At 35.3% G+C, this 72,089-nt stretch overlaps 1 pseudogene; it reads left to right on the top strand.

Moving 5' to 3' along the window:
- The first annotated feature begins 41,958 nt into the window (after positions 1-41,958).
- LOC123250026 lies at positions 41,959-44,673 on the top strand (annotated as a pseudogene).
- The last annotated feature ends 27,416 nt before the right edge of the window (positions 44,674-72,089 follow it).

Raw genomic sequence — 72,089 nt, 5'->3', positions numbered from 1 at the left:
ACGGGAACCGTTCCTCTGAAGGGTTCAGCTTTCTTCTGTATGAGGGTCCCTAAACTAATGTGTGGCCCAAGGAGGATATGGAAATACTTGTAAAAAGAACAGTGCTATTCTACTGAAATGACTTAATCTCTATTTAGTTTGTGTATATGCCTGAGAAACTCTAGATTTTATTTCCTAAAATAATGAAGAATAGTAGATAAAAGGCAGTTTACTAAAAGGCAGTAATACCAGAATTGAAAAAGCTTGGGGATCTTTGCTCTGGCTAACACTAAGCCAAGAGCCAAAGCTGTCCTTCAGTTATCAGATCTGAGATCCTAAGGCTAAGGATCCCTGCTCAACTTCTTATATTCTATGATCAGACCACTCACTGGCAGAGCATTATTTCAATTCAAGGATCTGGGGGTGGGAGAGAATTACTAGCTTGAACAAGAATTTGAGAAACTTCAGTTATGCTAAGCCTCTAAGACCCTGAAAGTAATGACTATTAGACTACTATCTCAATGGCAAGCAAGCAGTGAATAGTCAGAGAGTAATAAGAATGATGTAAAAAACAAACAACCAAGGAAACATAAGATGTCAAGCAGAATATAGAGTGCAGAGAAAATTGTAATTGGGGAGATAAGAAAATAAGATAAAATAATAGAACCTTTTAAAGCAGCCAAGATCACTTTTGTATAGCTTTAATCATTAAGAAGTCTTTTTTTCTTTATTTTGCTTAAGCTGCCTCTCAAACAAGCTCTTCCCCCAGTCAACCAAGTCAAAAAAAAAAATCTAATCCTCTCACCAGATTATCCTTTGAATATTTGAGGACAATTTATTTATTGCCCTCTCTGGCTAAAATTCTCAGGAGAAAAATAGTTAAAGGACTTGCCCAAGAGAGTCAATAAACATGTAAAGATTTATTATGTGCCAGGAACTATGGGAGGTGTCCTGGGGGCTGGGAGGTGATACAATGGATAGAGGGTTGGAACTGGAGTCAAGAAGACTTATCATTACGAGTTAAAATCTAATCTCAGACCCTTACTGGTTGGATGACCCTGGGCAAGTCACTTAACCCTGTTTGCCTCAGTTTCTGCATCAGTAAAATGAGCAGGAGGACATGGTAAACCACTCCAGGATCTTTGCAAAAAACAACAACAAAAAAAAAAACCCAAATGGGGTCATGAAGAGTTGAATATGCCAAGCTTTAGGAATGCAAAACAGGGAACAAACATGGCCTATGCCTTCAGAGAACTCACAATCTGATGGGGGGCACAATATGCACCCAATGGTACTCATACTAGATATTTGCAGAATAGATGGAAGGAAATCTTTCCTTCCATCTATTCTGCAAATATTCTTCCCACTGGAAGAGGCTTTTTGCAGAAGTAAGGATATGAAGGGATTTTAAAGGATGCCAGAGAAGCCATGGGGTTGAGGTCAGGAGGGAGTATATGACAGGTTGGAGGATTATAAGCGAAAAGTGGAGGCAGAGGATGGAAGATGTGTGAAGAATAGCAAGAAGGCCAAAGTCACTAGAACATAAAGTTCATGAAGAGAATAAAGTGTAGGAAGATTGGAAAGAGAGAAATTGGACAGGTTGAGAATGGTTCCCACAGAATGAGCCAACAGAAGAGTTTATATTTATTTAAATCCTAAATGATTTTATATTTAAATCCTAAATTTCATTTTTCATGCTGGAATAACAGGGAGCCCCTGGAGTCTGTTGAGTAAGGGAATGTTACAGACTTGTACTGTGGGAAGATCATTCTGGCAATTGAGTGAATAATGAATTGGAATTAGAAGAAACTTGGGGCAGGGAGAGAGACTGACCAGCAGGCTGCTGCAATAGTCTAGGTTTGAAATAAACAAAAGAAGAGAAGAGAGGAAGATGTATTAGGAAGGCAGAGTCTTCAGATATGCAGGGTATGTGTTAAAGTGACAATAATCTGCCAAACTGTGAAGCAAATTGATTTTAGTTTCCTCTCACTTCTTAGAGATGAAACCCACACTCGAGCTCCCTTTTTTCTCTTGATCTAAATAAAAACTCACCTTCAGGTAAGAAGCTAATTAATATTTTAATATGAATCAATTTATTACTGATATTATCAATTAATTACTGATAGGATTTAATGTATTTTCATGAATAATTTATATCATATTACTTGCATTCTAAATAGGGGTAGGAGAGACAGGAGAGAGGGACAGAATTTGAAACTCAAAATTTTAAGAAATAAATATATTAAAAAAGGTAACCGAAATATTTAATAAATGAAAATGTAATTTAAAAAAACTTATGTTCCATCTTAGAATCAATAATACTGTGTATTGGTTTCAAGGTAGAAGAGAGGTAAAGGCTGGGCAATGGAGTTTAAATGACTTGCCCAGAGTCACACAATTAGGAAGTGCCTGAGGCCAGATTTGAATCCATGACCTCCAATCTCTGGGCCTGGCTCTCAATCCACTAAACTACCTAGCTGTCCCAAAAAACACAATTAAAAAAAAAAAAAGACAATGTTTTTTGCCTGTCATTGAGAAACTGTATTTGAGTAGACAAAAATCATCAGGCCGAAGGACTGGATGTCTAAAAACAAAAATCACATGAATAACAAACCCATGGACCCAATTACTAATATTAAAGACTGCCCTGCTAATAATATACTACAATTCTTACATTACCAAGTCAAATGAAACACTAACAAAACAATCTATGAAACACTGCCATTTGTCTCAAAATAGCAGCAGTAACTATCCAAGTAGATTGTACCAATCTTAATAGGTGTCATTGCCAAATGAACAGTTGAATTATTGAGAGATCAGCTGTCAAGTGTTAATTTAAATCCGTTCATCTTTGTTTAATTTTATAACCTTTATTTTAACAATTTATGAGAATTATCTGCTTCCTCCTTTGTTACATTTTCGTCATACATATTTTTAGCTGATAGTCATCAATTCCACTTGGGTTTTCCAATTTAGTAGCATATAAAGTGTACAGTATTCACTGATGATATGGAAAGCAGCATGATATAATGGGAAAAGCAGTGGACTTGGAGTCAGCAAGGTTCAAGTTTTAACTCAGTATAATTGGCAAATCACTTAACCTCTCTAGATTTTATTTTTTCATCTAGAAAATGGTGGGTGGGTGTGCGGGGATTGGACTTGATCTCTAAGGTCCTAGTCAGGTCTAAATCTATAATCGCATGAACTGCTGCTTTCCTTGTCCTTAGGTCTTCATCTACAATAATTTGAACTCTCTTACTCACAGGATTGTTGTAAGGAAAAACGTACCTAAAGTACTATAGAAATGTCAGCCCTTATTACATAAATGTTCACTTAGAGCTGAAGTGGTTTATTCACCATTCTCTGTGCGTATCTTACATGTTTCCACCTCTATACTTTTGCACCCATTGTTGCCCCTCTTTAAAAATCCTCCTTCATATCTAACCAAATTTTATTTACTTTTCTAGGTCCAGATCACATTCTACCCTTTCAGGAACCCTTTTCCTGCCCATCCCAGACTACTGTGTTATCTCTTTCCTCTGATTCCTCAGAATACGTATCTACATCACTCATTTGGGACTTAGTATTTACTAGCCTGTACTATTAATATGTTTTCGTGTGCCCATATCTTTTCTCAAATACATTATAATCTTTTAGGGTGCCAGCTCTTTCATAAGTGACAATTTTACCCACAAGTTCAGTTAAACAAATATTTATTCAGTCAACCGTGTACAAAGCTGCTCATTTTTGCTAGAAACACTGCTTTGCACATAGTAGGCTTTTAATAAATACATAATTGATTATTTCTGGAACTGACAATATAGATAATAAGATTTTCAGAATTTTTATGAAGTTCTATTTTGTAATATTCACAATCAAAATTGTCACTGAAAACAAAAGTAAGCCAGAATGGCATTGGGGGGAAGGAGGGATGACGAATTGATGCTTTGACTAATCATTGTGATGTGAAAAAAGTTATTTTTGCCATCTTAGACTTCCTAATTTGTAAAAAAAGAGTAAAAAAAAATTCTTTACATTATGTCAGTACTATAGAGTTATTTTCACATATGTTTTCAGAATAAAATATGCCACTTCTATGACAAAAATGATATTTCTTGGCTACTTACTGAAAAAGAAAAAAAAAACACTAACTTTTTCACAAATACCCTTCATCTCTTCCCTCCAACCCATACTAATACAGGATTACTTGGTAACCTCAACACTCCACACTCTTTTCTGAAGTAAAACTATGAAGTCAAAGAAAATTCTGAAGAATTCAATTTAGTTTAAATTGGAAGAAGAATTTGTGCGTCAAAGAAGCAAGAATACCAATCTGGCAAAGGACAAGATTAATTTACTGGTAATGTTAGTGTAATTACTTTTATTGTTGCCACGTATAAGTTGATTTTAATATGTTATGTGAAAAGTACAACTTCTATTGGGATTGTACTATTTATATGATGGAGATTCAGAACTGACTCAGAGGAAAGAGTGTTCTCCTCTGACTCACTAAGGCCACTTCCTGCAACACCCTATGTTTTTCTTGGAAGAAGGTCCACATAGTTTCTATGATTATCATTTTATGGTATTACTTGACATTTAGCAGCACTAGACCCCATTCATCCTTAATTTTTTGTATTGTTTTCCTTTAGATTCAAGATATTTTACTCTTTTAAATGAATTGTGTAGTTATTTTGTCTAGTTCAATAATGAACAGTAATTTGAGTTATAAGCTCTACATCTGTAAATTAATTTAGTGAATATACTATGTTCCCCTAAACATGTCCACTTTATTTTTATAAAGTGTTTTATGATTTTATGTCTTCAGAGTTCAACAGTCCATATTTTATTTATTTTTTAGCTTCTTTGAATGAAATTTCTCTACCTCCTTTTCCTGAGTGTTTTAAATTAATGTCCAAAAATGCTAATGATTTCTATGGACTTATTTTTATCTATTTTATCAAAATAATTATATTTTTTTCACTGAACTCTTAATGTTCTCTAAATAAGTCATAATACCTACAAAGAAATTAATTTCTGCCTTTTTGTCTGTGCTCATTTCCTTTTATTTCTTTTTTTTGTTTAATTGCATTTGTGCCATGATCAAATATTAAGGGAGATAATCTGTACCCTTTGCTTTACACCTGATTGCTTAGAAAAGCTTTTAGTGGTTCCCCAATATAAATAATGCTATCTTTATGCTTTAATATTTTACACTTTAGCGGTTTTTAATTTAAAAGGGTTATATTTTGTGAAAGATATAAATGCACCAAATCACTAATTTTTCATCAAACATTATCAAATCAGAAGATGTAAACAGTCAAAAAGTTGCAATATTAGATCAAGAATTCCAAATTTATAGCTAAAAAAATGCCTTTTTATTTTAAACCTGTTCCAAAAGAGATATTCTATCTTTGAATATTCACAGAGATCTGAATTCCTCAAGACAACCTGATATACTCTCCAGGATGCATATTTTTTTCATATGCTTCTATCATACCATAGATGTAGTCAACATAAACCTTGCTACCTACTGCAAATTAAAGACTCACTTTTTCCCAGATTGCAACTCTAGTGCTTCTGGGTTCAAATATCAATTCCTGTATTTGTTTGTTTTTTAATATAAATTTTATTTTTTAAAAAAATTTTTCCATGCTTACATGATTTATGTTCCTACTCTCTACCCCGTCACACCCCCCCCCCCATTAGCCGATGCACGTTTCCACTGGTTTCTTCATGGGTCATCGATCAAGACCTAGTTCCATAATATTGATAGTTGTAGTAGGGTGGTTGTTTATAGTTTACTTCCCCAATCATGCTCACATCAACCCTAGTTTTCAAGCAGTTTTTTTTCTTCTGGGTTTCCACTCCTGTAGTTCTTCCTCCGAATGTGGGTAGCATTCTTTTCCATAAATCCCTCACCCTTGTTCTGGATCCTTACATTGCTGCTAGTAGAGAAGTCTGTTATGCTCTATTGTACCACATTGTATGTCTCTTTGTACAATGTTCTGGTTCTGCTCCTTTCACTCTGCATCAATTCCTGGAGGTCATTCCAGTTCACATGGAATTTCTCCAGTTTATTATTCCTTTGACCACAATAGTATTTATTCCATCACAGATACCACAATTTGTTTAGCCATTCCCCAACTGACAGACATACCCTCCTTCTCCAGTTTTTTGTTACCACAAAGAGCCCAGCTATTAATCTTTTTGTATATGTAGTTTTCCCTATGATCTCTTTGGGGTACAAACCCAGCATTGGTATGGCTAGATCAAAGGGCAGGCAGTCTTTTAGCGTTCTTTGGGCATAGTTCCAAATTGCCATCCAGAATGGTTGAATCAATTCACAACTCGACCAATATCCCAATTTTGCCACATCCCCTCCAACATTCATTACTCTCCCCTACTATCATTTTAGCCAATCTGCTAGGTATGAGGTGATACCTCAGAGTTGTTTTGATTTGCATTTCTCTAATTATTAGAGATTTAGAACATTTTATCATGTGCTTATTGATAGTTTTTATTTCTTTATCTGAAAATTGCCTATTCATGTCCTTTCCCCATTTATTGATTGGGGAATGGCTTGATTTTTTTGTACAATTGATTTAGCTACTTGTATATTTGAGTAATTAGACCTTTGTCAGAGTTTTTTATTATAAAGAATTTTTCCCCAGTTTGTTATTTCCCTTCTTTTTAATTTAATTTAATTAAAATTATTTATTCTACATTTTGTAATTTCTTCCAACCCTTGCTTGGTTTTAAATTCTTTCCCTTACCAGAGATCTGACAAGTATACTATTCTGTGTTTGCCTAATTTACTTATAGTTTCCTACTTTATCTTCAAGACATTCACCCATTCTGAATTTATCTTGGTGTAGGCTGTGAAATCTTGATCTAAACCTAATCTTTCCTATATTGTTTTCCAATTTTCCCAGAAGTTTTTGTCAAATAGTGGATTTTTGTCCCCAAAGTTGGGCTCTTTGGGTTTACCGTAGACTGTCTTGCTGGCATCACTTACCCCAAGTCTATTCCACTGATCCTCCTTTCTGTCTCTTAGTCAGTACCATATCATTTTGATGACCGCTGCTTTATAGTATAGTTTAAATCTAGTACTGCTATGCCACCTTCCTTCAGGTTTTTTTTTTCATTATTTTCCTTGATATTCTTGATCTTTTGTTCTTCCAAATGAATTCTATTATAGTTTTTTTTTCTGTAAGAAAAGTTTCTTGGTAATTTGATAGGTATGGCACTAAATAAGTCAATTAATTTGGGTAGAATGGTCATTTTTATTATGTTAGCTCATACTACCCATGAGCAATCAATGTTTTTCCAATTGTTTAGGTCTAGTTTTAATTGTTTGGAAAGTGTTTTGTAGTTGTTTTCGTAAAATTCCTGTGTTTGTTTTGGTAGATAGGTTGCTAAGTATTTTATATTGTCTAGGGTGATTTTAAATGGTGTTTCTCTTTCTAACTCTTGCTGCTGGCATGTGTTGGAAATATATACAAATACTGATGATTTATGTCCATTTATTTTGTATCCTGCAACTTTGCTAAAGTTGTTGATTATTTCTACCAGCTTTTTAGTTGATTCTCTAGGATTTTTTAAGTAGACCATAATATCATCTGCAAAGAGTGATAGCTTAGTCTCCTCACTGCCTATTTTAATACCTTCAATTTCTTTTTCTTCTCTAATTGCTACTGCTAGTGTTTCTAGTACAATGTTAAGTAATAGAGGTAATAATGGGCATCCTTATTTCACTCTTGATCTTATTAGAAAGGCTTCTAATTTATCCCCATTACATATGATGCTTGTTGATGGTTTTACATATATATACTGTTTATTATTTTTAGGAAAGAGCCTTCTATTCCTATACTTTCTAGTGTTTTCAATAGGAGTGGGTGTTGTATTTAGTCAAAGGCTTTTCCAGCATCTATTGTGATAATCATGTGATTTTTGTTTGTTAGCTTGCTGATATAGTCAATTATGAGGATGTGGTCAATTCCTAATATTAAACCATCCTTGCATTCCTGGTATAAATCCCACGTGATCATGATGGATAACCCTCATGATCACTTGCTGTAGTCTTTTTGCTAGTATTCTATTTAAGATTTTTGCATCTATGTTCATTAGGGAGATTGGTCTGTAGTTTTCTTTCTCTGTCTGTAGTCTGCCTGGCTTTGGAATCAGTACCATATTAATGTCATAAAAGGAATTTGGTAGGACTCCTTCTTTGCTTATTATGTCAAATAATTTGTATAGTATTGGGATTAGTTGTTCTTTGAATGTTTGATAGAATTCACTTGTGAATCCATCAGGCCCTGGTGATTTTTTCTTAGGGAGTTCTTTAATGGCTTGTTCAATTTCCTTTTCTTATATTGGATTATTTAAGTATTCTATTTCTTCTGCTGTTAATCTAGGCAATTTATATTTTTTGTAAATATTCATCCATCTCACCTAGATTACTATATTTATTGCCATATAATTGGGCAAAATAGTTTTTAATGATTCCCTTAATTTCCTCTTCATTAGAGGTGAGGTCTCCCTTTTCATCTTTGACACTGCTAATGTGGTTTTCTTCTTTGCTTTTTTTATTAGATTTACCAGTACTCTATTTTATGTTTTTTCAAAATACAATCTTCTAGTCTTATTTATTAATTCAATAATTCTTTTACTTTCAATTTTATTAATTTCTCCTTTGATTTTTAGTATTTCTAATTTAGTTTTCATCTGGGGATTTTTAATTTGTTCACTTTCTAGTTTTCTAAGTTGCATGATCAATTCATTAACCTCTGCCCTCCCTAATTTGTTAATATATGCACTCAATGATATAAATTTTCCCCTTAGAACTGCTTTGGCTGCAGCCCATAGGTTTTGGTAAGAACTCTCATCATTGTCATTGTCTTCAATCAAATTATTAATTGTTCCTATGATTTGTTCTTTAACTTACTTATTTTGGAGAATCACATTATTTAATTTCCAATTAGTTTTTGGTTTGTCTCTCTATGTATCCGTGCTAATAGCTATTTTTATTGCATTATGATTTGATAAGGTTGCATTTATTATTTCTGCTTTTTTGCATCTGTTTGCCATATTTCTATGCCCTAGTACATGACCAATCTTTGTGAATGTTCCATGTGCTGCTGAAAAGAAGGTGTATTCCTTTTTGTCCCTATTTATTTTTCTCCATATATCTATTAACACTGATTTTTCTAGGATTTCATTCGCCTCTCTTATCTCTTTCTTATTTATTTTTTGGTTTGATTTATCTACCTCTCATAGGGGAATGTTGAGGTCACCAACTAGTATAGATCTGCTATCTATTTTGTCCTTGAACTCCACTAAGCTCCTCCTTTAGAAATTTGGATGCTATACCATTTGGTGCAAACATGATGAATACTGATATTTCTTCATTGTCTATACTGCCTTTTATCAGGATGTAATTACCTTCCATATCTCTTTTAACCAGATCTATTTTTACTTTGGCTCTGTCAGAAATCATGATTGCAACTCCTGCCTTCTATTTCTCAGTTGGAGCCCAATAGATTTTGCTCTAGCCTTTCATTTTTACCCTATGTATGTCTGCCTGTCTCATGTGTGTTTCTTGGAGACAACATATGGTAGGATTTGGGTTTCTAATCCACTCTGCTATTTGCTTCTGTTTTATGGGCAAGTTCATCCCATTCACATTCAGAGTTATAATTATCAACTGTGTATTCCCAGACATTTTGATTCTCTCTCATCCTGCCCACTCTTCTTTCACTATTTCCTTCTATACCAGTGTTCTGTTTTTAATCAGTTCCCCTAATCCCCTCCCTTATTGTACTTCTCTTTCTCCCCTCTCCCTTCTTATTCCTCTCTTATTCTTCTTTAGAGTCTTTTAAAGCTACCCTACCTTCCCCACCCTCTTCCTTCCCTAGTGTTGTTTCCCTCCCCACCAGTCCTTTTGTTACACTTCTACTTCTCTACAAGGCACGAATCAATTCTTTGCCCCAATGGATATGATTGTTCTTCCCTCTTTAAGTTAATTTCAATGCACTTAAGTATTAATTTTTACCTCTCTCCAACTTCTTTACCCTTCCAGTGTATTAACCTTCTCCCCTGTTTATCCCACGTGCTTCTTTATGGAATATAAATTTACTCCATTTTTTCTGTTTCCCCATTTTTCCTTAATATTATCTCCTCCTCCCCCCCTCCCCCAGTTTCATCCTATACAGTTTGTTAATCTTCCTTCTAAGTAAACTTCTTCTAGTTACCCTGTGGATAATAACAATTTTTAATGTTTGCCAATATCTTCTTTTCTTCTAGGGATACAAATTGAGTGAACTTATTGGGTCCCTTAAAGAAAAGATTTTTTTCCCTTGCTCTCTTAACTACCTTATGGTGATACTCTTGAGTTCCTTGTTTGGGCAGCAAACTCTCTTGTTTAAGTCTGGTTTTTTCTTTACGAATGCTTGGAAGTCTTCAATTTTATTGAATGTCCCTACTTTACCCTGCAAAAATATAGTTAGTTTTGCTGGATAGTCGATTCTTTGTTTTAGACCAAGTTCTCTTGCTTTCCAGAATATTAAATTCCATGCCTTCTGGTCCCTCAACGTAGATGCAGCCAGATCCTGTTTATCCTAACTATGGTTCCCTGGTATCTGAATGACTTCTTCTTAGCAGCTTGTAATATTTTTTTCCTTGGTCTGGTAGTTTTTGAATTTGACTATAATATTCCTGGAAGTTGTCAGTTGTGAATTAAATTTAGGAGGCAATCTGTGGACTCTTTCAATTTCCACTTTTCCCTCTTGTTCGAGTATATCAAGTCAGTTTTCTTGGATAATTTCCTGTAGGATAATGTCCAAACTTTTTCTTTTGTCATGATATTCTGGTAGACCAATAATTCTTAAATTGTCTCTTCTAGCTCTGTTCTCCAGATCTTTGATTGTATCAATGAGGTGTTTCATATTCTCCTCAAATTATTCTTTTTTTTTATTTTGTTTTATATATTCTTGCTGCCTTGTGAAGTCATTTGCTTCTAGTTGTTGAGTTCTATTTTTTAAAGACTGAATTTCATCCCTGGCTTTTTGGTCATCCTTCTCCTTCTGGTCTGATTTTCTTTGTAGATCGTCTTTTGCCTTCTTTGCTTCATTTTCAAGCTGATCAATTTTGGCTTTTAAGACTTTATTTTCTCATTTAGTTCATGTATTTCCTTTTTCAAATTGTCTTCAGCCTCTCTTGATTGCTTTTTGAGTTCCTGAAGTCCTTGAGTTAATTGGATTTTGAGATCTTCCAAAGCCTGTGTCCAATTCGCTGGAGCTTCCTCCTTTTCTTCTATTTTCTTTTGCTCTTTTTCTTGCTTCCTGAAAAGAAGCTGTTAGTTGTCATTTCTTTTATTTTTTCTATTATTTACTTTATATTTTTTCCTTCTCTGTTCTGCTAGTTTAGGCAGATGTATTTAATGAGCTTTGATGAAAGATTTTCCCCTAGCTGGCAATGGAGGTTTGTAGTTACATTCTCTGCAGTCTATGTGGGAGGGGTGTTGAGTTTCCCTGCCCTCTGAAGACTTCTTGTCTATCCAATTTGTGGGTTTAAGCCTGGCCTGAATTAGTCTGTATTTCTTAATGTGCCCTGAGGCTAAAACCTCAAGAGGAAATAAAAGGGGAGCCTGGGGGACAAGATGGAGTGTTATAGCTTAGCTGTCCAGGAGTAGGGTCCCCCTGCTCTATTCTGCTATTAGAACTGGTTTTCTTTCCTCTCAAAGCACTCTGTTCTCTATCTCGGTGTTGTAAAGCAAGTAGGTCTGAAGTTTTGCTCCATCTAAACCGCCATCTTCTGAGCATTTTTGCTGTGTGTTTCTCTGGCTTTCTCCTCTAGCCACCTTCCCGGTGCCTGTGTTCAACTCCCCGAACAGCAAGGCTCTGTCTCCAGGCCAGTGCACCTGCCCTCCCAGAGATTTCAGGGGCTGCTGGAGACTCTGTACAGCCCATGGGGGAGGGGTCCTGGGACTCCCCTTCTATACCCTCAGACCCAACATTCAAGTATTCAAGCCTTCTTCTTGATGTACCTCTTGAGTTGTCCTGCAGTAGGATCCCCCGGCTCTGTCCTGTTGTTAGATTTGGTCCTCTTTCTTCTCAAAGTGCTTTGTTTTCTATCTTGGTGTGGAAAGGGTATGGAGGTCTTAAGATTTGCTCCATCTAAGCTGCCATCTTCCCAGAATCCTCTCCATTTGATTTTTAAAGACTGAACTCAAACTAACTTTCTAGCCTTGTCAAACATTATTCATCTTCTTAAGACTCAATCTAGCCAACTGGCATTTTTACTGTTCCTTGATTCCTCATCTCTCACCTTTGTGCCTTTGCATTGGCTGTTCCTCCTACCAAAAATTTACTCTCTCTTTTCTTCTTTCTCACAGAAACTCTTCCTTTTTCTTTCAAGACTGAGCTCTGGTACATTCTTACATGAAGCCCTTCTTGATCTCCTCAACTGCTACCCCCTCTCTCCTTGAACTACTTTGTATTTATTATTTATACTGCATAATATTATATATATGTATATATGTATATACATCTTGCCTCCATGAACAGAATGTGACCTCACAAAAGGTAAAAATTATTTCACTTCTGTCTTTGAATCTTATATGCCCAGTATCATTCCTAGGGCAGAATAGGCACTTAATAAGTGTTTGTTGATAGCTTGGAGGAGTATAGAAATAAGAAGACACATTTCTATTGTTGGTAGAACTGTGAATTGGTTCAAGTATTCCAGAAAAGAATTTAGAATTATACTGGAAAAGTAAATGAATTGTTTGTAACTTCTGACCAGTTACTGGACATGTATTCCAAAAATATCAAAGAAAACAATTTCTGTCACTTAGACTGGTCCAAACTAGTTAATCCCAGCTATCCGTCCCACTCTTGATTAGAGAAAAAATATAATAACATTAATTATTGTTCATCCACTTCTGTGTACTCCATTCTTCCCTACTGTCCAAACCAAAGTTAACACCATTCTGAACATACCTCATATTCTAATCTCTTCTTATGTAAACTATATATGAAGTATGATATGATTTGAAGGGCCCTAGCAAGACTATACCTTCCCCAATATATAAATAGTGAACCACAGTTCAGAATTAGGGATGCAATCTTTTGAATTAAGCATTGAAACCTCTAAGAATCTTTACACTGTAAATACTCAAATTATTATTAACATATATCCCTAGGAAAGAGGAAGGAGTTAAATCATTAGAACTGTCATATAATCCAAGCTTCCTTCAGTTTAAGATCAGGAAAATTAAGCCTGAGAAGATGAAGTGATTGGCCCAGAAACAAACAAGTAATAAAGGCTGGAACCAGGGCTAGAACCCAAGTATTCCTACTATGACATCCAGTCTTTTCACAACAACACCCAATCTTTTTACAACATAGTGTTTCAATTCAATAATTCTTTAGTTAAGAACTTCTGAAATTGTGAAAGGAATTCCAAGTCAAACACAGAATGAAAGAAGCTTTATTCCTTTTTAGAAGTGAAAGCTTTCCCTCTCTACCAAGTATATCTAGCTCAGTTACTACTGCCTGACAAGAATTTCAATCAGCAAATTCCATCAGGAAAAATGACCAAAGAATATGGTTAAAACCAATGAAAGCAAGAAGGAAAAAAGTTAGGACCTCAGGTAAAATAATCACCTCTTAGTGATTAAATGCTACCTTTTTCCACATCTAAAGAACTTTTTATAGGGATATCATGAAATGTAATAATGTACATAAAGTGTCCTGTAATATCTAAAGCACTATGTGTCAGGTATAATTATTGTCACCATAATTATTATTATTAATAAAACATTATGTGAAAGATATTTTAATGCTTCATTGTGTCATGCTCTATACCACCATAAAATGAAAATTATGTTAGTGATCTAACATAAAAAGTCAGACCATTAAAAAATTTGAAAATAAAGGTTGTTTCATCACTAGAGATCAGATAAAAATTCATTTTGAGTCACTATATGATAGTTATTAAAGAAAAATTATGTGAATTAAATTTAAAACCTTTTGTATCACCAAAATTAATGTAGCTGAAATTATATGAAAAATGTTTATTGGGTATTATAACATCTCTGAAAAAATCTGAATCTATAAAGTATTGGGATATAAATGTATATCATTAAAAACAATTTCTTAACCGATGTGATCAAAGTATATAAATAAATATCATTTAGAAAATAAATGTGAATTTGCGTTTAAAATCTAATCTTGAAAAATATCAAAAATCACATTTCTAGCAAATCATTTTATATCAATCAAATTGAGAGAGATGTAGAAATAAAAGGAAAATTCCATGTGGTGGGGGCAATAGAAAGTTAGGACAGTACTTTACTGTTGTTAGAGCTGTGAGAGCCCAAACATTCTGGAAAATAATTTGGAATTATGTCAGCTTGTGTTCTGTATACAGTTTTGTCAAAAAATAATTAGTACTTATAAAACTTAGGGATTCATAAAGATATTTTTATGCTATCTCATTTTTTCCACATAATAGCCATCTGAGGTAGATGTTATTATTATCCCTATTTTAGGGATGAGGAAACTAAGACTTGCAGATCACACAGGTAGTAAATGGTTGAGGCAAGATTCAAACTCTTCCTTACTCCAAATCTAGTATTCTATCCACTATCACTACAGATTCCATTATGAGGACTATATTCCACAAAGGTTCTTATAAGTTTGGAAAAAGACCCTACTCTTCCCCATATTTTCCTTTCCCCCTCCCCTAAACCAGGCCACCTAAACTCAAGCTGGGTCCAGGTGGGAAAAATCTATGTCTATTCATATCACTTGGATAAGCTAGGAGTCATCAACAACTAGCCTTCCAGTGAAAAGGAGAAACAGCATGCCTTACCATCTGCTCTGCTACTACACTCTTCAAAACCATGAACACTATCATCTGACCTGCTGGTCCTCTCTAAGGACCCTTGGATCTTGCCATCTGCCCATCATCTAAACTCTTTTATATGTGTTGTTTCCCTAATTAAATGTAAGCTTCTTAAAAGCAGGGATGAGCTAGTCTTGTAATGTAGTGTTTAATAAATACTTTTTTGCCTGGATTCATTTGGTCATTCAAGAAATGACCTACTATATGCATAAAACTTTTAAATTTGTGATAATAAAAATCTGGGAATAAAATATATGTCCTAAACAGGGAAATGGATTGGCAGATTAATGTAAAGGAAAATTACTGTACCATTAGGAATAAGAAATATGAATAGAGAAACATGGAAAACGTTATAGAAAATGATAGGCATGGAGAAAGCAGAACCAAAAGAACATTCTATCCAGTGAATAAAAAAGCTAAATAAAAACAAAATGAAATGTGAACAATACCCAGATTACAATGGACAACACTGATTCTAACCAATTAAAGTAAAAATATTCATTCTTTGTTTCTGTTAATATTCAACAGAGTAGAAAATGACATCTACTGCCAGACAAAATAACCATACTACATGGTTCAACAACCTTTTTTTCCAGCAATTTTACTTGGTGGGATATTTACTTGAAGGTTTGTTGCATATTATGCATTATGTCAAAACAAAGTGCATCCCAACTATTCTGGAAAGCATTTTGAATTACAAAAAAGTTGCAAAGAAATCTGTATCCTTTGATTCAGAAATTCCACATATTTTCAAAAGGGGCTAAAGGTAGAAGGGTCTCACATACAATAAATATTAATCGAATTACTTTTTGTGGTAGCAAAGAACAGAAAACAAAATAGGTTCCCATTAATTGGGGAATGACTAAATGAATTGTGGTAAGTGAATATAATAGAATATTTCTAGACTCTAAGGAATCATAAACATGAAGAATATAGAAATATAGGAAAATTACCCTGAACTTATGAAGTATAAAGTCTAGCAAAATCAGGAAAACATTATATACAAAGACTATAACAATGTATATGGGGGGGGGGGGGAGAAACTGGTCACTATGTAATTATAATGATGCAGTTTGTTCCAGAAGAAATACTGATAAATTGAAGGTTATTGAAAGTAGAGATACTAAGGGAAGCTGCTTGCCTTAAAATACTTTGTATGAGCTGAGTCCTTTAAAATTTTCAAAGACTTTTTACATTCTTAGTCTAATCTGGTTTTCTTAAAAGATAGACAAGAACAACGTTCATTTCCTTTTTTCAGATGAGGAAATTAAATTTCTGAGAAGTTGAGTGGTATAGCTAACTTTACAAAATTAAGCAAGGGCCACCCAGTGATGCTGGCCTCCAGGGCTATTCCATGAACAAAATTCTCCATTTCTCAACTCCTGGCATTTCCTCTGGCTGTCCTCCACACCTGGAATATTCTTCCCCTACCCTCAGACTATTGACTTCTCTGGTTTCCTTTAAGACCCAACTAAAATCTCTTGGAAGCCTTCCCCTCTTAATATTCTAATACCTTTGCTCTGTTAATTATTTTCCATTTATCTCTAATGTAGCTTCTTTGTATGTGGTCTCCCCCTCATTATGCCCATTGGGGCTGGGGGCTGTCTTTTGCCATCTTTTGTATCCATAACACTAAGCACAGTGCCTGACACATAGTAGGCACTTAATAAATGTTGACTGAATGAATCCAAAACTTCTCATTCCTACTACAGTACCTGTTCTGTCATATCATGCCACTTTACACTAAAATCTATATAGTACAGTGATGATCAAACCTGAGTGGTATTTTTTAACCCTTATTTTCTATCTTAGAATCAATACTAAGTATCTATTCAAAGGCAGAAGAGTAGAAAGGTCTAGGCAATTGGGATTAAGTGATTTGCCCATGGTCACACAGCTAGGAAGTGTATGAAGTCAGATTTGAATCCAGGATCTCCCATCTCCAGGCCTGGCTGTCTATTTGCTAAGGCACCTAACTGCCCCTCTTAAGTAGTATTTTTACAAAAATGCCTATGACAAAGAATTCACATTTCACAACTGCTGACTGGTTAATAGCACTACTGCATAAAAATTAATGAAGTTTATACTGTTCCCCACTTCCCTTGGGATCCTTCTTTGTAACTGTACTTTTTAGTTGCATGAAGCAACTGGTTGCAGCTAGAGGCACAAGGGATAGAGTGCTAGACCTAGAATCAGGAAGTCCTGAAAGGTCTCAGACACTTACTAGCTCTGTGATCCTGGGCAAGTAACATACCGCCTTCTATTGGCCACAGTTTCCACAGCTTTAAAATGAGGATAATAACAGCATCTACCTCCCAGAGTTGTTGTGAGGATGAAATGAGGGATTTGTAAAGTTTCTGGCACAGTGCCAGACACACAGTAGGTATCATATAAATGCTCATTCCCTTCCTTCTCTCATTTTACACAAAGACTGATTCAACCATTACATTCTCACATCTTTAATCTTTTCAATCTTAGAAAGGAATATAACTACTATAAACTCTTTGGCAAATATAAACAATCCTTATTTGAATTAAAACATGTAAGTAGCATATCATAAAAGACTGAGAATTTGATTTTATAAGGTTTGCAAAGTTTTGTTTCATATTTTCCTCAAAATAATCCATAAGAGTAGGTGCTACTATTATCCTTTTAAAAAAAAAAGACAAATGGAGAAGATAAGTGGTTTGCCCAGGGTCATATAGCTAATAAGCATCTATGGCAGGAAAGTTACAAAGAGTGTGTCTACCTGCATTCCTAGAAAAGGTTACCTATCCTGGAATTCACTCTATCAATAAAATTTTAAATCCAGTTTTTGTTCCTAGCCTATAACATAACTGGCAAGGATAAAAAGATTTCACATGTCCTTTGGCTATTTGGTGCTAAGAGAATCTATTTTAATTATTTGTTCAATTAAATTAATTTAAATTGTTTAATTATTACTTAATTTAAAGATTAATTTATTAAATTTGTTTATTAAATTTAGTTATTAATTAAAAATCTAGGTATATGTAAAAATTGTTTTCTATTTAATTTATTTTAATGTTAAATAATTCTCATTTTAAGTAAATATTTCATTCTAAGGAGTAATGGGAAGAATTTTTCTTTAATTCTTATTAAAACACAGAGAGATCAGATCTTTGGCACCAGTAGTAATATAGGACAAAGTTTAGTGGCTCCACCCTATGGTCCCATTTAAGATTCCAGGGTACTTTGCAAAGTTTCAAGCTAACAGCCAAATACACTAAGATAGCTGAAAGCACTTTATTCACCCCAACTTGCATGCCCAATAGCAGGCACACCTTAGTACAGCTGAGAGCAAAGCAAAACATTTTGGAAAATAGATGTAACCAAAGGGTTTTTTCCTAGCTGGATGGGTGGAATTAAAAATATGACTCACAGAAGAATAGGAATAACCCTGAGGTTATGGGCTAGTTGTCCAAAAATAACCACACAAACAACAATTTCTTGATCTCTGCAAAGAAGAGACTTCACAGGATCTATAACTTAGTGAAGAACCAAGAAATTCCAGTAGAAGCAGAAAAGCAGTAGTAGAGAAAGAGCAGATAGCACAGTGAAAAAAAGATAAAAAGGTCATGAGACCATAAAATAGCTCCTAGCTCATGGCCTGAAGAAGAAAGCAGCCTAGCAAAGGGCACCATGAGACCAACAGATGACATAGTAATGATAATAAGCTAATACGTAAATGGTGCTTTAAGACTTGTAAAGCCATTTACATTTATTATCCCCTGTGATCTTCACAACCACCTTTCAAGTGGTATTATTAGCTCTATTTTAGAGAGAAGGAAATAAGAGGCTCAGAACCACCAAATATCTTGCCTAAAGTCACACAAATAGTTCTGAGAGAGGATTCAAACCTTGGTCTTCCTAACTCCCATTTAGGGGAGTTACTCTCTTCACCTCGTACTGTAGAGAGTTTTGGAAGCAGAGAGAAAATCCAGCCAGCACAGAGTCCCAAGACTATGAATTTCTCTGGCTATGTGTGTGTTCTCTCGTTCTCTCGTTCTCTCGTTCTCCCTCTCTCTCTCTCTCTCAACTGTTTATACAATTGTTTCTATTTCTTATATGTTTTCCATATTGTCATACAAACTTATGAATAGGAGAACTATATACAAGTCAGTTGTCAAGAATAGCTCTGCCAAAAAAACTTGCTTCAAATGAGAAGTTGCTATAATTGAAAATCTCTAAAAGTTTTGGATAAAACAGAGAAGACATCATAAAGTCCTTGTCCTTAGTAGATTCTGTTATGAGCTTAATCTTCCCAAACTGTGCAGCCTTTAAAGGGGAAAAAAATGTCCAATCAAACCACAGAGGGCTCAGTGAATGCAGCACTGTACCGCAGGCAGGAATACCTGAGTTCAAATCCTACTTCAGACACTTGGGACTTTTGTAATGCTGAGCAAGTCACTTAACTTGTCTGCCTCCATTTCCTCATCTGTCAAATAGGGATACAAATTGTACCTATTCCCCAGGGTTCTTCTAAGAATAAAGTGAGATATTTGTAAAGTACTTTGCAAACTTTAAAAAAATGATATAAATACTACCTCTTTTATCTGTTGGCTATAAAAAAATGCTAGCTATTTATAATTGGCTTTGCTGTTGGATTTCCAAGTTTTCACGAAAATAGTTACAGTTACACATTCATTTACAGATCTCAAAAAGTAATTTTTAATTTGTCATGCAAATAGTAGTTCCAACATCTCCTTTTCTTATTTTAAGAGCATTTAATAGCATTACTTTGTGATCTGTGGGTACTTACACGTTCCCTGTATGCTCTCGTTTAACTTGGTACTGATCAATTAATCAGTCAATAAGCATTTATTGAGCATCGTTTTAAAGGCTGGGACGACAAGGAGCTAATATTCCCAAGAAAGATATAATTTATGCAACATATACACAAGTCTGTTTCTGTCAAATAATATAAAGTAACCTTAGAGAGGAAGTCACTAAAAGCTGTAGGGATCAGGATATGCCTACTGCAAAACAGAGTACTTGAGCTCCTGCAATGAAACTCTGTTGGAGAGCATGACGTGTGGTTGTGTAGATTTTCTTGTCATTTATAATGCTTCTTTCTATTCAGTAAAATGCCTTTTGTTTTGAATTAATGTGTCTTCTAATTTTGACCGATAAGACAGAAATGAGTTATGGTTTTTAAATAGCTCCCTTTATTGTAGAGGGAGAGAACTATATAGGTTTGAAATATTTTATATACTATATTCAGGGTAGCTTTGGTCAATGTATTGATTGATTTTGCTAAACACTGTTTTATTTCTTTTTAATCTCTCTTACAAAGATCACAAAGATCACTGGGGGAGGAAGAAGAGGGGGAAAATTGCCAAATTTGAAAATGGATGTTCCATAAAAATAAAATAAATAATATAAAATACAGATTAAAAGATAAAAATTCAGGACAGTTACCATCTTAAAAGTAATTATTGCACAAAGCATCTTATGTTGGTACTGCAAAATATCCAAAAGGAAAAATGTAATAACGTAAAAGTGGATTCAAAGATCATAACCTACACTTGTAAAAAATGTCTTTTTAAAGCCATAATTCTATGTCCATTAGCAACATTTGAATAAAATTCAAAGTGCGTCAAACTTCCACAAGCTTTCAAATAATTAAATTGTAAAAGAAAAGAAAATGTCTCTAAAGATTGGGATACTAATAGCAAAGAATTTTAAGACAAGATTCAGAAAAAAGGACACGTCTTCAAACCTCTACCTTTCTTAACAGGAAAGATGGCATTAATGTGAACTTATATGGCAAGCCAATTTTTAACTACAGTTTGTACCTCGAAAATGATACACCTCTAATGGACATCAGGAACTGTTTACTGGATTTAAGGATACCAATAGCCACAAATAAGCACACACACATTTTGCACATATATTATACATATACATGTAATATGTGTACATATATACACATAAAGGGTAACTTTAATATCTTTAAAATGATCGGTTTAGCAAAAACAAGTTTTACATCAATAGCTCAACATTGTCTTCTTGGAGATTGGGGGGAAGTGATTTTCACAAATTTCACATAATTTTCACAAGTTTCTTTTTTAGCCTTATCAAATCCTGAAAACAAAGCTTTAACCCTCAGCAAAAGAGAAGCACTCACTTTTTTGTTTAAAGCACATCTAAAATATGCTATGTGTTAGCTAACAAAAATGTTAAAAATCTTCTTCTTTAACAAATTTCAAAAATTTCCACTGTTTGACAACTGTCAGACTTATATACTAAATATAAAACTTAGTGAGCTCTTTCTGTCCAAGAACCTCTAGTTTGCAATGGTTTTTGTCTAACTTAAGAATTTAATTCAATGATTCATGTTCATTTATCTTCAAAGATTTAATCAGATTTAATCAAAACATGTATGAATGATTGACCATGTTTTCTGCTCATCTACATCTTTGGCACACATGCACATTTTTTATCATTTAAAAATCAGCCTATAAATATGTATATGTGTGTGTGTGGTCTGTCCCTTATAACCATAATTCCATCATACTTCATTTTATTGCACTATTTTTTTAAAAAATACTAAATATTGTGGTTCTCCATCATTACATTTTTAGTCTTTAGAAAACATTTTCATTCATTTCCTATGATCTTAACTTGCCATATATTATACCCCTTGTTCTCTGAGATCCTCAAAGAAAATCTCAGATAACGCAAAATAAGGTGCCAAGTTCAATAAAGAGAAAATAAACCAGTTTGGATGAAACAGATAATGTACAAAGGGAAAATGAGACTTGAAAAAATGTTAAAAATGGACCATATTGTGGAGAATTTTAAATGCCATTATAAATTATCTTGTGCCATGTGATATATTCTAGAAGCAAAAGGGAGCCATGAAAGGATTCTGAGGAGAGTAGCATAGTTACACATGGGCTTTAGAAAAATCATCTTGTCATCTTTTGTAGTAGGATTGAGGAGGGGAGAGATTAGAAGCTGGGAGGTTATTGAGAAAGTTTAAGGCATGGGTGATAAAATCTTGGATTAATATGATGACTAAGTAAATGAAAACAAGGGGAGATGCAAAAGATGTTTTAGAGGTAGAATCAACAAACCTTGGCATGTGATTGGATATTTGGAGCTAGGGGATAAAAGGAGGCTTGTAAAATGTGGTAACTCATGAATACTTATAATCTCTCCTACCTTATAAATTAAGACAGATAGACTGCTTGAGCTTAAGAGTTCCAAGTTGGAGTGTGCTAAATCATTGGTCAGTCAGGGGTCCACACTACTTCTGGCATCAAAATGGTGAGTGAACAAAGGTGAATGGCTACCAGGCTGCAAAAGGAGAAGCAAATTAGCTGTAGTCAGAAATGGTACACTGCAAAGTTTCCATGTTGATCAATGAAATATCAGGCTGATGAGTAGCTACTGAACTTCCAGTATGGTGAGAAAGGAAGACCCATTCTATTTCTGTACCCCTTCCAAAAAAAAAGCCATAGATAACTCAGATTATTAATCTGGGTGACTAGAAAGATAACAATATCCTCATCAGAAATAGAATAATTTGAAGGAGAAGCAAGCGTAAGAGGAATTCAATTCAATTCACACTTTATTACATTCCCATTACATGGCACTTGGAGTTCTATTTAAAGTTTGAGATGCTTATAAGCCATCCAGGTAGAGAGAACAAGAAAGCAATTGGAGAAGCAAGATTGGAGTACAAGATAAATATTAAGGTGGAAAAAGAGAATACATGAATGTACAGGACTTGTTGAGTTTAGCAAGAAAAAAAAAAAAAGAAGCCACAGGAGGCAATCTTGGGAGGTACTTCTGCCACTGAGGTAGGTACAAGATAGATTATGATCAAGTAAAGTAAACTGACAAAGTACAGTTAGAAAAGTAGAAGCACAAAAATGAAGTAATATCGAGACATCAAGAGAGGAAGTCAATGGTGGCAAATGCTGCTGAAGGGCTAGGTGGGAGGGAAGACAAAAAGCCATTAGATTTAGTAGTTTAAGAGATCAGTTGTATTCTTGAAAAATTCTTCAGTAGGATTGAGACAGAAGACTGATTATGAATTTTTTTAATTTTTAATTAATTTCATTATTTATTTATTGTTAGATTTGTTTTTTATTAATTTGTTATTAATAATTTAATTAATAAATTTTTGTTTTAAAAAAATTAATTTAGAAATAAATTAGTCATGGGGGCAGTGGGGTAGTTCTCTGGATTGAGAGCCAGGCCTAGAGATGGGAGGTCCTAGGTTCAAATGTGGCCTCAGACACTTCCAAGCTGTGTGACCCTGGGCAAGTCACTTAACCAACCCCCACTGCCTAGCCCTTACTACTCTTCTGTCTTAGAATCAATACATAGTATTATTGTCAATACTTAGTATTGATTCTAAGGCAAAAGGTAAGGGTTTTAAAAATAAAATAAAAATAAAATAAATTAGTTATGAGGAAGTCCGGGTAGAGACTTAAACATCTCCTTCTAAGGTATTGTGGCTACAGAAAGCAGGCATACATATCAACAGGTTAAAAAAATGTCAGGGTCAAGTAAAGAATTTTTTATGGATAGGTGAGATATAAATCTGCTTATAAATAGTGGCAATGGAGTCAGCACGGAGAAGATGGAAGAAACTGAAGAGAAATCTTCTATTACTTGAAAGGTGGGCTTGGAGAATTTGTATAGATAAAAATCCACCACCCAACATCTAATCTGATGAAAATCCTTTATGACTTAGCTATATGGTCCCTGGAGGACAGCAATATTGTCAATCACTGAGCCTTTATCTGTAGTCTTTTCTGTTGAATGGGAAATGCCAACATGAGCATAATAATTAGAATCTACCTTGGAGTTTGGAAGACTTAGGGACACATTCCATCTCTGAAAGAGTAAATAAACACTTACTAGCTCAGTGACCCTGGACAAATCACTTTACCTGTCAGTGACATAAATAGCTCTAAAGTATATAAGTTCAATGATCTGGGACAATCCAGAAAGATTCATTATAGGGAATGCTATCCACTTCCAGAGAAAGAACTTTTGGAGTCGTCTTTCCCATCAGTGAATTTATGGTTTTATTTTGGGGTTTTGGTTATATATGAGTGCTCTTACAACAATGGCCAATATGGAAGTCTGTTTGGTGTGACAATAAAAACATGAAAAGAAACATAAGCTGTAGAGGAGAAGCTCTTGTGTATTGGGTCCAGGGAATTTCTTCACTAAGAGCTCCCTACATCATTGAAATCACAAGTGAAGGAGAACTGGCAAAGCTGGGCTTAACTTCTGAAATCTCTGGGTCACTTTTACTCCACAATCAGGCTTTAATGGAGGTGCCTTTTGTCAAATGTTATATAAATTTAACATACTCTCCCTTGTCCCTATCAAACCACACACCTGGTACATTTTGTTGAACCTGCCTTTTCTACTTCTTTCATTTTCCCTTGGTTTATTCCATTCCAACTCTGGAAAGTCAGGAAGAAAGAATTTGTTTCTGACATGCTGTCAGAATTGCACGTCATTAATAATAATAGAATAAGGCGCAGCTGGGTGGCTCCATGAACTGAGAGCCAGGCCTAGAGATGGAAGGTCCTAGGTTCAAATGGGACCTAAGACACTTCCTAGCTGTGTGATCCTGGGCAAGTCACTTAACCCACCCCCATTGCCTAGCCCTTACTGCTTTTCTGCCTTGGAACCAACTGATTCCAAAATGGAAGATAATGGTTAATAATAATAATAATAATAATAATAATAATAATAATAATACAATAGCTAGCATTTATATAACATCTACTGCATGATAAGACATTGTGCTAATCATTTTACAACTAACTACTGCTCTTTTATCCTTATAATACCGTTGGCAAGTTTGTACTATTATTATCCCCATGTTACAGATGAGTGATTTGTCAAGGATCACACAGTATGTTGCATCTGAAGGTGGATTTGGATTTGGGTGTTCTTGACAGAAGGCCTTGTGCTCTGTCAATTGGGTCCTCTAGCTACACTGCATAGTCATTCTTTGGGTCACCATAATTTAAGTTTGGATCTCTCCACCCATTTTTAACGCCCACCATATGGTCTTCCCATACTGTGAACATACTGCTACTAGCCAGGACCTTGCAACATTAACTGAGGAGATCAACTCTTTTGGAGAAGGAGATCCCATCATCCTCATTCCTGCTAATGCCAATCAATAACCAACAATCAGTTATAAGATAAAGAACCCTGAACTAACTACCAGCACCTTGCACTTGTCCCAGGTCAGTGGCCTTGCCTCTTCTGCATTTATTGCCCAGGGAAGCAATCCTTATGGTGATGCAATCAAGCTACTTTCTTTGTGAATACTGCAAATCCTTCTTCCTCAGCAGTCACAGCTATAAAAGACTCGGTAAAGAAAATACTCCACCAAAGTCCATGGCACTGTCATGGTTCCACATCAGAAGCTAATATGGTTTAATCAATGGAAATTACATTAAACAAAACATATTAGCATCTGCTTTGCCACTACATCTAAGGAGCAAAGGGTCTCTCCAAAAGACTTGAAGCTAAAATTTCCTATATGTGCTGTCTCCCTCTATCAGAATGTAAACTCTTTGAGAGCAGGGGCTATTTTGCTTTTCTATTTATCTCTAATGCTTTCTTAGCACAGTGCTTTGCACAAAGTGCTTTAAAAGCCTTTTTTTAATTCATTCATAAAACCTCATTACTATTTGTAGAGCCCATTGCTCTGAAAAACACTGTCCAGTGAAAACCATTGAACACTGAAAGACTATGATCCAAACGAGCTCCTCTTTTCCCGTTCTCATCTCCATCATTCTACATATATGTGAAAGATACTGCCTAGAACTGTTCTTTGATCAAACCTTGGCTGTTCTTCCCTTACTGCTTGCATCTACTCCACTCTTGCTTGCCATACTATAGTTTGACTACAATTCTTCCTATATATCTAAATCAGAAGAGCTGCATTCCAGTGGAATCCCCTTCAATACTGATGGATTGGCTTTTGTCTAAGAAGCTAGAGGTCTCCCACCCAATGTAAATTATGCTGATATAACCCAGTGATTCCCAAAGTGGGCACCACTGCCCCCTGGTGGGTGCTGCAGAAATCCAGGGGAGCGGTGATGGCCACAGATGCATTTATCTTTCCTATTAATTGCTATTAAAATTTTTTTAAAAATTAATTTCCAGGGGCCTAAGTAAAATTTTTTCTGGAAAGGGGGGACAGTAGGCCAAAAAAATTTGGGAACCACTGATATAACCGCATAAGAATATAAGAGAGGTCTAAGTCTTAAAGTCCTGTAGAAGAGTACTACATTCCAACTACTTTACAAAAGACTTTGCAGGACTTCTTGGTTCTGTGATTTTGTTCAAGCTCACCACACAAGAGCACAGAACAGTCCTCACAAACTATTCCCTAAAGAGAAGGCAGATGCCTTTTGATGTCCAATTCCATTCAACAACCACTATGCCAGGCATTGTTCCCATGTAAATGTTTATATACTTGAGTAGTGCATAATGCACTGCCTTCCCCACAGAAAACACTGAAACATTTGTTGATTTTAAAAGGATTCCTGGAAAACGGTTGTATTTCCTCCTTCCTTGGCCACCATTCACCCTTACAATCAAGTTTCTCTGGTTGATTGACCTTTGCCCCAAATCTTCTCTTTATAGTTATATAGTTGACAGAAAATGCAGTCTTTTTATAATAACATCACTTCTGATTTCAGACTTTGGCCCCACCCCACTCAGTAGCTGAGGGTTACTGGTTGCTATAGCACTAGACAGAAGGGAACACAACTAAATAAACAATTCCACATCTGAATACAGGTAACACCTCCAAGAAGCGTGCAAATGATCTTCATGTTGAACAATCAGGAATTAATAGCATATTTTTGCCAATTACAATCCAATCCAACAAACATGTATTGCAACAACTCTTTATAGAATATTTTTACCAAATGCTTCTCTTAAAACAATCATAATAATCCCAGTAAGTAATAATGTATTATTATCCCCATTTTACAAGTAAGAAAACAAGAAAATTTAGAGATATTAAGAGAATTCTCAAAAGTTGCAAAGCCAATAAATATCAGAACTAGGTTTTAGACTCAGGTCTCTCCAAACTGGAAATTCAAAGCTCTTTTCTAATACCTCATGCTGAAGGCAGCGGAATATTTAGCAGTGAAACTTCCATTCACTTGTTTGTTTTTTTAATCTGCTAAAGCACATTTGCTGAAATGACAAAATGATCTCAGGCAAATTACTGTTGAAATGAAATATTTTCATAGTCTACCAGTCTTACATGAAACTAGTTAATCACAAAAGCACGCATTCTTGTCCTTCATATAATTAAGAAATATTTTGTTCCTATTATTTTCACATATCATGAATATGCTACTAATTGAGTAGGGTAATAACTATATTATAAAATTTTTTGCCACAAAGGGCTTTTTTATCCTAGACAAAATATTAGACTGGTTCCCAGACCACATGGCTTTGTAAAAAGAAAGACAGAAAAGAGGAGGACTCAACCCTTATACTGCTTAATTATACTTTTAGATCTGGAACCATATAAACCAGAAGATAGAATGAAGGGCCACCATTCACTCAGTCTCTGAGGGAAAGGTTAAAGTTAGATTAAGTTGCATATATTCTATATTCACCCCTTAAGGCCCCAAGATACAGTCTGACAAATTGATGTGTGTGAGGTAAATTAGCCTTAGAGTTGCTTTAATTTGTAGAAAAAATTTGCCAAAGGAGACACTCCTTCCCAAAAGGCAGCTGTATTGCTACTTTGTTAAATTTAATATACACAGATGTGACAGGTTTAGCGTTTCTTATTAATACTTTATAATAAAAAGAAACAGAAAAGAAAATCTTATCTATCCCCACTATTATCATCCTAATACATGTTCTCAATACCCTCTTCCTTGGCTACAGCAATAATGCCCTAAAAAAGTCCTCTTGCTTCTACTCTTTTCCTATCTGCAACTCATATTTATATAGAATTTTTAGATTCTATAAAATTTTTCCTCATAATAATCCTCTGAGGTGAGATAAGTATTATTGTCTCCATTTTACATAAGAGGAAACTAAGGCTCTGAGAGATTAAAAGTCTTGATCATGACTGCACAGTTAGTAAGTACCTGAGGAGAGATTTGAATAAAGATCTCCTGAACCCAAATCTCACATACTTGTCTAGGACACTGTCTATATGGTCATGTTTCTCCTCTGCTCAAAAGCCTGTGATACTCATTACTACCTATTAAAGTAAAAGAATCAAGCTTAGTGTTTAAGATAGTCCCTCAAACTGGCTTCATACTACTTTTCTATCATTGCTCCATATTTCCTTGTATGCTTCTACCTACCCGAAAAGCATGCCCCTAACTAGCTGGGCCTTAAATTTATATCTTTGCTCACTTCCACTGAGTTTTCTACATATGTATTCATTCATATATTCAATATATTCATATACATACATATACAAAAAAATTAACAACTTTTATATTTCAGTCCAACTGAGTATCTCCAACAAAAAGTTCTAACTCCTTTGCCTTCTCAGTCTAGAACCTGTCAAATCTGACACTTTATTTTTCTATATTTATATTCTATATTATTTTTTATATTTCTCAGTCCCCTGTGCTACGACTAACCTTTGGAAAGTTACAGCCTGACTACAGCTAAACTGAGCTGTTCCCCATATTCCATCCTATGATTCTTCTTCCCTTTATTCATGATTTTTGCTATGTTTGGAATGCTATCCATTTTCTCCCAACCTCTTCTGCTGAAATCTGACCAATCTTTAAAAGACCATTGCAAATTCTGCCTCTTCTATGAAGCTTTCCCTGATTCAGGTTAGCAGAGTGCAGGCGTACTTAACCTTTTTGGTGCCATGGACCTCTTTCAGAAGTTTGATGATGTCTATGGGCCCCTTCTCAGAATAATGTTTTTAGGTAATTGAAGGAAATACACAATTTCAGTTAGAGGTAAGTAAAAAGAATGATACAAATATTTTTTCATTAAGATGGATTTTGAGGAAAGATCATCAATTCAGTTCTAAAAGATCTGAATTTGTGATTATTAAGAGATAATTAGTTCTGAAGGTCCAATAGGCTGTTGGTCATGGCGGACTGCAACTGAGGAATGAGAGTAAGAATAGATATAAAGACTAGAGTCATTTGCATAGATATGATAACTAAATCCATGGAAGGGATAAAGTCATCATGTGTGAGAATGTAGAAAGAGAAAAGAGCCCAGTACAGAACCTTGAAGTGTACCCATAGTTAGGGATTACTGATGATGATCCAGCAAGGGAGGCTGAGAAAGCTGATATGGTCAGATGCTAGTAAGAAAACCAAGAAAGCACAATAACAGAAACCTAGAAAGGAGAAAGTTCTGGAAAAGAGGTAGAGAGGTAAATAATATTAGCTGCTGCAGAGAATTCAAGAAAGTCAAATGAGAAAAGTTCATCAAATCTCTCAATTAAGAAATCATTGGTAACTTTAGAGAAATCTGTTTATTAAAGAGTTTACTATGTGCTAGGCACTGCACTAAGCATTGAGAATACACTGAAAAACAAAAACAGTTCCTGGCCTATGGGAATGGGAAGAGACAATCTGCAAACAATTATTTACATATAAGATACATCCAGTGTAAATGGAAGGTAATTTCAGAGAGAAAGTACTAGCATGGTGGGGTAGGTAGGATTTGGGCCAGAAAAAAAAAAAAAAAAAAAAAAAAAAAAAAAGGAAGACAGTGGATTGCAATGAGGAAAGAGAAAGAACATTCAAGGCATGGTGTTTTAAGTGTTATAGGGGAGGAATTTTAAGATAGCCTACCCTATGATTCCAGCCATACCATTGTTGGGTTTGTACCCCAAAGAGATCATAGATAAACAGACTTGTACGAAAATATTTATAGCTGCGCTTTTTGTGGTGGCAAAAAACTGGAAAAGGAGGGGATGTCCTTCAATTGGGGAATGGCTGAACAAACTGTGGTATATGCTGGTGATGGAATACTATTGTGCTCAAAGGAATAATAAACTGGAGGAATTCCATGTGAACTGGAAAGACCTCCCGGAATTGATGCAGAGGGAAAGGAGCAGAGCCAGAAGAACACTGTACACACAGACCAATACACTGTGGTAAAATAGAATGTAATGGACTTCTGTACTAGCAGCAATGCAATGACCCAGGACAATTCTGAGGGACTTATTAAAAAGAACGCTACCCACATTCAGAGGAAAAACTACAGGAGTGGAAACAGAAGAAAAACAACTGCTTGAACACATGGGCTGAGGAGGACATGATTGGGGATGTAGACTCGAAACTACCACACCAATGCAACTATCAACAATTTGGAAATAGGTCTTGATCAATGACACACGTTAAAACCAGTGAAAATATGCATCATCCATGGCGGGGGAGGGGGGGGAGAGGGAGCTTGGGGGGTGAAGGGGAAAGTAAGTGCATGAATTATGTAACCATGTTAACTTTTCTAAAAAATAAATGTTCTCTGAGGGATTTATGGTAAAGATGCTACCCACGTTCAGAGGAAGGACTGCAGGAGAGGAAACATAGAAGATAAACAACTTCTTGAATGCATGGGCTGAGGTGGACATGATTGGGGATGTGGACTCGAAACTACCACACCAATGCAACTATCAACAATTTGGAAATAGACCCTGAACAAGGACACATGTTACAACCAGTGGAAATGTGCGTTGGCCATGGGTGGGGGGAGAGAAGGGGGTGAAGGGGAAAGTAGGGGCATAAAGTATGTAAACAGGTTAAAAATGAATATTAATAAATGTTTAATAATTTTAAAAAAAGTAAAAAAAAGAGTGCTTGGCACATAGTAGGCATTAAATAAATGCTTTTAGACTGAAAAAAATAAAAATAAATGTTAATAAATGTTAAAAAAAAAATAAAAAGCTAGTGTCATTGGATCTTAGAGTATATGGAAGGGCAAAAACTATAAGACTGAAGGTACCTGGAAAGACTTATATGAAGTGATGCAAAGTGAAGTGAGCAGAACCAGGAGAACATTGTTTACAGTAACAATAAGAATGTATGAAGGTCAACTGTGAATGACTTCACTCTTATAAATAAGAAAAAGATACTAGATTCCAAGAGACTCGTGACAAAAAAAGGATACCTGCTGCCACAGAAGGAACTGATAAAATTGAAATATACCATTCTTTACTTTTTTCTCTACATTTTTTTTCTCTGTTGTAAACTAAATACGTCTTCTTTCACAAAATGACGAACATGAAAATATGTATTATATGATAATATATGCACAACCTATCTTACTTGCCTTCTTGGAGTAAGAGGAAGGATGAAGCAGAAAGAGAGAACATGGATTGCAGATATCAGAAAATGAATATTAAGAAAATTGTATTAACATGTATTCAAGAAAAAATAAAGTTTATTTTAAAAATAAGACTGAAGGGGTCTTAAAAGCTAATTTTATATTTAATATTAGGGAGAATATGGAATCAGTAGTGTTTATTGAATGGGGAAATGAAAAGGTCAGAACTGCATTTTAGGATTTCAAATTTTTCCTCCTATTGTTAAATAACAGGATTGAAAATCCTGGATTTCATTCAAGAGATGAGGTATTGCAAAAAGTTGTAAAATGACTGAGAAGAAAGAAAGTAGAGGCTATGTATATGGACAGTTTTTTCTAGACATTTGGCTGAGAAGGGATAAAGTTTTTTTTTTTTAAGGTAATGGGTGACTTGGATGTTTGGAGGCATCGAGGAAGTAACGAATAAACAGGAGAAACTTAAAAACTGGCAAGCGAGAGGAGATGATGTATGGCAGTTTGCTAGAGAATATGGGAGAGGATAAGAAGGGTAACTTGATTATCATCAAAGAACAGAGTAAAAGAGATGAGGACTGAGAGAGGGATGATGTTAGGGGTTTTAAGATGTAGTAAGGGGAAGAAAGTAGATTATATAGAATGGATTCTAATTCCTTTCTAAAGAATGAAATGAGATCCTCAGCTGAAAGGGTTAAAAAAAAGTGTAGTATAAGAAGTTTAAGGAGAGCTTTTGTAGGGAGTGGGAAAGAGAATAAATTAGAAGGAGTAAATGGACTGCTTACTACAGTGAGGACCCCGTTGAGACTAGATATCATAAATTTGTTTTGGGCGCAGCAGTCACATCACTTCCTCCAGAACCCTTCATGAATAACCCAAGGTAAGAAGAGAGATGGATAATGGGAATAATCCAATATTAGGGATTTGGAAAAGCATGGAAAGCAAAAGGTCCTGGGGCAAGGAAAAGGCTTAGAAAATAGAGGGCATGATTAAACTGAGCCAGAGAGCTAAAGGTTTGAAATTGGGAAGGGAAAAAACATGAAGACAGGGAAAGAATATGGCCTGGGAAAGTACTAAAGGATTTAGAAAAATGTAAGAACATTTTACATAAATTGATGCAGACCCAGAAGAACCATATGAGCAATGATTACAGTGATGTAAATGGAAATTATGTTAAAAGATGTCTCTATGCAGATTATATTATATGTATTCTGAGCTATAGAGAAATAATGGTGTAGCACACTTTTTCTCATAGAAAAGTGTTAATTTAGGGGTATGGATTATTATATATTTTGTTAGATTCAACTCCTATATTCCTTTATATTTTTTGTTATAAAAGATGGTTTATTTTTGTGCAGGGTGATAATTACTGGGAAGTGACAATGATATAAAAACAGAAAGTACTAATAAGATTTTTTAGTGTTCAGGGTTTGGGAGCTCAAAAAATCCAAATTTCACCAATTTTGCTTTTATCAATGATTTTCAGAATAGAAAATTCAAAATTTCCTATATTCATGAACTCATTAAAAGTTAATATAGAAAACATGAAATCAGTTCCTGTAAAAATTGTTAGACATATAATGAACCTAAAAATGTAAATTTTATTTATTTTTTGTTTACAGACTTGAACATAATAAATTCCTAGCAGTTTACATAGTTGTAGGGTTTCTTCCCTTCCATAATCATACTTGTATTGCAACTTTGTCCCGAGGAATTCAAAGCAATAAAGAAGTGAACTTAATTTCCAATTGTGTTACTATTTTCCTCATTTGTATATAGAGTAGTATCTCTGTTTTAATACTTTTTATCACTTCGCTGTCCAAGGTATTATGGACCTTAGAAGTAGAATGTAACTTGATAGTGTATGGAACAAGAAAATTTATGGTGCTCAGTGTTATAGAGATGAGTATTCAACTCAACATACAATTATTAAATGGCTACCATTCATGAAGAGCATGAAGGTTAATGGAAAGTAAGAGCCTATTTGATTTTTAAAAACCAAATCAATGAAAGAGTTAAGGAATACAATCCACAGCACCTATTCTTTCATCTTACCACAAATGTATATATTATGTAAGAAAATCAAGCAATGGTTGTTGAAAGGGTACAAAAGTGCTGGAAAAGTCTGGATTTGGAGTTGGAAAAGCTAAAGATTTGAATACCTCCTCTGACACTTACTAATAGGACCACCCATGTGCAAATCACTTGTTCTTTCTACAATTTGTATTCCTCATACAATACTCACTGGAGATCTTGAGATCAATTACATAATGTATGCAAAACTGTGTACATTGTTTCCCAATAAGATCAGGGAAAAAGGAGAAAAAATTACATGTTCCAAGATATTTATAGCAACTTTCTTTGTGGTGGAAAAAATGGAAATTGAGGGGATGTCTATCAAATGGAGAATGGCTGGATAAATTGTGATATGATTGTGATAGTACATTTTTGCACCATAAGAAATGAGCGATTTAATTTTTTTCAAATTTGGAAAGATCCTAAAGTGAAGAAGAGTGGAATGAATTAGAACCAAGAGAACATTATATACAGCTATAGAATTACTCTTTGAAGAATGATTTATGAATGTCCAACACCAGAGAATGAATTGAAAATATAAACTCAAAAGACACAATCTAAATATACATATCTTTTTGCCAAATGATTCCAAGTGATACCCAGGCTGAGATACCTAGGAATAAATTTTATTAAGCAAGTAAATTTTTTTAATTCAAATAAAATAAAGAGGAAGTTGAGTTCCTAAAACCAAAATTTATTTAATATTTAGAAAAATAACACAAGAGAGCAGAAATAAAACCAGTAAAATACAACTCTCTTCTAATTCAATAGCAATCCATCAAAGACAAACATTTTCAGCAGGTTTTTATACACTATTATCAGGATACAATTGTATCAGACAATCTGGTATATCTCAGAATCATAAATATATAAGGTTTTCAATACAAAACCATAATAGAAAAATAAACTGACTGAAATAAAGTGCATCTTCTAATGATATTCTTAAATATTTTAGACAAATATCAGCTTACTCTAGAACAAATCATTCAAAAGTATATATTTTATATAGCCTTTACCCTAGAACTTCAGGCATTTCAATCATTCTCATTTAAAATCCAAGTGCCTGATTTCTTTTTGCTCCTTTTAACACTAAGAGAGCTCCATTATTTACATTTTACACTTACCTTGGTAGATTAGCAGTGACACGCAATGCGGCTTTTTAAAAATCAAGGAAAAAAGGCTTCTCTTCAGAATTTACTTCGGAACTCTTTACACAGAAAATGAGACTAAACAGCTTATCCTCACCACAGTCATTTCCTCTCATATGCAATTTACTTACACTATACTGAAGAGGCCCTTTCCAAGTTTAACTGAGTGAAGAAAGAAACCTCTGTCTTAAAATCTCTGCTTCAGGAGACCTTCCCTGACTATCAATAGATGAGAACTGGTGGGCCAAAGTCCTAAATATTTTACATACCATACTGAGAGTATGTGTTAAATTTAGTTTATAGTTTACTTTGGAATTTGACCTTTTCGTTGACAATATTTTATTGCTGGGTGTGAAGGAACCTACCCTTAAACACTTACAGGAAACCCATCTATTTTTTATATTCATGGTATCTAGTGTTCCATTTGTTGTGAATATTCTAAATACTGCATCTAAGGTGTTTTTTGGGTTTTTTTTTATATGGTTCAATCTGGTATACCTTCCTTCATCAGAAATAAACTGTACCAAAAGGAAATAAATTACAAGAGAACGAGCCAAAATTAACTAATAAGGGTAATAATGCTCAGTTTAAATATAAGTAGAATATCAGTGCTTGGTGTCAAAAGAGTGATTTATCCCCTTATTTAGTGTTCTTATTTATCTAGGCCAGTGATTCCGAAAGCAGGCACTACCGCCCCCAGTGGGTGCTGCAGCGATCCGGGGAAGTGGTGATGGCCACAGGTGCATTTATCTTTTCTATTAATTGCTATTAAAATTTTTTAAAAAATTAATTTCCAGGGGCCTAAGTAATATTTTTTCTGGAAAGAGGGCGGCAGACTAAAAAAGTTTGGGAACCACTGAATTCTAGACATTCTTACAACACATTTTTAATTCTCTGTTTTATTTTGATTTTTTTTTAAATGCTTACTTTCTGTCTTAGAATTGATACTAATGGGGTATCCAGGTGGTGTAGTGGTTAGAGTACCAGGCCTGAAGTCAGGAAAACATCAAAAAATATTGGGGACAGCTAGGTGTAGATTAAGAGTGATTGAATCAAGCCTAGAAATGGGAGGTTCTGGGTTCAAAATTAGCTTCAGACACTTCCTAGCTGTTTGACGCTGGGCAAGTCACCTAACCACCATTGCCTAGTCTTTACTGCTCTTCTGCCTTGGAATCAATATACAGTATTGATTCCAAGACAGAAGATACGGGTTAAAGAAAAAGAAAAAGAATTGCTACTTTCAGTTCCAAAGCAGAAGAGAGCTAAGTGCTAGGCAATTAGGGTTAAATAATTTGCTAAGGTTCACACAATTGGGAATTGTCTAGGGCCACATTTAAACCCAGGACCTTTCATCTCCAGGCTTGGCATTCTACCCACTGGGCTACCTAGGTTCCCCTCTCTCATTTTTAAGTAGAAAAAATGTATTGGGTCTGATTTTATTCATAACTTGCTCTGCAATTTATACTCTGCCTGAGGTCTTGCCCACGATCACAAAGTTGGTATATTTAACAGATAGGATTTGAAGTCAGGTCTTACCAACTGGTGAGATGGTCAATCTATCCAATATGCCAAAGGAACTCCCAGCATACAAATATGTTCCTAAAATTTAATAGCCAATACTCTCAACTGAAAAATAGAGCTTCAATCACAACAAAATTTTAATGAATATGTGATAAAATTAGCTAAAAAATGTCTTTACATATACAAAAACTTAATTCACACATCTTAATGCTTTTAAGTTGTTTTGTAGTTTATGGTAATGTTTTGTTGTCGGCCAATAGATGATATCATGGATAGAGTACCAGACCTATGGTTAGAAAGATGTGAGTTCAAATCTGAATTTAGATGCTTACTAGTAGTGTGACCCTAGGTGAGTCACTTAACCCTATTTGTCTGTTTCCTCATCTAGAAAAATGACCTGAAGAAGAAAATGGCAAATAATTCCAGTATCTTTGCCAAGAAAACCTCAAATGGGGTCATAAAGCGTCAGACATGTATAGTTAGAGAATTTTCTAACTTGGACTTCATCTCCCAGAATTCTTTCCTCATCTCAAAATTCCTTTCCCTTTTTTGTTTACGTGCATCTTTACATTATTGTTTATATAGTTCTATAACTCCTCCCTCTCTTTTTTCTCATGATCACAGCTGGGTTAGCTAGCTTTTTTACTTTAGTAATTATTAATAAACTTTATAAAATATAGCACTTAGTTATTGTATATTAATTTTAATCTTTACAGACACAACTGAAATAACTGACCAACAACAATAATGCCTTAAGGTTTATTATATTTAAGGATGAAAGGCATATGTCATTAAATCTAAGATGATTTCAAATCAGGGGCCACTAATCTAGATCTAAATGTTTTTTCAGGCAGCATATTGACTTAGTTTTGTTCTTTTTTAAAAACCTTCATCTTCTATGTTAGAATCAATACTGTGTATCAGTTCTAAGGCAGAACAACAAGGGCTATGCAATGGAGGGCTAAGTGACTTGCCCAGGGTCACAAAGCTAGGAAGTGTTTTAGTCAGACCTCCCATCTCTACATCTGGCTCTCAATCCACTGAATCACCAAGCTGTCCTGCTTTTCTTAGTTTTAAAGTGTAATTTATCAAATCAGTCCTCAGATACTTCCTAGTTGTATAAACCTAGACAAGTCACTTAACCTCCACTGACTAACCCTTGTCTCCCCTTCTGCCTTCAAACTGATATTTAGTATCAATTCTAAGACAGAAGATGAGATTTGTTTGTTTTGAATTGTAATTTATCTATGTTCTATTATATTTATTTTGGTAAATATTTCCCAATTACACTTTGTTCCAATTAAGGCTATGCTAAGACCACATACATTTTATTTTTAAAATCTTCCTTAAATATTCACTTAGTTACAAAAACTTTCCTTAGGGGGCTGGGAGGGATGGTAATATGGAGAGGGTATACAATTATGAGGGCAGCTAGGTGGTGCAGTGGATAAAGAGCCAGGTCTGGAGTCAGGAAGACTTACCTTTTTGAGTTAAAACTCGCCTCAGACATTAGCTATGTGACTTTGGGCAAGTCACTGACTCCTCCTTACCTTAATTTCCTCGTCTATAAAATGAGCTGGAGTAGAAAATGTTATCTTTGCCAACAAAACTACAAATAGTATAATAAAGAGTTGGACATCACTGAAATGATTGAAGAACAACACAAAATTATGTACACCTTTGTAAATAAACTAGATCTATTTCCTGTGTTGTTCATTACCGTTTTAATCACTGATTCAGTCATGTAGTCCAACTTTCTCATTTTCTAAATGGGGAGTTGGAGAGAGGTGAGGTGATTTGTCAAAAGTCAGCATGCTAACAAGTGATAGAACAAGGACTCAAATACAGGTCATCTGCCTTCAAAATTCATATTCTTTAGTTGGTGAAAGAACAATAAATAGGAAAAAATAGCAACTCTCTGGTTAATGAGGCATATAGATGAATTGGCCTGAACAAAGCCCTTTTAATTCCTCAGAGGCAAAAATTGTCTTCTATGAAAAGAGATCTTGTAGGAATAGAAAATCAGTCACAAATAAGTCTCAAATGAAAATAGCATCAAATAATGAATAGATAGCTGAGACAGCTAAGCAATGGATTGGATGGAAAGCTTGAACTTGGGAGGCAGGAAAACCTGTGTTCAGATCCAGCCTCAAATGCTCATTTAGTGTGTGGACTTGGGTAAGTCATTTATTCATTGTTTGCCTCTGTTTCCTTACCTGTAAAAAGGGTATAATAATAGCACCTATCTTACAAGATAGTGGTCAAAAGAAAATGAGACAACATAGTTACATGTAAAGTGTTTTGCAAACCTTAAAGACCTATATAAATGTTAATTGTTGCTGTTATTATCATTATGATGATGATGATGATAGAATTTGATCCAAAATTCTACCAGAGATATTGAGGCATCTAATCAGAAGTGAACTAGTGAACCTGCTCTATTTATGTTTCAGATTTGGCATATGCCAAATTTGGCAGTGGTCAAAAATAGTGTAGGAACCTCACATCCGAAACCAATTATACCTTTTACATGTTACAATATCTGGAACCTGGAATATTTCTTGCTATAAATTTCCATCTCCAGGGAACCTGACTGATGGCACTTTTCTGTTTGTGACATCTTGGGTGGAAGACTAATCAGAGGAGTCTACGATCAAGACTGTACCCCTCTCTATACAATTCTTGGTCCTCTTCAGAATACCAAAGCTCCTCTAATGCAAAAGAGTAAATATGGACCAAAGGGTCTTGCCAATTAACTCCACAAGAGCTTAGATAAATAATATACAAAGTACTGGGCAGTATCTCTTACAAGTTCATCTGGCCTTCTTTCTACAATAGCCTGAAAAACTAAGACTGCCTGGTGACAACTCTGGTTATATTCCTTTCCTGCCTTTTCTTGTCCCATTTTGAAGATATCACAATCCTAGCTATAGCCCAAGTGTGGGGAGGTAAATATGCCTTTACTTACTACCTTCTTGTTGGCTCCCTTTAGCAGTGGATGGCCATGAGATCGTCAATGTCTGATCAAGCTTTAAGTACTACACAAAGTTTGCCTCTTCCATTTTCATGGACTTTGGAACAAATTATTTTCATCTGCCTGTTTCACTGGGAGAAATCTTTATTTGCTTAGAGTAGACATTCCTCTAAATCAGTGATTCCCAAAGTGGGTGCTACTGCCCCCTGGTGAGTACTGCAGCAATCCAGGAGAGCAGTGATGGCCACAGGTGCATCTATCTTTCCTATTAATTGCTATTAAATTTTTTAAAAAAATTAATTTCCAGGGGGTTAAGTAATATTTTTTCTGGAAAGGAGGCAGTAAGTCAAAAAGTTTGGGAACCACTGCTCTAAATTATCAAAAGGTTTAAAGCCTGTTACCTACCTTCAACCTAATTTATGGGATGTTCAGAGAGGACTAGCTTGCCAAGTCCTTTTCAGGGATGCTCATCCACCATTGGTGTCCTCCTGTCACCCAACCCTTTTTTTAATATTTATATTTTATTTCTTTATTGATTAATTAAGAAAAATTTTCCATGGTCACATGATTCATGTTCTTTCCCTCTCCTCCTCTCATAGCCAACACGCAATTCTACTGGGTTTTACATGTGTCATTGATCAAGACCTCTTTCCATAGTTATTGATATTTGCACTAGGGTGATCGTTTAGAGTCTATATCCCCAATCATATCCTCATTGACCCATGTGATAAAGCAGCTGTTTTTCTTCTGTGTTTCTGTTCCCACCGTTTTTTCTCTGGATGTTCACCCAACTCTTACTTGTGGCTTTAAGAAGTTAATCTCAGGGGGGCAGCTGGGTAGCTCAGTGGATTGAGAGCCAGGCCTAGAGACGGGAGGTCCTAGGTTCAAATCTGGCCTCAGACACTTCTCAGCTGTGTGACCCTGGGCAAGTCACTTGACCCCCATTGCCTACCCTTACCACTCTTCCACCTATAAGTCAATACACAGAAGTTAAGGGTTTAAAATTTAAAAAAAAAAAAAAAGAAAGAAAGAAAAAAGAAGTTAATCTCAGTAAAATTGTCTTGGAAGACAGGCTAAACCAGCTTAAAAGTCTAGAGGCTAGATTTTTGCTAGAGGCAACAGGAACACATTGGAGTTTATTAAATATGGGAAGGCAGAGAGAAAGGGATTGGGCAGGGTGGAATTTTACATGATTAGATCTATGATTTAGAAAAATCACTTTAATGGTTAAATGAAGAATCATCGGCATCAAGTTGTTGATGCAGAAAATCCTTGGCAAATTGTAAAATTTTATAGATAGTTGCTACAATCGTGAACTGATATTCACTGCAAATGGCCTGATAAGCTGTACTTCAACAAGAGAATCATAGCCATAAAGATGGAAAGCATCTCAAAGGCCATCTAGTTCAATCTCTTCGATTGCAATGATGAGGAAAATTCAGGCCCAAGTGACTGACTCAAACTAACAGAGGTAGTAAGTATCAGAGATAGGTTATGAATCCAGGTCTTCTTAGTCCATGGCACCAAGTAAGAAATATTTATTCCTTTATGACGTAGAGTTTGTTAGAAAATTAACCAGAAAGCAGTGTTATTTCTCATTTATTAAATAGCAGTTGTGTGTTCAGCCCTCCATTGCCTACTGCAAGTCATCAAGAGATAGTTCTTGCCTTGGAAGGTCATGCCTTCTAGCTGAAAGGGAAAATATGTATGCACAAAATAATTGGGAAATAATTAGTATATTACCAAATGTCAGATTGATGATACAGGCTACAAAGTCTGTGTGCTATACCATGGCATTTGAGAGATAAGATTAGATTATTGTGGAATAGACTAGGATGGCCTCAGATATTTTTTAATGGTATGATCCTGGGCAAGTCACTTAATCCCCATTGCCTAGCCCTTACTGCTCTTCTGCCTTGAAAGCAAAGCACAGTATTGATTCTAAGATGAAAGTAGGTTTGTTTCCTTTTTTAAGAAAGAAGGAAATAGGACAGGATGGGAAATTTTCATATTCAGACGTAGCAACTGATCTGGGCTTGTTATGGGCCAGGATACTGGTGGAACTGTGGAGGCATGAGTTAACTGCCTTTATTCCCACACCACCAGCTGGGAGTGTTGTAAGCAAAGAAACTATTGTGTAGAAATAGAGGAAGTATGAGTTAGCTTTGACCCCAGGTAGATTGATCTGGGACCCGACTGTTGGCAAGAGGAATATAAAAGCGGATTTTGGCAGAGAATTCTTGGATTTCATGGAACCTGCTGGTTGACTGTTTGTAATTTCCAAGCCAGTGTGGCTTTTACTTTCACCTTCATGAATTGCTTTTGTAATTACATTAGGAACTGCTTTTACCTGGCAAGTTTTTGTATAAATATATTTATTAAAGGATTGGTTATTTATTTGAACCTTCAAGTTCTGAATGATCCATCACATCATCTACTGAATCACAACCAAGAAAGGGATTCTGTAGTTTACTTCTGAGAAAGAGGACATATTATATGATAATAATCTTGTGGACAAGATAGAGAGGCATGGTCTCAGACAGAGCACATAGTTAAAGAGAGGACCAGACCTAAGCAAAATGGAAACATTAAGGAATCAATATCAACTTAGGGAGGCATCCTCAGGTTTTATGTCCTTGACCTCATGTTTATCCACATTTTTATAAAAGGCTGGGTTGGGGGCCTTCGTGATTCTTGTCATCAACAGGGTCAAGGTTCCACTGACTGAGCTGGGGGAGGCAGGGTAAGAAAGAGCAAATGCCTCACTCCAGCACCCAGAGGGACTCTCTGCATAACCTGAATTTTCCTATGTCTTTTGGGTTCCTCTCACTTCTAACTGGGTGGTGAGAGGCGCCTTCTCCCCACCACAAATATATGCTGGATTGAGCCAACTACCATCACAGAGACAACTTGTGCACAATGTGATGGAAAGGAGAGAAGACAAACTTCTAGGAGGCAGAAGACTAGGAGTAAAGAAATCAAAATGAATGTTCCTACAGGTAGTTACCAGAGTCTCAGTTCTGTATAAAGTCAATGATTTTTAAAGATTTCTGAGCAAAACTGAGGGAGTGCCCTGCAGAGATATACAACCCTTATAGATCAAAGTAACTAAGATGAGAAAGAAATGGATTTTAGAGGTACAAAAACCAGAAGAGTTTTGTTTGTTTTTGTTTTCACCAAAAATCAACAATGGACAGAACAGAAAGTCCTTCATGACACTATTAAAGTTTTAGAAGATAGGTTAAGAGTAGAGTTATGTAATCATTGTGTAGTCATTGGAGAACAATAGGAGCTTGGAAATATCCAGAAACAAAATCCTAAATTTACTACGGAACTTATTGATAATAAGAACACCTTATAAAAAGGAAACCAAAAAACCTTCATAGCAATGTATCAGAAAATTAAGAAAAAATGGCATCAAGCAGCCAAGCCTGAGGGTTTTGTCCTTTTCTGGACTTAACCGACTAGGAAGAAAGGAGAACCCACTTGTCTAAAATGTAGAGCAAACACATGGTGATTGGGAGCACCCTCTATGTAAGTCTAAAGTGTTCAACTCAATTATGGCAAAACCACTATGAACATGAAATTTTTGAAGCAGATATTTGTGATAAAACCTTATTGCCTATGACCAATACCCAAGAAATGAACAATTATCCCTTTGAGAAATCATCTTTTAATTTGCTTCTGTTGTTGCTAAAAATACTTGGATTTGGTATTAAAGAAAAATCTGACTTTCAGAGTGCTTTGAATCCCTTTAGTGAGGAACATCAATAGGAAGCTGAGCAAAAGAAAAAGATTCTTTCAAGAATCCACCAAAAAATAGTAAAGGTGGCTTGAGATTTTCAGATTCTTCTCTGACAACTCCACCAGAAGTTGACTAGACTACTTGGTCATCTTCTTCAACCATCTTTTTGGATGCTGCTTCTACTCTGAAAAATGCCTTAGGCTTGAATTCAAATTTGTCTCCTCTGTTAGAATCTGGGAAAGAATTCTATCTCAAAACAAATCCTCCCCTCAGTCATACTTCTAATTCTAGACCAGAGAAATCTAGATCAAAATCTAAAGACACCAACCTTGTTACAGGCTTTAATCTTGGTTCTCAAGCAAACACTGTTATTGATCATTCTTCCACTAAGTAAATCCTTATGAGAAAGAATATAGATGAATCGATAAATACATAGGTTCAGACTAATAATCAAAAACATAAAGTTATTGAAAAAAAGATCATTTTGTGCCACTGAAAGGCAGAGAAGTACCTTGGAGGCAAATAAGTCAAAAAGGAACTCTGCCTCAAACCTATTTTAACAAATAAAATGCTTTTCCTTTCCAAAGGGGATATTCATCCTTTTATTAATGGAGACTCTGTTATAGTTAAACCTTTGGATCTATTTGATAGATTTTTAGCTATCCACTGTCAAGAAAAAAGGCAAGGAAATGAGGTTCCTGGGGGCTATGAATCAATAAAAATGAAAGCCAGGGTGGGACATAGAGATTGTGAACTAGCCCTATTTCTTTAATTAATATCCTTGTAGAGCAATGATGGTGAGCCTTTTAGATGTCATCCTAGGCTACACCCCCATCCTACCTCCAGACTGAGTGCTATGCCCACCCCCATCCAGAGACCCTGTGCCATGCCCCACTCCACCAAAGACTGCACATTGTGCCCCCCCCCAAGTGCCAGGGCACCCTGCCCTCCCCTTTAGCCCACATAGGGGAGGGAGAAAGCACTCCCATTGGGCTGCTGGGTGGAAGAGTAGGGGATGTGAAAAAATGTCATTAGGTGAGGTGGAGAGGGGGAAGGGAGCAGCTCTCCCAAGTTCCTCTGCCTTTCTAGTAATGAACTCTCGGGGTCAGAGGCAGGTAGGGCAGGACCCGTGCTCACAAAGAGCACTCTAAATGCCATCTTCAGCACCTGTGCCATAGGTTTGCCATTACTGTTGTAGAGAAACTAAAGCACAAACTCTACAAGACAATCAAAATAAATCATCCTTAGAAATTATCCAGTGGTGCACAGATCCAGCAGCAGATCTTTCTCAGTATAAAATGGATATTACTGTAATCAATACAAAGGATGACAGTCAATCAAAATCAGTAGGGGAGACTATGGACATGGATAGTATGTTGATTAGTGAAATGATGCTTTTAAAAAGCAAAAAGCAGGAGAAAAAGGGGGAATAAAAGTACAAATTGAGAAAGACAGAAGAATGATAGTTATCAGAATTGTCTGATCAGACAACACATGAAGGATATGAATTCTCTTTAGCAGATAATTCTCCACTGTATGAGCAAGAAGATCTCCATGTAGAAGATGAAGAATTATCAATTGTTGCGAAGAAACTAGATAGTTATAAAAATATACCTAATAAAGTCAAACAAAAAGGATTTACAGAACCTTATTTTAAAGATGATGAAATTTCCCTCACATTGAGGTGATATGGAAAAAGAAAGGATAAAACCGAGCAGTCTCAAATGTAAAAAATGTGAAAATATATTCCAGAAAAAAAAAAAAGAAATTATATTCCAGGAGAAGAAAGAGAAAAGAAATTAGCCTCCTCTTTAAAACATTCCACTATATTTCTCTTCACATACCTGAAAAATCTCTGGGAAGTTGAGTTTCCTTCAACTCAAACTTGTATGGACAGAGGATGCACTAAGGAAGAGCTTGATTCTTGTTCATGTCACCAAAGGGAGACGCCTTACAATGCAATGTTTTCTCTAAAAGGCAAAAAAAAAAGTTACAAATATTGAGGAAACTGCAAAAGATTCCAGAACAAATTCTGGTTAGAATAAAAAATTAATTTCTTCCCCTCTCAAATCTGCTATAATCTGATTTATGCCACTTAAAAACAATATACGTGTGTTTACATGCACATATATGTATATATACACATATGTATCTGGCAATGTTATTTGAAATAATTGAGACAATTTATTGTACTTAGGCAATTTTTCTTGATTTTGTACCTTTGTAGGGTGTTTCCATTTTCCCTTTGTAACTTAAAAGAGTAAATTTTATCCTTTGTTTTTTGCAATAACCAAACATAATTTTTAAATTGTACTAGAAAATATAAAAAATAAAATACTTGGCTAAAGGCAGTCAGTATTCTTATTAAATCTATATGGGCATATAGCTGAGAGTCGTAACTCAAGGATGAATGATTCGAAATCCCAAAAGCATTTCAATAGAGTAATAGGTGAAATTAAAACAAACATCATTTGGGAGGGAAAAGTGCCCATTAGGAATTACTTTGTTCTGTCTTTATATCTCCTAATAACTATTGTGGTCTCTTGAAAACATTGGGGACTTTAAAAAAATTCATTAAATTGAATAAATGTTAGTTTCTACATTTCTAGTCAATAAAACAACCACAGGTTTGGGGGAAGGGATGGTAGAAAGACAGGTAATCATTAATGTAAAAAAAAGAATTGGAAATTTTAGAGAATCACAGGATCAATATGAATCAACAGTAATAGGGCAACCAAAACAAGGAATTATTATCCAAGACTACATTTTAAAAAAGCATTATGACTGAAAAAAGGGAGGTGGCAGTCTCATTGCCCTGGTCAGTTGACATCTAGAGTGTATTTTAGGAAGGATACCAGACAAGAACTAGAGTCAAAATGGGGAAGTGTCTCCAGATCATGCCGCATGAGGTAAAGTTGAAAGAAGGGGCAGGTTTAATCTAGAGAAAAGATTAAAGGGTAGACAAGGATCAGTGACTTCAAGTACAAGAAAGGCTGCCTGCCACATAAGTGGAAGAGGGATTTTTTTGTTTGTTTGGCCACAGAAATCAGAATTAGAAGCAGTGGGTAGAAGCTTTAGAGAGGAAGATTACCTACAGTAATCAAGCCATCTAATATGGGAGTGTGGTGCCTTGGGAGGTGATGAGTTGCTTTAATCTGGTACAGATTCACTTTTTTAAAAAACATGCATGCTCAATTGACATCTGTGAATAAACAGCATAAAAGATAGAACGTATTCATTTACTTTTGAGGACCAAACCAAACCAAAATGTTTACACAGGAATTTGGCAGGTTGAAACCTGTGGACACGAGGCCAAAACTAACCAGAGACAAGCTGTACTTGGTTAATAAGCAGGTATTCATAATATGATTGACATTACACAAATATCCCAAAGCATCTAATATTTAAAGGATAATCATATTATGTGCATCAGAATAATTCTGAGATGTGGTTTTAAAATAGCTTTTCATATTATACTAGTGGTTTCAAAATGCTAGAAACAGCTCTCCATTGGCTCTCCCAACAGAATCTATAAAAGATCATCACCTTGAAGGAACCAGAAGTCCTTTAAGGTCAGCTCCAAAGTGGACTCAAAGCTATTACAGATCTTCACTTTCTGAGAGCCAGATGCAGTAGGTGGCTTGCTCCTAAAGGCAGGTATTTAAAGTCTTAATAGATCCTTAGCTTCAGGGCACTAACTTGCCCTAGAGAGAATGCAAATTGAGTTAATTCAACAACTATTTATTAAGCATCTATAACAGGGGTCAGCAACCTTTTTTGGCCATGAGAGCCATAAACGCCACATTTTTTGAAATGTAATTTCGTGAGAGCCAGTACAGTGCTCACAGTGCGGCTCCTGTAACAGTGCCTTAAAATAAAATGGACTTTATGGCTCCTGCAGAAAGAGCCATATCTGGCCCTCAAAAGAGCTAGCTATGGCTCGAGAGTCATACGTTGCCGACCCCTGCTCTAGAATAAATTAAGTATTTATTAAGCTCTATGGTAGGCACTGGGGATATAAGTACAAAGAATGGTAAGATATTTTCTCTCACAGAGCTCCCATTCTATTGGCAGATATGCACACATACACAGCACAAAATGCAAAGTGAATAAATACAAGGTAGTTTTTATTCTTTTGCTAATTCTTCAGGGATCTAAAAAGGCTGAAGAAGGTTAGCTTAAAAGAAAGTTAGTTTAAAAGGCAGAGGAAAAGGAAGGCTTGCATTCCAGGCTTGGAATATGGTCATTGGAAAAAGGAAAGGAGAAGAAAGATGGAGTAGGTTCAAAGACTAGGAAGAGAATGTTTGTTCCACATGCAAGATGTTTTCTAGGCATGTAGTAGAGACCATCATCTTGGCATGGTGCTTACAATGTGCCTTTCAGCACAAGGTTCTCTTCTGGATATAGGAACATCAGTTTTCTATTCACCCAGGCACTTGGATCTAACTCTCTGCTGCCTCCTACACTCTCACTACCTACATTACCTACACTTTCAGTTTCATTGAATTTTCCTCTGTCATCACAGACATCTCAGCAATTAGGGGGTCCCAAGTACTTCCCTCATTCTTTGAAAAAACTCTGAGCCTCTCTTCTTATCCCTGTGATTCACAGTTAATGTCTTCAGATGGGAAAAAAATCATTTCCTTCTCTCTTTATTCATATTTATCCACCTTAGTCTTTTATTTCCACAATCCATATCTTCTCTTTCTACCCTCATTTCACTATGACCTATGGAACTTCCACTGTGTGGTTAACAAATTCTTCTTCCTAGAAGTCTTCTCTTAATGTTTGTTCCCCCCCCCCCCATCACAGGCAGATATGTGGCATAGTAAATAAAGTGCCGTGCTCCGAGTCAGGAAGAGCTGAGTTTAAATCTTATTTCAGACACTTACTTAGCTTTATGGCCTTATCTGGGCAAATAACTGCTATTCACTTCAATTTCTTCATCTGTAAAATGGGGGTAATTAGAATATCTACCTCACTAGGTTAAGAAGATCAAGTAAAATAATATAAGCACTTGCAATCTTTAAAGGAGCATATAAATGCTAGCTATCAGTATTATCATCATCATTATCACCCAACTGAACCTCCTATAAAAGATGTTTCTCTAGTCATGCTCTCCAGGACTGAGTGCTACTTGTCTCTTGCCTCCAATACATTGAACCATAAGAAGGACTAGTAATGCTCCTTGATCCTCACTGTCCCTTCAGCTACTCTGCCTCTCCTGAGGTACACTGTTGATCATTAGCCCAGATGCTTGGGCAAATCATTCAACAGTTTCCTGCCACAGCCCTCTTCCTATCTTAAGGAACTGCATACTTGTCCTACCTCTCTACCTCAACCCTAACCTTCATATTCATGAACTTCAACCTACATGGTTATGCCCTTTTAAATACTTTGTCCTCTCAATTCATTAACTGCCTTAAGACATAAATATTTACTCAACCTTAGTCTACCTAGCAGTTCTTAAACTGAGGTTTGGGATTCTTTTTTTTTAATAACTATTCCAATATAATAATTTCCTTTGAAATCCTCTGTATTTTGTTTTAGGCACTATTCTGAGAAGGGGTCCATAAACTTCATCAGACAGCCAAAGGGGTCAATGATAACAAAAAAAAGTTAAGAACCTCTTGACAAATTTGGGTGGGGGGAGGGTCTTTATTGATCTTCATTTGTGTTCAACTCTTTGTAACCCCATTTGGGGTTTTCTTGGCAAAGATCCTGAAGGGTTTTGCTATTTCCTTCTTCAGCTCATTTTACAGATTAGGAAACTGAGGCAAACCAGGTTAAATGCCTTGCTCAGGGTCGCACAGCTAGTTAGTGCCAGAGGCTAAATTTGAACTCAGGAAGACTCATCTTCCTGATTCTAGGTCCAGCAATTTATCCATTGTGCTATCCAGCTGCTCTGGTGGCACCATAGAGTGCTAAATTTAGAATTAGAAAATTGAGTTTGAATTCTTCCTCAGGCATTTATTACCTGTTTGAACCAAAAGAAGTTATTCAAATTTCTCTCAACCTCAATTTCCTCATCTGTAGAATGAAGTTTCATATGTAAAGTACCTAATAAACCTTAAAAATCTAATAAAAATGATAGCTTTCATTAGTTATTTTTATGCAAATATTACCCTCGATTCTTGCTCCTAAATTGCAGTCCCATATCAACAAGAGCCAGGGAGGCAACTCTATCTGAATATCCAATAGGCACATCTCAAATTTATTTTGCCTGAAACAAAATACATCATCTCCATCTCAGTCCTGCCCCAATCCAAACTCTATTTCAAATTGTCCAGGCTTACAATATCATTATCAACACAATCTTTTTCCTCTCCCTCATATCCAATAAGTTTTCAAGTTTTATTGATTGTCTCAATAATATCTCTCATTTCTCATTCTTTCTCTCCACTCAAGAATAGTGTTGTGGAGTTTTGGTCTACATTGCTTCTACCCTAAAAATAACTGTTTGTTACACATGCGTGCGTGTGTGTATGTGTGTGTGTGTGTGTGTGTGTGTGTGTGTGTGGTGCCAAGAGTCTTCCTAAAGCACAGACCTGACCATGTTGCTCTCCTGCTAAAAAAAAGGTAGCTAGATAAATAGAGAAATAGATTGGGCCTCAGCTTGGCATTTAAAATCCTCCACAATCTGGCTCTCCATTACCTTTCTAACATTTTGTGTTATTCCCCTCTTCAAATATTCCATATTCTGGACAAACTATAATACAAACTATTGCCCAAATTCAACATGCAACTGCAATATGTGTGCCTTTTCATATACTTAGAGTAAATTCCTTCCCCACCTCTTCCTCCTAAAATTCCAAACTTTTCTTTAAGACTCAAGCTTAGGAGCTACCTCTTAGGTGAAGTCTTTCTTGATCTTCCCCACAAATGTCCCATCAATCCAACTGTTAGTGGTTTTTTCTTTTTGAAATTTCTTTTCCTTTATTTTATTTTTTATTTGTTGCAAACATCCCATCCCGTCCCAAATTAAGTTCCTTAAAAGGGGATTGGTTTTTGTTTTGTTTTTGTATTCCCTGAACCTACCATGGTTTCTTGCATACACAGCAAGCACTTAATAAATGTTTATTGAATTCAGAAGAACATAACTCTGGTTTCAGATCTTTGGAAAGGAAAGACATTATAAGGAGACATTCTGGTAACCAGGCTTCATAACAAATTTACAACAACCTGTTTTTTCTCATTCTAAATCCCCCAATTGGAGATTTAGAATCATCTGTATTTATTTTCCTCTCAAATTTATTTAACACTAAAAATTATTGTTTGTAGATGTAGGTGCTTTAGGCAAACTCAGGCTAGTAGTTTTGTAATGAATTCAGTCTCTGATAGCCCCATCCCCAAAGCAAATTCAAATTATATCATATATAAAAATTATACTCCTCTAAGCTGTACTGGACAGCATTCCTTGTAGTTCCCTTCTAAATGCCAAGTGACCTTTGCATATCAAAAGAAAGGGTGGAACCTTATGTGTCAGCTTCAGTATTGTACAAAGTTTCTCCCTAGGTTTTTCTAAGGCGTTAACCAAGACTTCCTCTTCTTGCTCTGTAAGTAAACAATGTCACAGCTTCTAATCATTCCCTACAGTAGCCTTTGGCAAAACAAGAAAAAAACAACACAAAATTTAGAAGATTAAAGACATGTATATATATAAAGTTGGTTGGTCTTAACTAGACAGAGCCTGGATACATGAAAGATTAAGTACACAGAAGGCATTAATTCTTCCTTTTCCATTTCGCAATGTTTCCAGTTCTGACCTGGATAAAAAAAAAAATGTTTCCATGGCATTCCCAAGACAAGGGCCTCTACAGCTCCAGGTAAATCCATGTAAAAGCTCAGTTAGAAGAAAACTAAGACCTTTACCTTCGTGATCTTCTGTCTATTAGAATTAGAAGACTGAGGGAATGATGACCCTCCAGCCCACCCTTCCAGACTGCTGCTAAAATTACCTTCTTACATATAGATTTAGTGATGTCACTCCTGTACAACAATCTGCAGTGGCTTTTAATGAACGTTAGGAAAGTACTTTGTAAGCCTCATAATCCTACAAAAATATGAGGAGTCGTCATTATTGCTGCCTAAGGATAGAGTTCACACTCCTTTGCCTAGTATAATCTTACCTCACTGGGTTATAATGACAAAAACACATGGCAAAACTTGACCTTCATTATGATACTCCATCTCCTAAATCTGTGCCTTTTCACTGACTATCCCAAGCCTACTATGTTCTTCATTCTCACCTCCACCTTCTGGCCGCCCAGGGTTCCTCAATTCTCAGTTCAAATCCTATTTTTGGCAAGAAATGTTTTCTAGTTGATCACCTCTCTTACCTATGTTTCTAGTATCTTCCTACTGAGATATTCTTCCATTTACATCATACATACACACAAATACATTGTGTGTATATATATATACATATATATATGTGTGTGTGTATGTGTGTATGTGTATGTGTATATATATCTATATCTATATAGATATAGATATATATAGAGAGATAGAGAGAGAGAGAGAGAGAGAGAGACACAGAGAGAGACAGAGAGAGACAGAGACAGAGAGACAGAGACAGAGAGACAGAGACAGAGACACTTAGTTATTTGCATGTTGTTTTCCCCATTAAAATGCGACTTCCTTATAGGCATTGACATGTTTTTGTTTTTCTTTGTAATCCTGGGACTTAGAACAATTCCTGGCATATAGTAAACACATAATAATTGCTTGCTGTTGGACTAATTTAAAGTCTTACATCAGCATTTATCAAAATAGGGTTCAGGGAAACATTAGGGAGCCCCACAAAAAAACTGGAAAATGAGGGGATGCCTTTCAATTGGGGAATGGCTGAACAAATTGTGGTGTTGGTGACAGAATACTATTGTGCTCCAAGGAATAATAAACTAGAGGAATTCCATGTGAACTGAAACGACCTCCAGGAATTGATGCAGAGTAAAAGGAGAAGAACCAGGAGACCACTGTACACAGATACTGATACACTGTGGTAAAATTGAATGTAATGGACTTTTCTACTAGCAGCAATGCAATGATCCAGGATAATTCTGAGGGATTTATGGAAAAGAATGCTACCCACATTCAGAGGAAGAACTCTGGGAGTAGAAACACAGAAGAAAAACAACTTCTTGATCGCATGGGTTGATGGGGATATAATTGGGGATGTAGACTCTAAAAGATCATCCTGATGCAAATATTAATAATATGGAAATAGGTGTGGATCAATGACACATGTAAAACCCAGTGGAATTGCTCATTGGCTACAGGAGGGGGGTAGGTGGAAGAAAGGGAAAGAACATGAATCATGTAATCATGGGGAAAATATTTTTAATTAATCAATAAAATTAAATTTTAAAAAGCATTAAGGAGTCCCAAAGACTTTTTGAGGTGATCAGCAAGGCCAGCTTCATAACAATTAAATGTTTTAATTTCTTCATTTATGGTGAACCTTTTAGAGACCAAGTGCCAGGTCCCCCCCCCCCCCTCCAGATCAAGTGCTATGCGGCCCCACCCCAGACTGCAGGCTATGCCCCTCCCCTCTGAGTGTCTAGTGTTCCCTGCCCCATCCTTACCCCACACAGGGGAGGGGGAAGAAAGCTTTCCCATTGGACTGCTGGGTGGAGGGGCTGGTGAGGTGGGGAATGTCCTCAGTGAATATAGAGAGGGAGAGGGGAGTGGCTCAAGCACTCCAATTCCCTCTAGCTCTGCCACCTGTGTGTGTTCCCATGGAACTGCTGGGCAGAGGAGTGGTAGATGTGAAAAAATGTTGTCAGGCATGGTGGAGAGGAACTGCTCTACCAGATTCTCTCTGCCTTTTTAGTAACAAACTCTGGGAAGGTTTGGGGGGAGGGGGGTAGTGGCCACATGTCCACAGAAAGTGCTCTGGATGCCATCTTTGGCACACATCCTATAGGTTTGCCACCACTGTAATATATGCATAACTATATAAACTATATAAATGTGTATAAACTATGTGTATAAACTATATAAATGTATATATACTATATAAATAAACTATATAAACTATATAAATAAAAGCTCTTTCTGAGGTTAAGAGTATAAAGGTGTCCTGAAGACAAAAAGTTTGAGAACCACCAATAAAATAATGATCCTATACTTTCACTAGTTTGGCAAGTATGCTCAACAAACTATTCTATACTTTTTCATTATCTATCATTCTTGTCTTTGCCTCTTCATGAACTTTCATTCTACAAACAAGAATCCCTCAAACAGGAGCCCAGTAACACATCCTACCCTAGAAAGGAGATTTAGTGGGCAAAGGATGCACCCAGTAGTCAAAGTCGCAAGGTGCTGAGGACACACACCGGCCCAGATGTAGGACATATAGCCCTTAAGAAAATGCAAGTGGTCAATGAAAATTCATGGAATAGGTGTATACTTGGGATAGGCCATGACTTCCACTATTCTTGCCTTCTTCATGAATTAATATTTCTGAGAGTGAGACATCAGAAATCTCAAAAAATAAAAACACACAAAAAGGAGTGAGACTGATGACTGAATTGTTAAATGGAAAAATGAGAGAACAAAGTGTATTTTTCCTCTATAAGAAACAGGAACATACATTTGCTGTGAAAAGATGACTAGACTTCAAAACAGACTAGAAAGCCAAAGAAAGGTGGAGGTCAAAGTAAATGCTTTTCAGAAGAAGCCATAAATGAATGATATTCAATTTATGAAGGCAAATGGGTCAGGGGATAAAGAGGTGAGAAGGACAAGGAGGATTTTTTACAAAATATTTATTTGGGCTAGGAGAGAAAAAAGCAAAAATGGGCGGGAGGAAATAATTCAAAAAGAAAGAGAGAATAATAAGTTACCCAAATTAACTGGCAAAAAAAAAGGAAGAATAGGAGAGCATGTGGGTGAAGACTGGTACAAAATTAGTGCAAGTAAAACTAATCAGAGAGCTAACAAGGAAGAATGGAAAAATCAATATGAAGAAATTAAATGGAGGAGAGCGCGAACCTAACAATTACATCATTAAATGTAAATGGATAAAACTCCTACAGGTTACATAATGGAAGTAGAACATATAATAAAACCAAACCCAATAATCTGCTGCAGATGCATATATGAATTTTTTTTTAAATAAAGACATGAACAGAGAAAAATGACGGCCTTGAAAAAATTAATTATGCTTTAAGTGATTATTAAAAATAACTGATAATCATGATTTAGACAAAGCAATATCAAAAATTTATGTCCAAAGTCAGAAATCACACGATATTTAAAGGCATCAAAGATATTAAAGCTTTATTGCTAAAAATATACATGAACCAAAAGACATCCCATCTGAATTTATACAGAAGAAAAGTTAACCAAATTGTGAAAGGATAGAGTGCCACAATATTTGTAGGTAATGTCAATATTCTTTTAGAATAGACTAAATCTATTGGAAGGATAAGCAAAATATAAAAATAAAAAAAGTTAGTTTTCCCTTTTTGGAAATAAAAAAGCTAATCAAATAGTTAGAAAAATGAGATTCATAAAAATTACATCTATTCAATATTTGAAATATGTATATTTCTCAATATCAATGATAACTTCACAAAAAATTCATCATAGCTAGCCTATAAATATTTTTTTAATTTAAATAGGAATTTTTTTAAAGAGGAAAGATCAGACCATAATAAAAATAGTAACAAGAGCAAAAATTAAAGGTCTGTCTTAGATTAAACAACACTATCTTGAATGAGTGGATCAAAAAACAAATCATTAAAATAACTGATAATTATGTTAAAGAGATGATGAGACTACATATTAATTTTACGTAGATAATGCTAAAGCAGTCCTCAGAGGAAAAATGAGATTTCTGAAAATATTAACAGAATTGAAAGAAAAAGTTAATAACATAGAACTGGAATGTAATTAAATAAAAATATAGAAAAGCAATAAAAAAAAAATTTAAACTTTAAAATTCAAGGAAAGGGGCAAGAAAGGTATCCCTGTGCTTAGAGAACCAGGCCTGGAGGCTAAAAGTCCTTGATTCAAATTTGACCATAGGCAAATGTCTTAACTCCAATTGCCTAGCCCTTACTGCTTTTCTGCCTTGGAACTGATACTTGACATTAATTCTAAGACAGAAAGTAAGGGTTAAAAAAAAATTCAAGGTAAGTTAACAACATAAAAACTATTTTCCTCCCTACATTTGCTCCTCCCTCCAAACTTCCCTATTTTTGCTTAGGATGACACAATTGTACCAATCATTCAGGTTCAATAAGAGTCATCCTCTATATTAAATAGAAAAAGAAGAGATCAATGAATTGGGAATGCAATTTAAGAAAAAACAAAACAAAACAGAAAAAGAACAAATTAAAATCCCCAATTAAACACCAAATTAGAAATCCTAAAAATTAAAGATGAGCTCAATAAAATCAAATGTAAGAAAACCACTGAATTAATAAATAAATCTATAGGAGTAGATGGTATGAAAAAAATCAACAAAATTGATTTTGTGATTTAACTGTTGCTTAAGTTAATTTTAAAAAATAAGAAAGCCAAATTGCTAGCATTAAAGAGGAAAAGAGTGAATATACCAGAAATGAAGATAAAAATAAAGCAATTATTAGGAGTTATATTGCTTGATTATATGAAAACATTTATCAATAGAAGAAAAATAGAATGCTTTAAAAAATAAAATGCCTAGACTATAAGAGCAAGAAATAGAATACTTAAATAAACCTATGTTAGACAAAGAAATTGAACAAGTTATAAGTGAACTTCCTAATAAAAAAGTGTCAGGCTCAAATTAATTTACAAATGAATTCTACCAAACATTTAAGGATCAACTAATCCCAATACTAAATAAATTATCTGCAATAACAGGTAAAGAAGGAGTTTTCCTAAACTCATTTTATGAAACATATATGGCGCTAATACCTAAATCAGGCAGAGCAAAAACACAGAGAAAGAAATTTATAGACCAGTCTCATGATGATACAAAAATTCTAAAAAAAAAAAAAAAAAAAATACTAGCTAGGAGGCTACAACAATATATAACAAAGATAAAACAGTATGAGTGAACAGGATTTATCCCAGGAATGCAGGGATAATTTACTATAAGGAAAATTATCAATATAACTGATAATATCAATAACAAAAGTAATAACCATATGATTGTATAATTAGATGTAGAAAAAGCCTTTGACAAAATTCAACACTTGTTCCTATTATCACTAGAATTCATAGATACATTTTTTTTCTTAAGATGATATGAAACATCTACCTAAAACCATCAGCAAGTATTATTTGTAATGGGGAGAAGTTAGCTTCCTTGCCAAAAATATCAGAAGTGAAACAAGAATGCTCATTATCACCAATATTATTTAATGTACTAAAAATGCTAGCAATGGCAATAAGAAAAGGAATCAGAATGGACAAAAAAAAAAACAAAACTAAATCTGTTTGCTGATAAAACAATGGTATAAGTGGAATATCTAGCAATTCAACTAAAAGTTTAGTTGAAACTATCTATAATTTTAGCAAAAGTAGCAGTATATAAAATAAATCCACATAAATTATCAGCATTTTTACATATTAATGGCAAAGTCCTACAGAAAGAGAAAGAGATGTTCCATTTAAAATAATCACAGATAAAATACCTGGGAGTATACCTGCGAAAACAAACCTAGAAACTACATGAACATAATTATAGAACACTTTTTACACAAATAAAGTCAAATCTAAATAGTTGGAGAAATATCAGTTGTTCATGGATGGGCAGAGCTAATATAATTAAAATGACAATCCTGCCTAAACAATTTTATGCCATGCCAATTAAGTTACAAAAAAAATATCAAAAAATGTATTTTATTAAGTTACAAAAAAATAACAAAGTTCATTTGGAAGAATAAAAGAACAAGAATATCTAAGGAATTGATGAAAAAAGTAAAGAAAGGAAGTCTAGTTGTACTAGATTTTCATTTGTATCATAAAGTAGTAATTACCCAAACTAACTGGTACTAGCTAAGAAATAGAAAGGTAGATCAGTGGTACAGAGCAGACATACAGTCAACAACAATAAAAGATTTTAGTAATCTTGTACTTGACAAAATCACAGATGCAGGTTTGGGTATCCAGAATCACTGGAGAAATTGCTGAAATAACTGGAAACTAGTTTGGCAAAAACTAGGTACAGACAAATATCTTACACCATTCACTCAGATAAGATCAAAATGGATACCTGTTCTAGACATAAAAGGAAATACCATACGTAAATGAGAAGAACAGGGAACAAACAATCAGATTTATAGATAGGAAAGAATTTTATGAGTCAACAAGAGATGGAGAACATTGTGAAATGTAAAATGGATAATTTTGAGTACATTACTTTGAAAAGGTTTTGTACAAATAAAATAAATGCTGCAAAGATCAGAAGGAAATTAAAAAAATGGGGGAAATTTTTATAGATAGACTCTCAGAGTTCTCATATCTTAAATATTTAGAGAAATTTGTCAAATTTCTAAGAATAAAAGTCATCCCCCAATTGATAAATGGGCAAAAGATAAGAATATGAAATTTTCAGATGTAGAATCAAAGCCATATAAAGTTATATAAAGAAATGTTCCAGATCACTACTCATTAGAGAAATGCAAACCAAAACAACTCTGAGATATCTCCTCACATCCATCAGACTGCTAAAATGAAAAAAGGGCAATGTGACAAATGTTGGAAGGGATGTAGAAAAAGGGGGACACTAACGAATTGGTAGTGAAGCTGTGAACTGATCCAACCATTTTGAAGAGCAATCTGGAATTATACCCAAAGAGTTATAAAACTGTGTATAGCCCTAGACTGTTTTTCAAGGAGATCAGAGAAAGAGAAAAACAATTCATATGTCCCAAAATATTTATAGAAGCTCTCTTTGAGGTGGCAAAGAACTGGACACTGATTGTAATAGAATACTATTGCGCATTAAGAAACAATGAACAGGCTGATTAAAAAAAAAAAACACACACTTGGGATGAACTACAGCATATAATACACCATGAAATAAGTAGAACCAGGAGAACATTATACACAGCCACAGAATTAATGCCAGAAGAATAAACTGTGAATATTGCCTCCAGAAAGTGGACAGAAAGGTGAAACACGAAAGATTTGATTTATATGTACATATTGGCCCTCCAAAGATTTTTGTTTTGTAATATAGAGAGGGCGAGGAGGGACTGGGACACTTTTAGTTGGGATTTATTATGTAGAAAATCTGAGTCGTCCTCAACTTCAACCTTCTTCAAAATCCTGGGATTTCCAATCAGTTACCAAAACTTGAATTTTCACTTCTACCTCCACAAAGCCTCTCCTATCTTCTATATTCACATAATCGCCATCAACTTCAGGCCCCAGATGTCTCTCACCTAAACTACTAAACCTGCATCCTTAAGTGGTCTCTCTCTTTTTAAGAAGTAGGTAGGTAATAAGCATTTAATAAGTGCTCACTATGTGCCAGGCAATTCATCTTCCACACGGTTGCCAAAACAGTCTTAGGGTCAAGTTTGAGGTGAACAAAAAACTTGGTCATTTCCCCCTCCGATGGTTTTAGGAAAAAATATAAACTCCTCATCCTAGTACTTAATGTCCTCTATAGTCATCCTCTTATCTACATTTCTAGTCTTCCATGGCTCCAGCTCTTCTATATTCAAGGTAACCTGGCCTTTTGCTGTTGTCCAAATTCAATGTCCTGTCTCCCACCTCAGTGCATCTGCTCTTAATTCATATCTAGAATTCACTCTATATCTATACTATATTAGTCTCCAACTCTGAATCACTGGCTTGCATTCAAAGCCAGTATCAGATGCTACCTCCTAGGGGAGGTATTTCCTGAGTCCTTACCATATATCAGGGTTCCTTATCCTCAGTTTCACTTTCCATGGTTTGTTATCCCCACTTTCGCTTTTTTAAAGTTTTTTTTTTGTTTTAAAATAGGGGACTTGTTGCGGAGTACCAAATGGAGAGGCAGAACCAGGAAGAGAGAGAACATATAGGGGCTTAGCAGGTGTTTGCTTATATCCATGGTTTCTGCCATCCAAGATAGGTCTTGTAAAGTGTCCCCCCCTTGGATACAGGATCCTACTGTGATTTTGGAAGGGGGGCGGGGGGAAACAAGCCCAGGACTGACCAACATGTTAGAATGAAAGGACCACAGAGAAACAGGATATTAATATTCATTCTCTCTCTCTCTCTCTCTCTCTCTCTCTCTCTCTCTCTCTCTCTTCCTGCTCCCTCTCCCTATTCTTCTCTCTCTCTGTGTCCTCCCATTCATTCTCTTAGAGAAATGAGACAGGTCATTTAAGGAAAATTAACCTATCAAAAAATGAGTAAAGAAAAATATTGATAAGATTTTTAAATGCTTTATGCAAATCAAATCATCTAACGTACTAGAAGCAAAAGAGGTGAAAAAAGAAAAAATATATAACGAGAAATTTCCTTAAATAAAGAACTAAAGGAAACCCAAAATAACTATGGAAACATTCAATTTTCATGACAAGGCTATGGCAATGTAATAAAAATGATATTAACCAAATTAATCTATAGATTTAGTACTTTATCAAATTACTAAAAGGATACTTTAAATGATTATTGACCGAATTAAATGCAAGAGCAAAATTCATACAGAACAAAAAGTTATCTCTATCAAGGGAAACAATTTTTAAAATGAGTATGGGGGAAGGGCGGGTTGGTGTTACCAAAATTGGAATTATATTTTAATGTAGTGATTATCAGTACTGATTGCTTCTGGATAGAAAAAAAAAATTTTTTTAAGCCCTTGTACTTCGGTGTATTGTCTCATAGGTGGAAGATTGGTAAGGGTGGGCAATGGGGGTCAAGTGACTTGCCCAGGGTCACACAGCTGGGAAGTGGCTGAGGCCGGGTTTGAACCTAGGACCTCCTGTCTCTAGGCCTGACTCTCACTCCACTGAGCTATCCAGCTGCCCCTGGATAGAAAAATTTTAATGCAAATTTGAAGAATAAAATAGGGAATTAAAACTGAGGACCAAATGCTGATTCTGCTTTGTCTTTAAAAAGCTCAATAGAACTATTAGAAAAAGAACTCTTTAATAAGAACACTGGATAAATTGAATAAAATTAGTTATAAAATGGGTTTGCTCAATCATTTGACAACAATAAATGCCAAAAAGATGTATGACATAAATATAAAAAGGCATACTCTTTTGCTACCACAAGAAGTAGTGCTGTAAAAATTTTAATATATATGTTCATAGCTACATTTGGGGAGGGGATGGCAAATAATTTAAAAAGTAGGTGTCCTATCAGTTAGGGAATGGCTAAACAAATTGCAACACAGGAATGTAATGGAATGTTACTATGTTGTAAGAAACAGTTAACAAGATGAATAAGAAGCATAGAAAGAATTGATACAAAGTGAAGCAAGGTTGTGAAAACTATATACACAACTACAGCAGTGAAGTGAAAGAATACCATCAAAAAAAAACATTTAAAATTGAATATTGCAAAATTTTAAAGGCCTAATTTTGTCCCAAAGAATAGATATGAAAAAGATACTTCTAGCCCTTCTCCTTTGTAGAAGTTGGGATAAAAAAAGTATGGAACATTGAAGATAATTCCAAACCACCACTACCACCCCCCATATATTGTTTTGCTAAAACTTCTCTTGTTCATTTTTTTAAAAACCTTTCTTATAAAAGATGGCTCTCTGGGAAGAGGAAGCCATAAAGCAAAAAAATTATGGTGTCAAAACCAAAGATATAAATAAAAATATATTTTTAAAAGTCATCTTTAAACAGAAGAGAATGTTTTCTCTTTCACTACTTTGTAAAGGGGAAGGAGAAGAATTTATAGCCACCATTAGTTACAATAACAAAAAATAAAATAGACTGCTTAGTCTATTTTAGTGCCATAAAAATTATATACAAATAAAAAACATGCAGTTAGAATAAGAAAAAAGGATATGGTCAGGAGGGAAAATTTCACATTAATCATATACAAGTCTGACATCCACAGGCTATAAGGAAATGATGAATTTGTAAGATTCAGTGGTAATGTAATGCAGTAGAAACAATGTTAGATTTCAAGTCAGAGGAGTTGGATTTGCATACTGGTTATACTACTTATTGTCTCTATGATCTGAGGCCAGTCCCTTAACCTCTATGACTTTAGTTGTTCATGTGTAAAATAAGATTTGTTTGAACTAGATGGCTTCTAAGGTCTCATCCAAGTCTATATCTACCATCCTATGATCCAGGCATTCCTCAAGATCCCTCTTCCCCCACCCCACCAAAAAAAAAAATAGTTTGCAAAAAGGAAATGCAAATTTGAAAACTTTGAAACTGCTAATTAGCAGAGAAATGCAAATTCAAACAACTCTGAATTATCACTCTCTTCTCATCAAATTGGAAAAGATGTTACAAGTTGAATATTTTCAATACGGTAAAAACTATGGGAAAATAGAAGTGTTCATCATTGCTGATGGAGCTGTGAATTTGTCCAAATGTTTTTTAAATCAATCTGGAATTGTGCAAAAAAAAAGTTACAAAATTATCCATATTTTGGACCCAATGGTAACACTACTGAGTTTATACCCTCAGGAAGTTAGTGAATCAAGAAAGACCCATCTGTATAAAAATATTCATTGGAAAATCATTTGTAAATGAAAAAAGAAATAAATTATGTGCCCAATGATTGGAGAAAGTCAGAATAAATTATGGCATATGTGTAATGGAATATTATTATACCATGTGAAATAATAAATATGAAGAACTTAAATATGAGAAGATTTTTTATGAAATAACATCTTTATGAAGCATTTTAAAGGTTGCACATTTTAACATACTTTATCTGATTTAAGCATCACAAGAACCTTAAGAAGGTACTAAACATTTTCTTCAATTAATATACATTGATTAGCTATATGTCAAGCACTCACTGGAGATACAAAGGCAAACTTATTTGAGAAGCTTACATTCTAAATGGAGCGAGAACATGTAAGTAAATAGGAACAAGCAAAATATATAGAAGGCAGCTTTAACAGGTAAGGTTTTAGCATCTAGGAAAAACTAGGGAAAGTCCCTTATAGAAAGTGGTATTTGAGCTGTCTTGAAGGAAGCCAGGGATCTAAAAAGTAATGGTAGTCTTACCTTCATGGTATAGATGAGGAAACAGAAACCCAGAAAAGATAAGTGGGTTGCCAAAGGTCTTATAGCTGACCACCTAGATACATTTCTGTCCTTGGCTTTTCAGACGCTGTTCTGCCTTGGTTCTCTTCCTACTAGTCTGACAATTCCTTCTTGGGCTTTGCTGTTGGAACTTAATCCAGGTCACATCCTCTGTGAATGTAGCTTAGAGGGGTCATCCTGTATCCTCCACCCTTTTCTCCATTTGGTGATTTCATCAGCTCTCACTAGTACAATGAACACTTTTAGGCATATGTTTACAACATCTATATATCCAGCTCTAGTTTCTCTACTGAGCTCCAGTTCCCCATTCCCCAGCTGACTAATGAACAGTCTAGAACAGGATGTTACATGGGCATCTCAAAAACTCAATAAGTCAAAATGAGAACTCCTTATCTTTTCCCCAAATTAATTCCCCTCCTACTATGGAGAGCACCACTATCCTTTTAGTCACCCTGGATCAAAACCTCAGTGTCCTCCTGGAGTTGTCCTCATTCATCTCAGATATTCACTCAGTTTGCCAAATATTGTCATTTTTATTGTTACAATGTCACACATGTGTGACCATTCACATCCTCACAGCCTCCATCTTAGTTCAGGCCCTTATTTTATTACCTTTCACCTGAATTACTGCAATAACCTACTAATTAGTGTCCCTGCCCTGGTTTTCCCCACTTAAATCTAACTTTCACTGAGCTGCCAACGTGATTTTCCTAAAACACAACTCTGACTAACTCCTCTTTATGGGCTTACTCTATGGGCCTTATACATATACCATTATGGGCTCCCTGTTACTTCTAGGATGAAATAGAATTTTTTTGTGTGGCTTTTTTAAAATAAACTCTTCTCTTCTATCTTAGTATCAGTTCTAAGACAGAAGAGAGGCAAGGGCTAGGCAATCACAAAGTGATTTGTCTAGGGTCACATACGTAGGAAGGATCTGAGGCCAGATTTGAATCTAGGTCCTCCTGACTCTACACCTGTTTTTCTTTGGCTTTTAAAATACTTCACAATCTGTTTCTTTCCTATCTTACAATCTTCTTACACATTTCTCTTCCTTGCCCTCTACAATCCATCTACTGACAAGACTTGCTGTTTCTGCATTACACTACACATTCTTACAGTAGGTCTTTGCATTTGCTGCCCTTTATGTCTGAAAGACTCATTTTGAAGAGCTGCCTCCTACATGAGACCTTTTCTAGGACCTCTGCTCCTAGTGCCTTCCCTGCTTAAGTTATCTGGTATCTACTTGATAAGTATGTATCTTATATAAACCTAGAAATGATTATATATCTCCCTCACTAGAATATAAGTCGTTCAAAATAAGACCTTCCCTTTCATCTTTCTATCTTCCATAAGGGCATTTATTCATCGACATATTCATATTCCATAAGTGCATCAACATTTATTCATTTTCAAATGATGAGTATAATTTATAGTCATAAAGAGGTCCTGGGGAATACTGACAGACCAAGTGACTCCAAGGTAATATAGGCAGTATGTGTCAGAGGTAAACCTGAATCCAGGTTGTCCTGTCATTGAGTTGTCACTGTTGAATCATGTCTGACTCTTCCTGATCCCAAGGACCCTAGCACTCCAATGAGGTACATGGGGTTTTCTTGGCAAAGACACTGGAGTGGTTTGCCATTCTACTTCCTCTCCCCATCTCTCAGATCTCTTCACCTAACATTAATTCTTCTTTCCTTCCCTCCTTTTCTTTCTCCTTCCTAACCTGCCTCTTGTATCCCTTTATTCAGTAAGTCCTAATTACTTCTGCTAGACCCCAAGTAGGAGGAACTGAATGGACATTGAAGGATCGAAAACAAACAAATAATGACGAATAGTTTTTAAAATAGACTCATAAGATGAGAATGCCCAATTCATGCCTGAGCTAAGATTTCTTCTTGCTTCTGGGTCACAGAGCACCCACTCCTCTCTATATCTCATTATTAATCCTTTGCCAGTTATTGTTTTACAACTAAATTTGATAAATGTCTGTTAACTGCCTGTGATTTTCTTTTGTATGATACATGTAATAATGAGAAGCTAAGCAGGCAGGCTAACCCTCCAGGCTACCTGGCCCATGGTAGGAAGGACCCCAAGCTCCTCCCCCTCATCAGAAAGCCCATAGCAGTGCTTGCCTCACTGGCTACCAGGAAGACAGACTAAATCTGACTAGTCTACAAGTTAAATAGCAAACACTTATTAGTAGTTACTCTGTGCAGGCACCCAAGGTTCAAGTGCAGCAGAGCTAGATAAATGACTTGCCATCATTGTGCAATCAGTCATCAGGAAACACTCATGGAACACTTGTCTATGCCTGAAACGAAAGAAAGGGCTTTCCATTCAATTTTTCTGAAATTAGACTTCCCAAAAATTCTTGTGGGCTCAGAGCATACCCAGCCCCCTCCCTCTTCATGCTCCTAGGAGTGAATCCTCTCTGATCCCTCCCCCCTCAAAAAATGTGCCAATGAAGAAAACATTGGATAGCCACAAACTTGGATCAAATGCAACAGACAAATTTCAAAATAACATAATAAACTTACAGAACACACTCTTCTTTAAAGGAATCGTAAACTCCAAAGAAGACTACAGATTGATCAGTGTTTTTCAATCAACTTAAGGAATTGGGTTTGACGATTTGAGAGTTTAATTGCATCACTGTGTGAAGGAGATAGGCATGTCCTAGTGATGCATTTTTGTGAGTATGAAATAGTTGGCTCAAACTGTTGTGAAAGGAGTCATCCTTTTGTACTGGCCTATAAGAATCGGTCTTCATCACAGAAGGCCTTTTTTACCCTCTTTCTTTGGGTCTAGGAGATCCTGAGAAGAAAGTTAAAAGCAGTTATTCCATACACTATATCAGTTGTTTAGGGGCTATTTTGAGTCTTTTATGTGTTTTCTGCATTTTTCATGGGGTAGATTAAAGGCTGCCCTATCCCACATAAAAGCACTATTATTTTGAAGTGTTGCACAGGAGTTAAAGACTTTAACCACATATATTTACCCACAATTTTGGAGAAATATATTTAAGCTATATTCTGATATTTCCCAAAGCAAACTCTCAGTAGAGACAAAGTGACCCAAAAAGCTATAATTTGGGGAACTGTGTGAAGTCAAAATTTGGGGTATTTTGCCAAAAGTAACACAGTAGGCACTTAATAAAAATTTCTTGAATGGAAGCAGAAAAGATTTAAAATACTAACTTGAGGAGATGTCAGGCAAAGCAAGGGTTTTTTTTTTTAATCAGGGTGACCTGAGCACTAACCCAAAGAGAAAGAAACTGTAAAAAGAGGGGCAAAAGATGCATGAGAGTAGGCAGAAATATAATGATGCCAGATTTGGAACAGGAAGGTCCATCAGAGGTTACCTAATCCAATCCCTTCATTTTTGTCTTGTTTTACTTTTACAAAGTTTTATTTTATTAAAAAAAACAAGATGAAGTACTCTTGAGGCTTTCCCCACTCCCCACCAAATGTTCTCAAAATGCCAGAGATGTTATTTCACTGACAAGAAGCCTCTTCCAGATAGAAAACCACTGCCTTGTGTAATAAGCACCTTGGAGAACAGAAGGTTTCAGGGCAGATTACATATAAATACAATACTGAATAATTGTTTTCTGACATTTTTGATTCATTTTCTCTCCCTGCATTTGCCCCCTTTTGAAGAGTATAAAATTAGAGAGGATCAATTGCTTGTGTATCCCTTGGGGGCATTGAAATTAAACTGAAAATGGAGTACTACAGACCCAGGGACCTCTGCTCTTTGGCTCCCAGGTTCATCAAAAGTTCTGATCTGAACGCTACCCACATTCAGAGGAAGGACTGCAGGAAAGGAAACATAAGAAAAACAGCTGCTTGAACACATGGGTTGGGGTGGACATGATTGAGGATGTAGACTGGAAACTACCACACCAATGCAACTATCAACAATTTGGAAATAGGTCTTGATCAAGGACACATGATAAAACCAGTGGAAATGTGTGTCGCCATGGGTGGGGGGAGTGCGGGGGTGAAGGGGAAAATAGGAGCATGAATCATGTAATCATGTTAAAAATGAATATTAATAAATGTTTAAAATTTTAAAAAAAAGTTCTGATCTGCTCCACAAAGAAATGAATAATCCAGTATTTATTTGTCAAAAACTCATTATTGATTGCCTACTATGTGCTAAGCCTGGGATCAGCTGAAGATCAGAATACTATTAAGGCTGAATCAATTCAGAAAAAAGGAGAGACAGGTGGAGCTGCTCAAATAACAAAGAGAATGAATGCACTCTGGGATGAATCCGAAAGACATACATTCTTGCTCTGAAGTGAGGCCTGCAGGTAGCCTGCAGGATTTAAATCCAGGACCTCAATAGACTTATTGAGGTCCTGGATTTAAATCTGGCCTCAGATACCCTTGCTGTGTGACCCTGGACAACTCATTTAACCTGAATCACCTAGCCCTTACTGCTCTTCTGCATTGGAACCAATACTTAGTATTGATTCTAAAACAGAAGATAAAGGTTAAAAAAAGTGAAACCTTAAGTTAAAGTCAATATAATATACATCTGCTCAGACCTCCTTACCTTCTTTGCCCTTCTGCCTCCTTTATTTCTTCTTCCTTATTGCCGAGTCTCTGCTCTTTTCCCTTTATTTTTCCTTTGCTGTCAAAAATCAAACCATTTCTTTTGATAACCTGGGCTCATTTACCTCTTGCCCCTTGTAGAGAATCACTGTCTAAGTCTCTTAGCCAATATGCCTGTGATATTTCAAAGAGATAAACAACTTCTTAGCTCTAACTACTGGACTAGGCTCCCACCAGCAAAACCTTCCTTGCCTGGGCAATTCCAATTGGCACTCTCAGTATGCAGGTGCAAGGACTGCTAGAGTTCCTTGGGTCAAATCAGAATGAAGAAAAGAGAAATGCAATTCTGATGCTTGGCACAATTGTGTCTCCTACTCAGCATCAGAGAGTCACTGCCCAGCAGAAATGCTAATAATACACTACTAATACCTAATACAAATGTTAACCCAGCTATTGAACAACCCTGACCTGAAGGATCTGACTGCCTTGACCCATATCCCCTAGGCCTAGAAGAAGGTTTCCTCCCATTTATTTCTCCACCTGAAGCCACATCCAGAATGGTAAAGCTAGTGTGTCAAAGCTCACCTAGTAGATGGGAAGTCTCTACTCAGTTCAGAAATCTCTACTCAGCAAACAGAGTTGGTGCTCAGAAAAACTAAGAGGCTCCTCACCATTTTGGCATATATGTCTGTATCTCAGTCATGGGTTCCTGGACCTTAATGCTCCAGCCTCCACCCACTTCTTGCCATCATTCTTCTGCCAGTGGCTTCTTACTAACCAAAGAGATATTTTTACAGTCCTCTAACTCCTAAATCACATTTCATTATTAGTATCTCTCATTGGATAAAGAATATAAGAAAAGAGTTAGATTTAGAGAAAGTGACCAAAATCTTGCCTCATGGGAATTTATCTTAATTACTAGTTAAATATAATTTGCATTTTAACATAATAATCTGTTTTGCCTAAATGATTTGGAGCAATTGAAGCTGCATTAAAATCACAGATTTAAGCATTTCATTCAATCTCATATCATTTTGCTTAGCAAACCCTTTCATTTTCACAGAAGTAATATGTATAGCCCTTGTTCCAAATTTCAAATTAACAAAGTTTAACTATTCAGATTTCCCATGAGGAACTGCTGTGCCTGGGTCAAGTTCTTATTTTCCCTGCTAATTTAAGATCTTACTTAGCTTCTATGGCTTTGGACAGCTGGGATTGTTTTTAGGGACACTGACCTTGCATGGGAAACTCTCAAACTCCAATTTGACAGATGTGACAAGGAGGAGACAGCACTAATAAAAAAACAGTTACAAAAGAATTTTGGTTTGGGGGCATTCTTAAAATTTTATAATAGATGTATTTCAAATTTGTTTTTAATTTTTAAAAGGAGACAGTTTTTATTTTCAAAACTCACTCACTGCTACAGTTTCTGTGAACACAATAAAGCTTTGAAATGATTCTTTAAAACTTAAAATGATGACGAACTCTAGCCTTCCTTGGTAGGAAGATTTTCTCAGTTTTTCTTTACCCTCCCCCTCACTTCCTCAATTACTAATGTAAAGCACACAAGGCTAGTACAGTTCTGAATGCAATGGGAAGGCTGAAAGCTTACTTGAATGAAATAACCTCCACCAGCTAGCAAGGAAAGGAAATTCAAGAGATTAAGTTCATTTATGTCACTAATTCTCCTAGATTGCTAGTTCCACATTCTAACTAATGGCTCGTTAGTGACAGTGTTATAATTGTTGTACCAAATGTGAGCAACTGTTAGAGTGAGAAACATGTGTGACCTTACATGTAAGAATTAGTCCAACTACGGAATTAAGCACACTATTCATCACCATAGTAACATCGAAAAACAAATATGAAAGCCAACTCACAGATCCCATTTTTCAGGCGAAGTGTGATCTGGGGAGTACATATATGTGCATAATTTAAACACGATGTCCTCTGCCAAAATAGTTACAACAGATGCACAGTCTGCTTAGAGAATATACATCATTTTGTAATCTACACTTAGGAAATTACAAATTATGGGCATGATTATCTTAATAGTATTTGTTAACTGCTTGTAGAAAGATAATTGGACCTTCACCATATATGGTTTACAAAGGTTATTAAACATTTTGACAGATACTGACAACATTGAAACAGGCTAGTCATTAAAAAAGAGTTATAATACAAAATACTTTTGGAAGGAATAACCAAAATTTATACCATTAAAAGTGACTTTTTTTTTTTTTGCACAGATAACCATTGACTTCAGAATGTCAAATACTACCTCAGGGCACACCATTCCTATCTATAAGGTAGTCCCTAAAATGTGCAAGTTCTGCTATGGTTTATTAAAATTTAAGTACAGCGTTTGTAAAATGTTACTTATTTTAGTATCCATTTACAGTTTTATCATCTGAATACTAGGAATAAACACATAATCCAGATATAAAAGGGGAGTTATAATTAATAATCCTTAAGGAACCATTCTAACGTTTAGATTCTATGATTCTCTATAAATGAAAACTATAGTCCTGAAAGAACCTTTACACATAATTAAAACAATTTAATAGAGTGGACAGGGAGCTTGCTCTGTAGTCAAGTAGACCAGTTCAACTTCTGATATGTATAGGACCCTAGGCAAGTCACGTAATCTATTCATGCACCAGAATGTTCTAGATTATAAATTGAATAGCAAGTGTTGATCTGCATTCACAGACTTCCCTATGTCAACAACATCACAAGCCTGGGTTTTAGAAATAAATAAATAAATGTATGTATGTATGCATATAATACATATATACACATATATATTTGTATTATTATTTAGATTTGCACATATTTAGATGTCAAAATTACATTTGAATATCTGTTACATCTAACTTAACAAAATTATCACTTTTTTGCAAATAATATGAAGGTATAGAGAACCCTAGAGATTGTGTTAATATAAATTAAAATAAATAATAACTGCAAGAAAAAAGTAGGATATAAAATAAAATTACAAAAATCATTGGCATTTCTTGATATTATAAAAAGATTGCTGGGAGAGACATAAAAAATTTGTATTCAAAATGTCTATAGATTATACAATGTATAAAATATTTAGGCGCTCACCCACCAAGATATGCATGAATTATATGGGGGAAAAAACACCCTACAGATAGGATTAACAAAACTAACAGAAATAAAGAAAGAATCCAACAATTGAAAACATATTAATTGTTCGTGGTTGAGCAGTATTTATAAAATAAAAACAACAATACCATTTAAAATAATTTACATATCTAAACCCATAACATGCAAACTACCAAAAGTTCTTTTGTAAAATTTGATAAATGGCAGTTTTTCTAGAAGAACAAGTCAACCTGAAAGTTAAAAGAGAGAGAGAGAGAGAAGGAAGAGAACCTAGAAATACCAGAGCCCAAACTATACCACAAAGCAATAATCATCAAAACTTCTTGGTAGGAGCAGCTAGATGGATCAGTAGATAATTAGTCCTGGAGATGGGAGGTCTGGGTTCAAATCTGGACTCAGATACTTCCTAACTATTTGATTCTGGGGAAATCACTTAACCGCAGCTCTTATCCCTTTTCTGCCTTGGAACCAATATTTCATATTAATTCTAAGACAGAAAGTAAGGGTTTTAAAAAAAAACAAGTAATAGTTATATAATTTAAAAGTTGGTAAATGGAACAAAATCAATATGCAAACAAATATAGTATATCATTCAATAAAACTAAGGTACCAACTGCTGGTTGATGAGACTCCTTATTTGAAAAAAAAAAAAAAAAAAGGCTGAGAAAACTGGAAAGCACTCTGGCCAAAATTAGGTTTTGACCCATATCTAACCCTATTTATCACAATGAGTTCCAAGTAAATTTATGACTGATATAAAAATATAAATAAAAAGTATATAAAAAGTAAATTAAAGAAAGAAAGCATATATTTTTATACAAAGATAGGGGAAAGTTTTTGACCAAATAAGGGATAAAGGTGATCCTATGAAATAAAATGGGAAATTTACATAAAATTGAAATTCTTTGACATAGGATCCATTCTACTATAAATAAATGGTCAAGGAAAATGAATAGATAACTCTCATGGGAAAAAATCCAAACCAAAAAGAAAAAAAATCTCTAAGTCATTAATAATAAAAGGAATGGAAACTAAAACAAATATGAAGTTCTATCCCACAGCTACGAAATTGGTAAAAATGACCAAAATGTAAAAATATGACTGGTTTATGGGAAAACAGGTATCCTACTAATGGACTATCATAGATTTGTGAACAATATGGAACTATAACCCCAAAGTTGTAATACTCTCTAACCCATTGATCACATTACTAGGCATATGTACCAAAGAAGTCAAAAACAGAGGGAAAAGACCTCTATCTACAAAAAATATTGAAAACAGCCCTTTCTCTTGTGACAAAGGACCACAAACAAAATGGATTGCCAATCAACTAAAGGATGGCCAAACTCTAGTAAATAAGAATTCCACAATATTACTAAGGCATAAAAATTTTATGAAAGGGATGGATTAAAAGAAATCTAATAAACTTATAAAGAATGAAATGAGTCCAATTAGAAAAAAATATTCATCATGACCAGTATAATAGGAAGGAAAGCAATTCTTAAAGAATCTTATCAATGCAATGACTCATGGTTGCTCTAGACAACTAATGATGAAATATATTTCCCGCTTCTTGAAAGATTTAGAAATACAGGATGAGACAGAAATTCAGACATACTTAATGTGTGAATTTGTGTTTGGCTACGCTTATTTGTTACAAGGGAGAACAATTTTGTGGAGGAAGGAAGTTATAGAATATTAGTGTATTGTCAATTATTGTAATGGGGAATATTAAGAAGTTTCAATAAAATTTCAAAAAATACATGGAAGAAAACCATACACCTCTCACTAATTTGGCCCCTAGATTTTCTATCCAGTGCTTCACTTCCCTTGGGGAGTATGCTTGTTTTAGATCTGCTTCATCCACCAAGAAGTTTTGGCTGGACAAATTGTAGTATATGATGGTGATGGAATACTATGGTGCAGTAAGGAACAATAAACTGCTTCATTTCCATACGTGCTGGAAGGTCCTTCATGAACTGATGAAAGGAGCAGAACCAGGAGAACATTGTACACAGAGACTGAAACATTGTGGGATGATCAGATGTAGTCAATTTTGCTACTGATAATAATGCAATAATCCAGGACAACCCTGAGGGATTTATGAGAAGGAATGCTATGCACATCGAGAGAAAGAACTGTGGGAGTAGAAACGCAGAAGTATAACATTTGATTTTTCACTTGTTTATTTGGGTATTGAATGTGGGGTTTTGGTTTTTTAAAGATTACTACAAATATGGAAAAAGTTATTGAGTGATAATACATGTGTACCCCAGTGGAATTGCTTGTTGGCTCCAGGATGGGAAAGGTGAAAAGGGAGGGAAAGAACATGAATCATGTAACCATGGGAAAATACTTAAATTTTTTTAAAGAACTGAAAAGAAAAAACACAGAAGAGAGGCAAGGAGTGAGACTGGAAAACAAGATCTTATTGTTACTCTTCTATCACTTAATATGTACTTTTAAAAAACTATGTAAGTTTGATATTTTCATAAACAATCATTTTTTTCTGTTTTTTGTGTATTAAAAATT

Source organism: Gracilinanus agilis, chromosome 5, assembly GCF_016433145.1.
Source record: "Gracilinanus agilis isolate LMUSP501 chromosome 5, AgileGrace, whole genome shotgun sequence".
Classification (NCBI taxonomy): Eukaryota; Metazoa; Chordata; class Mammalia; order Didelphimorphia; family Didelphidae; genus Gracilinanus; species Gracilinanus agilis.
Note: the sequence above shows the minus strand (reverse complement) of the source record. Positions and strands in the feature narration are given on the sequence as shown.